The sequence below is a fragment of the Hakea prostrata genome, chromosome 6, assembly GCF_041222555.1.
Source record: "Hakea prostrata isolate BN-2017 chromosome 6, UWA_Hpros_2, whole genome shotgun sequence".
In the NCBI taxonomy this organism is placed as follows: Eukaryota; Viridiplantae; Streptophyta; class Magnoliopsida; order Proteales; family Proteaceae; genus Hakea; species Hakea prostrata.
Window position 1 is genome coordinate 17,551,626 of NC_142605.1, and position 60,948 is coordinate 17,612,573.

The window sequence follows — 60,948 nt, forward strand, 5'->3', positions numbered from 1 at the left end:
ATGGTAAGAAGAACTTTTTTTAGATTAAAAGTGACATGGAACAAACCTCATGGAGTCCAGATTAAAAATACCCTAGAATTAATGTTGAGTTCCCCATTAAACCCATCTTAAGTGAGGATTTGAAGTCTTCAAATCCTTGCCTTATCCTAACGCTTTTACCAAAGTCGATCCAAGCCCTGACCCAGCTTGAACCCTGAAATGTCTAGAAATCTTAACCCTAAACCTAAACCTAAACCGTGACAACCCATGCCTTGATCCTCACCGACACCCTTGTTGGTAAAACCATATTCTTGGAAGCATTATTATCAATTCATAATATGCTTCAAATCTCATAATTAACAAGGAAAATATAATATGAAAATAGATATAATCTCCAGTAAAATACCTTGGCTGAAAGCTTATCCTTAGTCTAATTGGGTTTTGGGACAAGATTAAATTCAAGGTAAGAAATCAGGGGTGAGTAAGCAAGTCGGGCTGGGCCAATTCTAATCCTAGCTAATCCACTTTTAAGCCAAAATTTTGAACCCAAGTCCTGACTCATGATAGATTACGATAGGTTCAGGCAGGCCGTACCAGGGCCAAGCTTGAATCGATCAAGAATAGAAAATGAATACAAGCCTTTTCCATGTGGAGCATATATGCATCTCTTTGATGTAGGGGTGTAAATAGACCGGATTCGGATCGGATAATGGTATATCCATATCCGCATCCTACTATACTCGGACAGATTCGGATAATATCCTACCGGTTCTCGGACGGATTCTGTCGATGAGAATCGGATAATTATTTTCTTAAGTAGATTCTTCTAAATGGGCATGAATATAGATTGAATACAAGTTTTCGACTACCTGATCACATTATTACCTTTTTTATTTGTCAGGGTTACGTTTGAAATTTAAGAGTTTAGCAACTTTGGTAATATTTTAGTAAAAAATCTAGAAAACTATTCATGTATCATAGGTAAAATTTATAAAAATAAAAATAATAAATCTAAATAAGTAACTTAATTGGATTATTTTATCGAACGGATAATAATCGGTAAGAAATGAGTTTACCGTATCCACATCCTATTAGTAATCGGATGGATTCAGATACCCCGAAATGGATGCGGATGTGAATTCGGAAGTGAACTTCGATTATCCATTTACACCCTACATATATGCATCTCTTTGATGGTCATAAAATAGAATGAAATATACCTATGGATTTCATAGACTAGATCTCATACTTGGATTCTAAAGGGAAAAAATAGAAGAATAAGTTAACAAGAAAATTTAATTTTAATTCTCAGAGTAGTTTTTATATATAATTTAAAAAAAAAAGATAGGACTTCATTTTTAACACTCAAAAAAATTAGAACTTTTGATCTCATATTATGAAATGTTGGTTTTTATCGAGTAAATTAACTCCTAAAGGTTTTCTTATTTTAAAAACGCGCATGTACATTTTGGTGGCCATGTATAAAATCTTCTTTACTATTTTAAAATTAAAAATTTGACTAGTTATCATAGAGATAGATGTCGGTTTTTCCATCTGCTGAAAGCCTGAAACCACCCTGGTGATGCTTAAATGGTGGGTGGTGGAGTCTTCGGTTCATGATGATGCTTGGTGAAGTTAACTCATCATAATGCATTTTCCCAAGTCTCATGATTGCTACTTTGCTACAAATGAAATCAATACTTTTAGTTGGGCTTGTAATCATAAATTTGCAGTTTGTTTTGATTTGATATGTAATTAGCCAAATTATTCATGAATTAATAATAAAGAAAAAGAATTGGATCAGCATTTTCAAATTACATACTTATGTCATGGTATTTTAGTGAATTATTTTACAATCTATTGTATTTGAACTAGTTCCGTATGGTCCATAAAAGTAACTACCACAAATGGTCTTTACTAAAGTGATATCGACAAGCCATGCAAGCGATGATTCCTCCCGCCTTTATAATCAGTCATTGGATCCTAACGGATCTACATGTTAACCTTCCAAGAACCATGCAAGTATCTCTTAGATAATAGTATATAAAGACTCTAACTCTCGGTCTCTTTCTTTGACAAACAAGTTTAATCTATCAAAAAGTTTTGTATGGAATTCTTTCTTTGAAAGACAAAAATTAACAATCGAATATAAACACATTCATGCACAACTCTTTATCAATAATCCTCTTATTTTTTTAAAAAAAAATCAAGAAATTCAAAGAGTTTCAATGAACATCCAGCCAACGGATTACCGTCCATTATATATATATGCTTTTGTTTTCAAAGGAAAAAAAAATAAAAAATCTAAAAATCTTTTTCATGATGGAGTAGATCTATCTTTCATTAACGTTCTTTGAGAGTCAAATGATGGTTTTCAATAAAGAAATTTGGTGGCACAGCCCGCATAATAAGACCTGATAAAAAGGTGCTTCTCTTTACGCCACCACTCAAATTTAAATATTTTACACATGAATCATACAATATTAATACATACATATTTGTCTCACTCCTTTCAAAGTCAACCCATGTAATTAATAATTTTATATTATATATTAATAAGATTAATATATAATAATATAGAGAAAGAGTATTATTTATTCTTACACTATACGTGTAAGGGCAGAGTCAGGATTTAACACCGGTGCTATAATGACTTTTCTATGCCTTATCATTATCTGACAAAATTTTTCCCATAAAGAGAAGTCAAATGTTGATATTTTAGATATGAAACCCAAAAAAAGAGGACAAAAAAGACTTTTCAAAAAAATTGTAAAAAAAAAGGGCCCCTAGGAAGTTTCTGCCCTGTCTATGTGGCTCTCATACTTTTTATTTTTTCGGAGCTGAAGTTTGCCTAGGCCAGCTTATGCGCATCTTGACCATTCCTTAAAGGTAATCGTTACATATAGTTTAAATATAAAACAGAGCTTCATCCCTGGCCTTAAGTGAACTCTAACTTCTTACATGGAGGCATTGGTCTTTTATCAACTAAGCAATTCCTCGATATTAGAATGGCTCCCAACTTGGACAAACAAGATATCTTCATCCAATGATGATAAAAGCAAAAATCTCAAATGATGATGGGTATCTTATATTTCTAGGTGTGAAAATAAAACAAGATTTATGGTGGGGTAGCACCCTCTATACCTAATGACATAAAAAAAAAAATGGTAAACCCAGTGATAAAAGGCTTTTGCACAATAAAGTCCTAGAGTCAATTTTTCTATATATATGAAAAAAAAATTGAAGTATGGTTTGTTTCTATCTTAATCAACCTTATTAAATTAATCATTTCAGGTTAGCTAAATTTACACTTTCCCTTGATGAGCCGTGCCGTTGCAGTTACTCATGTCTCTTATAACTTCTACCAAAAAAAATAAAAATAAAAAATTTACCTGAGATTCAGAACCCAGACTTTAATCTTAAAAAACTGTTTTGCTGCTTCTGCTTCTTCTGATTAAGATTAGTACAAGCAAACTAAACACACAGAGACAAGAATACAAGTTTTGATTCAGAGTTGTTTTGGTTATAAATCTGATCTGAATCATAAAAGGGTTTGGAATCTTCCAGCTGGTTACAGAAATGAAGAGGGAAAAAAAAAGAAAGAATGGAATCTTACAAGTATTAAGAGAGATATGATTGTAACTAATAACATAATTAATCTCCACGTACTGATGATGATGAAGAGCCTCAATGGTGCAATGGGTTTGGACCAGTTGGGACTATTCGCTTTTGAACGCCATAACGTGGATCGATCTCTGTATCCGGCGACGCCGGCTCCGGCTGCACCACCACATACGGTTGGCGTCTCTGGAATGGAGAGAAATCGAATTTGGTTGCGAACACTTTCCTGTTGCTTAGTGTGTGATGATGATGATAAAGAAGTGGGTGGTGGAGGTTTGAGTTAGTAGTTGTGGAGTTGAGATTATGCAATCCATGCAATAGCAGGAGGAAGAGGAGAGAGAGCCAGAGAATGATGCCCAGTAGTTGTTGAGACCTCAAGGCCATGATGTAGGTAAAGGAGAAAGGAAAGAGGAAGCATGGAGGAATAGAAATGAGAAAGGGTGGAAGTAAGTGAGAGAAAGAGAAGGAGAGAGAGAGAGAGAGGTAAGAAGAAGAAGAAGAAGAAGAAGAGAAGGAAGATGGGTTGACAGCTTCGAGTCTAGTGGACCAACATAAGATATGCAATAGATTGAGTTGAAATGAGACTTTCTATTTGCTTCTGTGAGAGTCCGTTTTTATGGGTTATTGCTTTGAGGTTAGAGAGAGAAAGAGAGAGAGAGAGAGGTGGGTTGGGTCCTGCAGATGCGGAGAAGGGACTTGTAGAGGTGGTTCCCAATGAAACATCCTTAGCGTTCAAGCAATACAAATGCGTCATTAAATTTGACTGTCAAACCTTCCTTTGAATTAGAATTATTCATATTTGATGAATCTCATCATCAAACCTCTTCCAGACCTTTTCTCTCTCTTCTCTCTCTCTTCTCTCTCTCTTCTCTCTCTCTTCTCTGCTGGCTTACCGTCTTGGTAAGAAACTTGTATTCTGGCGGACGGCGAGGGCTTTGTCTGGAGATCAGGTATAACGGAAGTCTACGCGTGAACCTATTCACACACAACCAGTACACATTGGGCTTCTAGGAAACAATATTGAACCGGTTCCGGTCCATTCGATAAGAACGGTTTCCTGTTTAGGAGCATGGTCACACTTCTATACTCTATCATAGATTCACAAGAAAGTTCCACCTCTAAGGAATGACAATATAAGTCAGAGATGGGCTCTTCGTGAATCTATGATAGAGGAATGTAAAGATAGTACTATTCTCTATCCTTGCAAATAGAAAATCTCAACTTGTATAGCCGTAACATCTGTGCCACCGAAAAGGTCAACGGAAACATACACTTAAACATCAACAATAATAATCTGAAAACAAACAATAGAAACCAGGTTTGCAAGATTATTTTTAACAAAACTTTGACTTTTTTTGCTCAAATATTTAATTTTAGTGACATTTTTGCACTAACTAGAAAATTTGCACCAAATTAGGTTGTCCCCCCCTCTCTCCTGAATGAGTATATTTAAACCCAAAATCTTCCCCTGGCTGAAAATGACATTTGTTTGTCGTAGTATATACAAGTAATAATATTCATCTCTAATAGCTTTGCCCATATTTTATGTTTTGAAATTATATTATGCACATATATTTTAAATACTTTCATGTCTATCTTTATGTATCTTGTATCGCTTTCAATATGTATGATACAGTCAAGAAAATTGACTTTGGATACGATATTTCATATTGATACTTACAGTGCACTAGCATGACTCCTTTCGATGCTCACATTCTCTTGATGTGGAAAATTCAATTTAACACCGGCAGCAATGGCTAATTTTTTTTTTTTTTCCTTTAATTATGAAGTTCCAATAAAAGAATTCATGAGCCAACTAATTAAAGCTCCAACCCATCATCATCAATCAGGCAAAGATCCTAAAACTCTTTTCTATATTCCTTGCAACCTTTTCTTGTGTTGCCGCTGCAAAACTCTCAATGGTTTAACCTCAAATCAATCACAAAAATGATGGTGACCCATCAACGTAAATCTTTAAACAACCTTGGATTATTAAAAAAAAAAAATCATGACAAGCCAACCAATATTCGATGGCTGGCCCCAAAGTTTATGGGCTTAGCCCAAACTTCTTGTGTAGCTTGGCCCATTTATAAAATGAAAAAAAAAAAAAACAATCAAACAAACTTGATGAAGCTGAACTGAGATGCAGCTCGGATGGAAAATAATAATCGAGGAGGAATTAAAACTGTTACCAGGGATGATATGGGCTACCCTACTCAGGTCTCTATCAGTAATATCTCTTGCACTTCAGTTCTTTATGCTAAAGCGATGTCGATATATAATTAAGGATTGGTCTTTTACAAGTTTCTAAAATAGAAAGCCAGAAGTTAATTGTAGAGTCAGATTCTTTTGATATAACTAGATCAATTAGCTCTCTCCTCCAGCTATTTAGGGAGAAAAAAATCATCTGTTGTGTAGCAGTGCATTTTTGTATCAAATGATTGATTGAGATTAAAAACTTATATTTAAATTTTAAAAATTCTCAATAATCTTATATTTATTTTGTTTCTTTAGCCAATCATTTGGAATATACATACACTACTGTGTTACACACATGGTACATTGTGTCGGCGATATATCGCCATGTCGCTGACTCCCTCAGCGACATAATATTTACTATATGTTGGCTATATATCCCCAAAAAGTCGAAAAATCGGCGTTATATCATTACATTCGCCATATATAATAGTATTTCATTTGTTTTTCGCCAATTATTTGTTCGATTTTTGCCAAAGTGACATAGGACCTCTACAGGCTCCGAGGGCGCTGCCCCACACCCCCGCCGGGGCGGCCTCCCCGGACTCCCGCCGCTCACCGGGGAGCGGGACCCCGTGTCCGTCGGCAACAATATGTGAAGCATGAGCCATACTCAACATAATTGTATAATAAATTGTAAACTTTAGTACATCTATTTACTAGTTGTGTATTTATGTTTTCTTTACATATTTACATTAGTTTATATGAATTTTCCTAACTTCCAGTTTTGCCCACATATAGTCGGACATGTGCTAATTAGAAACTTTAGATCAGGTGATGTTTTAGGTCAAAATAACACTCCCAATGTCTTTATTGGCCTCAAATTTAGGTACACGTCAAATTTCAGGTCAAAATGACCCCAAATACCCTTCGAAACAGGGGTCGGTTTTTCATCGAACCCCTGCAATAAATCGGGGGACATGGAGCAATATGTCACAGTGTAGCTACGGTCCAACACCGCGACATGGAGCAACATGTTGGACCGTGGCTGCACAGCGGAGGATGTTTTCCCCTATTTAGGTGGATTTCATTCGTCAATAGAGATTAATTATTTAAACGGTTTACTAAATTCCCGGACGGGTCAGACCTCACTGACCCACTGGGTCGGCCACTGGGACAAAGGCGGTTAGGGGCTTCCGGCGGGTCATCGGTCTAGCCCGCCACATGTATGCTAAACCGAATGGATGAAGCGTATTCTAATTTCTGACTACAAAACCAGTTGGGATTTTCTGGCAATTCTTTCGATCCTCTTTTCTTACAACGCAAAACAACTCTCTTCGCTTCCAGAATTCGGAGATCGGAACCTCCCGAGCAGATCTCCCTTCGAAGATCAGAAAATGGTAAGATCTCTTTCTCGTGTCGTTGCAAATTCTCGAATTAATTTCTTTTTTATAGCCGTTCAACCTGCAGAAAATTGGATTTTTATGTATCACATTCACAAAATCTTGATTTTTTGATACACGTTTTTAGATAATTGCAGAAATATTCTCGTTTTTTTTTTTTAAATTATCTGGATCTAATGATTCATCGTCTTTGTTCGCCGATGAAGATATCCTGGTTCTTGATCCATGTTTTTTTTTCTTTTTTTAACAAATTAGGGCTTCATCAATGTATGATTATCCGTTCAAAAATTATTTTTCTTCCTCTCTCCTTCTCTCCTTCATCTTATGGCGTGAGGAGGGGAAAAGATGGTGATGAAAGGGATTGTTTGTTAGAATAAGAGTACTACTATATTGGATCAAGTGGGATGATTTCTCTGAAGCAAATTTTCCCAGAAATTATTCAGTTTAACCCAAAACTGGTCTAGCTTTATCCTTTCCCCACAAGTAAAGTATGGAGAGCCTGCTAAGGTTAAGAAATAATATGAGTAGATAAAAGGGTGAGGTGGAATGAATACAGTAAAAGCCGTTTCATGTCACTTAAGCTTTCATTCAATGTGAGATTAACTTACCTGGAGCACTAGGGCACTCATGATGGGTAACTCCTAGGTTAGAAAATTTACTGATGTTTCTTGCAATATGTTGTTTCATGTGTTTGCAATTCTATTTGCTTTTATTGTAGTGTTCTTTGTTTACTTGTGAACTAAATTTGCCTTGTTTCTTGCAGTCTTCCCTTGCAGCTGCCAGAGCAGATAATTTTTACTATCCACCAGAATGGACACCAAAGCAGGTATGCATAAGAAAAATGAATATAGCTTCTCCATTTGTCGTGTCAGACTGGTCAATTTTAATCTTAGCTTTCTAATTTTTTGTTGTCTCTGACATGCATTTTCTGTGTAGGGATCTCTGAACAAGTTTCATGGTCAACATGCTTTAAGAGAGAGAGCAAGAAAGATAGACCAAGGCATCTTAATCATAAGGTACGCAACTGGACTTCCATTTTATTTGTTGGGTTTTGTTCCTAGAGAAGTTAGTGAGCCCTAATAATTATCATCAATTACCGTATGGTGAATGAGAGTTTTGATGGGAGAGTTTGAGAACAAACTTGAATTGGTGGGGAAATAAGGTTTCTTGAATATATGATTTTAGGGAAATAGACTTTTGCTATATGCATCTCTTTTTGGGTTTCGGGTTGTCTTTTGATCCCATATTTGGCGGGTCAGTGTGGAATGGGTTAAAGAGATGGAGTCTCAAGTTGGAAACAATTTGGATGGGTAGAAGAAATAAGATTTTTATCACAAACAAAAAAATTTATGGGTTAGTTTGAGGAAGATAATAGGGATAAGGTTTGTTTATCAACTCCCAAGGATCAAATGGATAGATTTAGTTGAAACTTGGGTTGAAATTAGGGACGATATATAGGGATGATGCTCCAAGTTACAGACAGCTCTGATGGTTAGATTGATGAAGATTTAAGTTTGAAACTAAGGTTTCTCAGGGAGTCCAAAACTTGAAGAAGGTTGTTTTCTTTTCTTCTTTTTATTTTTTTATTTTTGGGGGGAGGGGGGTGTCAGTGGGAGATGGGGCTGCATCTACGGATCAATGTTGGGGACAGTGAGGAGTTTGTAGGCTTAATCAGTTAATCCTAAGCATAGGCGGCGCGGCGGGGCCGCCGCCCCCGCCCGCAGGCCCCCACCCCGCCGCCCCCCCCTGGGTTGGGTCCCCGGGGGGGTGCTGTTTCTTTCTTTTGTTGTTTTTTTCTTTGTCCGGCTTCTGGTTGTTTCGTTTTTGTTGTGCTTCCGGTTTGTGGCGCCTGCCTGTCGGCGCCCGGCCCGGGGCGCCTGCCTATGCTAAGGCAAAACATAGGCTGGTTCTATGGAATAATGAATCTGCGAGACTGTTTTTGGATTGGTTTATCTGTTCTGGTGGATTTTTTTTCCTCTTTTTTTTTTTTTGGCGGGGGGAGGGTGTTGGTGGCATTCTTCATCAGCTTAGTATTTACTATGTTAACTTTTGGATTAAAATATAATATTTTAAAAGGGTCAATGTAATTAAGGAATGACAGTACTATTGCGAGTTTCATTGGATCCATCAGTGCTCCTGCATGTGGGCCTTGAAAGTGTCAAAAATAAAATTATTCCGAATTAACATGACGATGTTGAGGCATCGGATTTTTATAAAATTGTGCTATTAAAATTCAAATTATATGTAAATAACAAGTATGACTGTTTGGAAGGCAATATGCATGCATTGACGTAATTGCCTTTTGAACATTTTATTCTGTAAATTGTGTTGTCAGCTATCATTATCTGGTTCATATGTAGGATTTTTGTTTACCTTGTCTTTTGTTCTTTTCCTGTAGCAAATTGTGGTTTTATCACCAGACAGTGCAGTGCATTGCAATGAACATTCATGAAACAAATTATCTTCTATATAGAACTTTTATGTTCTTGTGGACCATTGCCATGATGCAATCATCCTAATGAGATTAACTTTGTTACAGGTTCGAGATGCCTTTCAATATATGGTGTGGTGGTTGCAATTCTATGATTGCAAAAGGAGTGAGATTCAATGCGGAGAAAAAGCAAGTTGGAAATTACTATTCTACAAAGGTATATTATAATTTTATAAATAATTTCTATGAATTTTCAATGATAAGGAGAAGAAAAGAAGATGAAAAGGAATATGATCAAGAACCACCACTTATCTGCAGGGCTGGAATCTCCTACCTGTAATTTAGGCCCATTTAAGGTGGTTTGTAACAATGAAATCCCATTGGTACAAAGGCCCAATATGTTTTAAACCCAACAGAGAGATTATTTCCGCTAGATTATTTATGATTTGTGTCCTCCTTATAGAATTTTACCTGAAATTTCTTATCTGCATGTCATCTTCAGATATGGAGCTTTGCCATGAAATCTGCATGCTGCAAGCATGAGATCGTCATTCAAACAGATCCAAAGAATTGTGAATATGTGATAATTAGTGGTGCACAGCGTAAGACGGAGGATTTTGATGTTGAGGATGCAGAAACATTTGAACTTCCTGCAGATGAAGGTAATACCTGAAATTTTGATAACATACTTTCTTCACTATTATGAATGTTTTCACCTGAATGAAAGGCAATGTTTTAGAAAGGGGCAAGCTTGCGGATCCATTCTACCGTCTTGAGCATCAAGAAGAGGATTTGAAAAAGAAGAAAGAAGCTGAACCAGTACTTGTGCGCCTTCAACGGGTGTCTGATGTCAGGCACTCAGATGACTATGCACTCAACAAGGCCCTTCGTGCTCGACTAAGAGTATGGAACTGGACAAATCTTTGCTTTTATAATTTACGACTTATTTACCATTTTTACTTGATGAACTGACTTGTTTTTTATTTAAAAAATCATCAGCAACAAAAGAAAAGGGTTACTGAAGAAGAGAAGGTCTCTAAGAAGATGGGCCTTGGTATACGATTACTTCCAGCATCCCAAGAAGATGCAGCTGCAGCATCACGTATTAAGTTCTCCTCCAAATTTGAAAAGAACAGGAAAGATAAGCGGGCTGCAATCAAAGCCACCCCAATTTTTTCCAAATCAGCACGTTCAATGCCAATAGAGAGGCGACTAGAACTCGAGTCTAAGAGGAGAAAAATTAAAGCTGGAGTTGCATCCAACCTGCTGGCTGGTGGATACAAGCCATCCGCATGGTCATCAAGTTGATTTCTATGAAGAAGCTGAAGGGAAGATTACAGCAACATTGATGGATTTAGGGATTCTGTAACAGATTGTAGATGACTAGTTGAATAACGCCGAGGGAATTCCTGAAGATGCTGTTTAGTTAGCCCAACCAGACCCTGATCAGGGAAACACTTCTTGTGTGTTAGGTCTGAATGATGTATAAATTCAAATGTGTGCATATCTGCAAACCACAATTTTATGACTTCTTTTCCAGCAAGATTTTAGCTTAGTCTTCACTGGCTTGCGTTTGCCCCAGAGAAAAATATTTGGAAAGTAGATCTTGAACCAGGACATTAGTAATCAATGTAATCTAGAACCAACTTAGTCAAGGTAACTTTTAGGTCTTGTACAGATGGTATACATGAGATGGAGGCTCCACATCCTTCTTACTGGTATTCTAACTTTAAAGAGGTGCATGTGTGGATTCATTGTGGCAACTGTAATCTTGTCTATTAGTTTCTACGTAATTCGGGTATTTAACTGTTTTCCTGGTCTTTAGTTGCTCCCTAGCAGCCTGCTCCATCTCCACCCCCCCTGTGGGATTCACATCCTCAGTAGTTCTTTTTCCTACAATTCCCTGTAATTCCCTCCTAAGATTGTGCCATGTGGCATTAGGTAATCCAACGGTTATCAGTTCAATCTAAATTTGATTTTATTTAAACCCAAAAAAGATATTCCTCTCTCCTCTCTCTCTCCCCTGAAATTTAGAAGAAAAAAAAACCTAAATTTTCTGCATTTTTTCCGTCTCTCACTCTCCCTTCTCTTCACGGCTCTCTCCTTGAAATTCAGAAGAAAAAAACCCTAAATTTTCTGCATTTTTTCCGTCTCTCACTCTCCCTTCTCTTCACAGCTCTTTCCCTAAATTTAGCCAATGTGTATCAATATTAGATACAATTGATACGATATATATTCAATTGTATTAAAATACATTCGTCAGTAAAGATATTTTAATCCTTGTCTACAATATTCACCTGGTGTGTTGTATCATCAAGTCAATCACAAGGATTGGGGGCTCAGAGACGACCCAGGGAGGGGAAGAAGGGAGGAGTGGATGAACAGCGGCTTGGACGTAAGACTTCATTGGTCTTATTATCTTCGCACCGTACCCTTGTGCTTGAAGCACATCCACACTAAAGATAGTATCTATCTTACTTATGTGCAAACTCGGGAATTGTGAAGCTTACCATTAGACTTCGAAGATGTATAGATGCAAAGAGACGAGAAAACCAAAGAATCTACGCACAATGATAACTTATTTAGTGATCGATCCAAAAACACATTAATAGCAACTCACTTCTTATGTAGAGACAGTAAAACGGAAAAAATGATAGATTAATTGCAGTTGTCAACAATGTAAACCAACAATGGTAGAATCTTACATATCATGGGAAACAAGTTAAGAGGAAAAATTACCCATTCAACTTGAGGAGATAAACGCACTTAAATCTTGCAACTTGTGCATGGACGATCCAGTGGTTCCTTGGGGGAAAAATCATCCATGCAACTCGAGAAGAAGATAAGAGTGCCAGAAAACCATACATGCGACTTAGAAAATTGACCATGTTTGAATGACAATGAAGGATATTTAAAACACTCGGATAAAAAGGATGAAATGACTGTCCAACATTCAGGGGAAGAAGATGTGTAATCGACTTTGATCAAGGGAAGTCATTGAACCAATTTCTATGACAAATTCAAATTTTAAATGTGATCCAGACATAAGGAGACCCTCACATTTTTAACTCTCAATCTCAAAATTCGTATTTATAAAATCCTGTCTGAATGAGAATCGACTTGTAGATGGGTCCCATTCTAGATCCACTTCAGGTAAGAGTAGTGAATTTTTTGTTTTATGTTTGTCAGAGGAAAACGTGGAGATTAATTACTCGAGGAAGGAAATTACAAATTCCCATAATTTAGGAATGAACGTACCAACGGAGGGGTAGTAGGATGGTTAGGAACCTGACTTCTCAGTGAAGAGATCATGGGTTCAACCCTTACCGGTGGCATATGTAATATCCCTACCCCCAATTTTCATATATATAAAAAGCGCCCTTGTACTGAAAAATAATTTAGGAACGAACCATCTTTCTCATTTGGGCCCTACAGCCAAACCCAAAGGAAAGGATTTTGTTATGCGCCCAAATTGGAAAGACGGGTTTCTATTCGTGGGCGTGGACATCGTCAGTCTTACTATCCCGTTCCGTCGGATGGTTCTCTTTAACATATCTTTGAGATTTTGAAAAATGTGGATCCTCCAAAGCAAACTGCATTGTAAGCCTACTGAGACTTGATTAGAAGGTACCAATTTATATTAATCTTCTAAAAAAAATTTTGAAATCTAAGGGCAGGGTATGAAGAAGAATGCTGGTGTGCTAGGGCAACTAATGGAACATAACTGAGTGTTTTCAGTTTCTTGTATTCTTTATTTTCTTTTAGTACTTCTGAATAAAATTGACCTTTTATCTCCAAAGGAAAAATAATATTTAAGATACAAATATTTGGGGAAAAAAACACAAATCAGAGATTGATAAACTAAAAATGTGAATATTCAGATATTTGGATGGGTGAAACCAAATTTCAAAAAAACTAACATGCCCCAAAAATTGCATAAATCAAATTTTTGGATTATCCAAATTCATTCTGCTACCAAAATCTAATTTATAAATTAAACTCGAACAAAGATGATTTAAAATATCTCAAAATTGTACAAAAAAGGCAAAAGCCCGCAAAACACACAAGTGAAATTTCTGTAACCATTGCCTCTCCATAAATATTTCCCAAATTGTCATGAGGCTTTTATCACCTCAAATTTCAGCACAGAACAAAGAAAGAATGGCTTGCTGGTTTCAACCATACAAAACCTACAAATTTGTCCGAATAATAAATAATTTCATTTTTTAGGTGTCCCTCAAATTTTCTAAAATATAAAAGTTTCTCCTTTTGAATATGGAAATTTCCTATCCCTTACCTTAAATTCCTGTTTCAACTAGAACCTATACTTGTACACGTTATCTTTCTTTCTAGTAATGGATATGCTTCCATAATATTGCCCAGTCAAAAATAGAAGCAACTATCTTTTGAAAAAAAAACTACTACTGCCAGAACAAAAACAAATGAAAACCCACCCACCATTCAAAGAGGTATTGCCAGTCCAAAAGAAAAAAGAAAAACAAAAAACAAAAAACAAAAGACAAAAAAAAGATGTATTGCCAGTATTCATCCAAACCCTTTATAGTACAACAGCTGAACATGTGAAGATTTGGGGAACCAGACATCCCACATAGAACCAACACATAAATTTTCGGTGTTACAGTTGATGCACCAAAATATAGATACTTAGAACTGCATACAACGAAACACATGTTCTCATCTCTTAAATACCAACCTTATCAAAGCTCAAACAAATTTGTCACCCTTCCTCCCAATCTATCTCATCCTCTTCATCCTCGGATACTTCCGCTTGGACATTTAAGTCATGAAGCTTTTTAGTTTCATTGGTGTCCCCTGCATTGACAAATGAAAGGCAATCAGTGACATCAAGTGGATGAGATTCATAAAGAAAGCATAAATTAGAAATACGGTGAAGGGCAATGAAGACCTTCAATCTACTCAATACAATTGAACACCTACCAACCCAAAAGCTAAAACTGAGAGACAATAAAAATCTAAATTCTGAAGCAGTTCTAATTTGATCGGCACAAAAATCTACTTCTAGTTAGGATATCCTACTGTTATTAATCTTTCGACATGATTAACCAAAGAATACCCCATGCATGGGATGATAACTGAATGAAGGCACGAGAAATGGTTCAGTGGGTAGAATAGGACTACATAATCAGGAACAATCAATTATGACTCAAATTTACCATACCCATCTCCAATAACTCAAGACTAAATAGTAGGAGTCTTTCCACAAGCTGAGCATTTAACAAAATTTAAACCACACAAGGTTATCCATTGCAATGCATGGTTGTCAAAGCATCTGCCTAGGCGCCTAGGCCCATTTTTTGGTCAAGGCAACATGGTGTCGCCTTGCTTGGTGGTGCCTTGGTTTTCGTTGCCATCTATCACCTAGCCTCATTTTGTCACCTTGACAACCATGTTGCAATGTAGATAGGACAAAATCAAGGAAGAACTGAAAAGCAACTGCCATGGAGGGAAGAGAGGGTTGGCAGCTCGCCTGACTGCTGATCAACATGGCACTAATCGAGTACAAATTAGCCAAAATGAATGTTGCCTTAATTGTGATGAGAAGAAAAAAGATGTATTGGATGTCTGCTATCAGCCCTTCCTAGACTGCTACTGGAAATCCGGATCTAATAGCCAGACATTGATTTTGCAGCTCTTTGCACCATTTAAAGATGACTTAATTCTACCCAGTGATTTAGAACATCTGATAGACCACTGCCTGTCGCCCATGCAAATACAAACGGATTCTGACTTCTATTCAGCTCACTCCCTCAAGAGCAAATATGGCATCAAAAGATTGCACAAAGATGGGCCAGAATAATAGCACAGAAAGAAATAATAATTTGACAATGGGTAATAAAAAGATCAGTAAATATCTACCTGAAGCCTCTTCCCATTCAACACCATCTTTGCCCTCAAACACATCACGTTTTGATTTCATGCCAACTTGACGATCATTTGGTATGTCAATGACGTCATTTGATCCATTAGTTTTGTTTTGCAGTACTTCTTGTTGCCTCTTGGCAGCTTCTTCTTGCTCCTGTTGCCGCTTCAGAAGAGCAGCATAATAAGCTTTAACATACTCATCCTACAGAACGATCAGGAAACACCAACCAAGATTATAATCACAAGAAAAATAGCAGACAGATTCAGAAAATCAAAATAATGGGGTTTCAGCGTTCATCTTTTAGCACTTGCCTGTATATTCTTTTCATCCTCTTTTTCATCAACTCTGGACTTTTTGTCATCAGAAATTTGTGCTGGACTATTTTCCATCTTTGAATCCTGCTTGACTTCTCCACGTTGCTCTTTTGTAAGATTCATGCCTTGCTTGATCATCCAAGGAGGCAGAACTTTCATAGAGTTACTCCCGGCATCAGCTTTGGTATCCTCTTCCTTGACTTGAACACCCGAGAGTGCAACTTCAACCTGCCAATAAGCATCTAGAATTATTGAACAATATTGCCCCAAAAATTGTATATCATCACAAAGCTCCTTTCAGTTAGTCAATTCTTGAATACATTAAAAGCATTAATTAAAACTAGCCTGAATAAGTACTAATTGAAGTCCATAAACAATAAAAAAAGAGAAAAACAAAATGTCCACATAACTAAATCAGAGGGAAGAAAGCAAAAAGTTACAAATCTGACTAAAATCCACTAACTTTATAGGGGAGTCTGAAGGCTGGCTTAAGCTCCAAGTACATTTCAAAAAAGACTTCAGATGCACACACAGACATTCATGCACCTAGACTACCCATACAACTATAACTTAGGCAACATATATGATAACTTGTGGGCCATATATCTCCAGGTTTTGCACTGAACATATGTTGGGATTGCAACAGTGCTCTACAACATTGCCCAGTTTTAAGGTCTACAGGAGTAGGCACTATTAACACAAAGACAAGATGACTGTCTCATCCTTTCTCATCTATCAATACACATTCGATATATATCATTAATATTTAAAATAAAATAAAAAAAACAAATAAATAAATAAATAAAAACCCTCAGGTAGCAGTAAGTCGCGCTACATGGTACATTCTTCATATCACTTCTTTCATTATTCCCATAACCAAGTACCTTAAATCATATTCAAGGCTCCATATACAAATTCAAAGATCAATCTATACCAAGAGTGTCCAAAATTTCTGCCGCTAAACCTGGTATCATCCAACATGACCGGCAAAACATGCATTTCAGTAGCATCCAATGTTTTAGAATGGAAAAAGAAGCAAACATCACTTACAAACTATGTGGATTTAGCTCTTTCTCAAGCGTTTCAAGATATAGAACTCAAGCGAGATTAGCTACAACCATTGCCTTATTGGGTGGTCTCAGAAGTGTCACAATTGCCTGATTGGCCTATGGGATTTTTGTCATTCGACATAAATTGTCTTCTCATTTCTTTGGGAATATATTACCAACACAACTTATGGAACAAAAACTCAGTCAAAACCACAAAGATATATCAACTTCACAGAAAAGCAAGATGACATGGAGTTGGAGTTTAAAAATCACTGACCTAGACCTGTTTCAACCAGTTTTGACATGTACACCTCTATAACAGTCACTTGTCCCCCAACAGAACATGAGGAAACCTGGCTGGAAACCAGGACAGGCACTATCCAAGAGTCACCATCCCCATTGGCCCTTGTTTATGCCAAAACTCATACAAGTAAATGTTTTGTATTTGAGTTTCATTTACTTAAGCAAGTACCGTCCTACTTGAATCATCAAGTACAAAATATCAAATTCCAAAAGGATCAAAATCCCCCCCCCCCCCCCCCCAAAAAAAAAAAAAAAAAGAGAAGAGGGAACCCCAAAAAAAAAAGGATTTTTAGTGGTAGGTGAAAACCTTCTAATGCTGATGGTTTTCTCCAGTCTAAAAGCTTCCTAAATCTTAATATGGCTAGTTGCATAAAAAAAGATTTAGCTTGAAGATTTTATGTTCTACTCAAATTTCATTTGGTATGCTATTAGATACACTCCTCAAACGAAAATATTTTTTAGATTTTAAAACAAATGAATATTTTACCACACTTCTGGTTTTAGCAGTGTTTTACCAAATTAAGATCAATGAATTTTTTTTGAGAATGCTAAATGAATGGAGGAGGAGCATCGTGGTCCCAATTTACAAAAATAAAGGAAATATTCAAAGTTATAATAACTATAGAAGCATTAAACTTGTTAGAAAACAAGCTTTAAACAATCAAAATAGTAGTTGAACTTGAACAGAGAAAAGAGAGAAGAAGAAGAAGAGAAGAGAGATGAAGAACCAGTAGAAAAGACCTGTGATTCTTAGCTAAAGAGTCTAGAATCACAGAGCACTTTTATTTATAGCTTCTAATGAATCTAATACAACTTGAGAGACAAGTAATTGTCCTCTAGAAGAAGGAAACAAAATATTACAGCTTTAGTAACTTCCTAACTCCTAAATAGAAAGTTCTGAAAATAGAAACTGCTACCAAAATAGAAACTATGCTTTCTAAAAAAAACTCCCAAAACTTATGTACCAAGATTCCCACATTAGAAATAGAAAATATAATCAAAACAATAGCAAAATACTGTTCACGTGAACAGTAACGTGAACAGTAAAACTCCAAATTTGCGTATACTTCAACACTCCCTCTCAAGCTGGAGCATACAAATCTCTCATGCCCAGCTTGCAATAGATAGACTGAAAACTTGGTCTGAACAGAGCTTTGGTGAACAAATCAGCTAGTTGGTCAGTAGAGCTCACAAAAGGAGTTGTTATAAGCTTCTTCTTCACTGCATCACGCACAAAGTGACAATTTACCTCTATATGCTTCATTCTCTCATGGAACACTGGATTACTAGCAATGTAAGTGGCTGCCTGATTATCACAAAACATTTGCATGGGGCCAGAAACTGGAAATCCTATTTCCTCTAACAATGAACGAAGCCACATCAATTCAGCAGCGGTGTGGGCCATAGCCCTATACTCAGCTTCAGCACTAGATCAAGCAATGGTGGACTGTTTCTTACTCTTCCAAGTCACAAGATTTCCACCAAGAAAAGTACAATAACCTGTGGTTGACTGGCAATCAATGATGGATCCAGCCCAATCTGCATCAGACAAGGCAACCAAGTCCATACTTCGATTTGGTCGATAGATGAGCCATTTTCTAGGCGCACTCTTGAGGTACCAAAGCACTCTCACCGCTGCATCCCAATGAGCCTTCCTAGGAGACTGCATAAACTGACTCAACACACCAACAGAATAAGAAATATCAGGACGAGTAACAGTAAGATAAATAAGTTTCCCAACAAGACTCCTGTAACGATGGACATCATCTAACAAGTCACCATCATCACGTCCTAACTTCAATTGAGGATCCATGGGAATGTCACTAGGTTTAGAAGCAAGCATGCCAGTCTCAGTCAAAAGATCTAACACATACTTTCTTTGTGACAAACTTACTCCTTTTTTACTGTAGATCACTTCAATCCCCAAGAAATATTGTAGATTACCTAAATCTTTGGTTTGGAAAGATTTTTGTAAGTGTGCCTTAACTGTATGGATTGCATCAACATCATTGCCTGAAAGGACAATATCATCAACATAAACTGCCATAATGACAACACAATCACCCTGCCGTCTAACAAACATAGAGTGATCAGAATAACACTTTACAAAACCAAAAGACTCCACAGTCTTGCTAAATTTCTCAAACCAAGCCCGTGGAGACTATTTGAGTCCATAAATCGCTTTATGAAGCCTGCAAACACGAACACTGTCCTCCCCCTGAGCAACATACCCTGGAGGTTGCTCCATGTAAACTTCTTCATGAAGATCACCATATAAGAATGCATTTTTTATGTCAAGCTGAAAAAGAGTCCAATCATAATTCACAGCCAAAGATATCAAGACACGGACAGAATTAAGTCTTGCCACAAGAGAAAAAGTCTCAAAATAATCTACACCATATGTTTGTGTATAGCCCTTAGCCACCAAGCGGGCCTTAAGCCTTTCAACCGTACCATCAGGATGGTACTTAATTGTATATACCCACCGACAGACCACATCTTTCCCAGGAGGTAAGTTGACTAAAGACCATGTATGACGAGAATGTAAAGCATCCATTTCCACATCCATAGCGGCTTTCCAGACAGGAATTTTAAGAGCTTTGGTATGATGGGTTGGAATATGAACGGCAGACAAAGACAAAGCAAGGCAACGAAAGCTAGGAGGGAGATGAGAGGTAGAAACAAAATTGGAAACAGAATAAACAATGTTAGAGTGTAAAGTGCAAGTACGAGTACCTTTCCTTAAAGTAATTGGTAAGTCATCTAAAGGCAGAGTGGGATCTCCACTAGAAGAATCCGCCGGTGGAGAGGATGAAGAAGGAACATCCGTAGGGCTAGCTTCAGGCTCCACTAAAGGAGAGTCGCTAATATTGTTAGGAGGAACTCTACTATCCATAATATGTTCTGGCAACTTATGTCTTCGCGATAAACCCTGTAGAGGAACATTGCTATTGGAAGGAACTAAAGAGGGAATAGGAGTATCATCCAAAACATTTTCAACAGACACAGATTGACTTAGATAATAAGGAGTGCCTTCAAAAAAGGTCACATCCGCACTTGTAAATTGTTTGCGAAGAACCGGATCATAATAGCGAAAACCTTTTTGAGTGCGTGAGTACCCAAGAAAAATACACTTAATAGAACGGGGGGAAAGTTTATCCAAAGGATGTGGTATGTGAACAAAACACACACAACCAAAAATTTTGGGTGGAACTGAAAACGGTTCTCTATTGGGAAAAACAATTGAAAAAGGAGATTTTTCAGAGAGCAAAGGCATAGACATGCGGTTAATTAAATGACCAGCAGTCAAAATTGCATCACACCAGTAACTCTTTGGAACATTCATCTGAATCAAAATAGCGCGTGCAACCTCCAAGAGGTGACGATTTTTGCGTTCAGCCACTCCATTTTGTTGGGGAGTGAATGAACAACTGGTTTGATAAATCATTCCAAGAAAATCACACAAGTTAGATATATCATGTTGCACATATTCTAAAGCATTATCAGATCGAAAAATTTCAATAGGAAGAGAAAATTGAATCCGAATTTCATGAATAAAACTTTTAAATGTAGTTAAGAACTTTGTCCGATCCTTTAAAAGATACAACCACGTAAGACGGGAGAAATCGTCCACAAAAGTAACAAAATATCGAAAACCATGCCTATTACTGATTCTACAAGGGCCCCAAATGTCGGAATGAACAAGAGAAAATAAGGACTCACTACGAGAGATAGAGCGTGGAGGATAGGTGGCACGATGATGCTTCCCTAACTCACACGCTTCACAATTTAATCTAGACACTAATTTAAAAGAAGGAAATAAAAATTTTAATCTAGGTAAAGACAGATGGCCTAAACGACAGTGCCACTGGAGAGCATCTACACAATCATCAGAAAGAGCCGCAATAGGGGTAGCATAGTCCAAATAGTAGAGTCCGTTCCTTTCACACCCTCCACCAATCGTCTTCCTCGTGTGAAGGTCCTGGAAAACACAATAAGTGGGAGTAACAGTCACAGAGCAGTTTAGTGCTTTAGTTAATTGACTAACAAATAATAAGTTAAAAGGAAAGTCAACATGAAGTACGGATGATAAAGTAAGAGAAGGTGTAGGAGAAACACTTCCAGAGCCTAGAATAGGTGTGGAAGTCCCATTAGCTATGACAACAGAATACTTAGTGGTAGATTTAGAAAAAGAGCTAAAAAGTGATGACTCACCAGTCATATGGGAAGAGGCCCCTGAATCGATGATCCAAGGGGTGGGAGTAGAAGTGAGAAGTGTTGTGTTACCTGCATGAGAAAGTGTGGATGTGGAAGCGCCAGTTTCAATATTTTGCAATCGGCGAAGGATTTGGCTTACATCATCTCTTAGAGTCTTAGACAAGACCCCTGAAGAAGATCCATAACCACTATCGTTGTTTGCTACAGTATCAATACCACCATCAGAAACGGCATGATTGGCAAGGTGCTTAGCCCACTCTAGTTTTCCATGTTTGGCCCAACAAGCTTCCACTAAGTGCCCTGTTTTGCCGCAATGAGTACAAAATCGAGATGTCTTATCAGACAGTTGAACACCACGACCTCCAGAAGACCTACTAACTCCCCCTAAACCACGACCACGTCTCCTTCCATAAGAGGTAGTGAAGGCTGAATTTTCTCCTTTAGAACTTTTTTTTGGAGAACTCCCTTCAAGCAAGGCAATACGTTGAATTCTAGAATATGCTTCACTAAGATTAGGGACATGCTCACCAGCAAGAAGATGTCATTTGACAGATTTCAGTTCAGGGTTCAATTCTGCAAGAAACTTAGACACAAAAAATTCATTCCGTTGGGCCTTAAGCTTCTCTATATCAGTGGTGAGAGGTTGAAAGACATTCAACTCCTCCATCATGCCTTTAAAGGAGTTGTAATAATCCTGCAAAGACTTGTCAGCTTGCTGAAATTGAAATAGCTTTTCATAAATACTAAAAATCCGTGTTATATTTTTAGCTTGAGAATAAGTCTCTTGCAAATCATCCCATATTCCCTTTGCAGTTTTATGGAACATAACATTCGCTGCAATATCAAGTTCCATACTATTCCACATCCAAATTTTGATGATTGCATCATCTTGGATCCAACTAAAATAAGATTTGTCAGTCTCAGCAGGAGGTTCATCCTCAATGAACTTAAGCTTACCTTTTGCAAGTATGTACACCCAAACCGCTTGTGACCACAACAAGTAATTAGAACTACCTTTGAGCTTGATAGATGTAATTTGAACGTTTACATGATCTCCTTGAGATCCTTTTGATTCAGTCGTACTCATGATTGAGTCACGTGTAAGTGAAGACATTAAACTGAGGTAGATATCACTCAAATCAGTTTTCCAAAACTTGAAGTAGGAAGAACACAAAAAAAAATTCTGCAACCTTAGGACAGAATAGGAGAAAAAAAAAAAAGATAACAAAGGTATTCAAGTTCTGGAACGTGTAAGAGTAAGGTAATAGGTAGAGAAGATCAGTTCACATGAATATCTGATCTAACAGTCCATAATATACAGCATTAGGTGGCTGCACACCAAGGAAACAGAAGAATAAAAAAAAAATTCAGAAGAGAATATTGAGAACAACACTATTTTGATTCAAAAAAGCTCTAATGCCATGTTAGAAAACAAGCTTTAAACAATCAAAATAGCAGTTGAACTTGAACAGAGAAAAGAGAAAAGAAGAAGAAGAGAAGAGAGATGAAGAACCAGTAGAAAAGACCTGTGATTCTTAGCTAAAGAGTCTAGAATCACAGAGCACTTTTATTTATAGCTTCTAATGAATCTAATACAACTTGAAAGACAAGTAATTGTCCTCTAGAAGAAGGAAACAAAATATTACAGCTTTAGTAACTTCCTAACTCCTAAATAGAAAGTTCTGAAAATAGAAACTACTACCAAAATAGAAACTATGCTTTCTAAAAAAAACTCCCAAAACTTATGTAGCAAGATTCCCACATTAGAAATAGAAAATATAATCAAAACAACAGCAAAATACTGTTCACGTAAACAGTAAAAGCTATTTTTACTGTTCACATGAACAGTAAAACACTGTTCACGTGAACAGTAAAACTCCAAATTTGCGTATACTTCAACAAAACTGATGAGCTATACTATGAAATTGTGAGAGACAGTAATTAAAACCTATTTGAGAAAATTAGCCACAATTACGGACAACCAATTTGGCTTTATGCTAGGAAGATCAACAACATAAGCTATTTATCTTATTAGGAGACTTATGGAAAGGTATAGAGAGTGTAGGAAAGACCTTTATATGATATTTATTGACCTAGAAAAAGTTTACAATAGAGTTCCTAGAGCGTTAATTTGGCAAGTACTAGAGAAAACAAGTGTTACAAGTAAATATGTGGACATAGTTAAGGATATGTATGATGGTCTAGTGATAAGTATAAGAACAGTGGGGGGACAAAGTAATGAATTTCCAGTTACAACTGGAATACATCAAGGATCATCTTTAAGCCTGTATTTATTTGCACTTACAATGGATGAATTAACCAAAAACATTCAAGATGAAGTTCTTTGGCGTATGCTTTATGCTGATAATATTGTGTTGATAGATGAGACTCAAGTATGAACTAATACCAAGTTAGAATCATGGAGCGTAGCTTTGGAATTAAAAAGCTTTAAACTAAGTAAAACGAAGATAGAATGTCTAGTTTGTAACTTTGATCATGATTGGAAAAACGATGAGGTGGTGAAACTTAAAAATAAGGAGATTCCTCGAAGCGATAGTTTTAGGTACCTTGCTTCAATCATCATAAATAAAAAATGTGATATAGAGGATGGTGTTCCCCAAAGAATTAAAATAGGGTGGATGAAGTGAAGAAAGGCGTCTGGGGTCTTGTGTGATTGACTTATTCTTTTAAAGGTGAAAGGAAAATTCTATAGGACCGTCATTTGACCAGCTATGATGTATGGTGCAGCATGTTGGACTATTAAAATGAATCATATAGATAAACTCAATGTAGCAAAAATGAGGATCCTAAAATGGAAGAGTGGCAAAACGAGAAAAGATAAGACAAGTAATGATCATATTAGAGTTGGTCTAGGAAAACATCTTATAAGTGATAAGCTACGAGAAAGTCATTAGTGGTGGCACAATCACATTCAATGAAGGCCTATAAATGCCTTTGTATGGAGAAGTGATATAATCCAAATTGAAGGAATTAAAAGAGCTAGGGGCAAACCTATGATAACCTTAAAAGAAGTAATGAGAAAGGATATGCATAACTTAGGCCTTGTATCTAGCATGGCTCAAACTGAGCTGATTGGAAGGCAAGAATCCATGTAGTCGACCCCAGTTGAGACAAAGTTTGATGATGATGATGATGATGAAGAAATTTTTTGGAGAAATAAAAAGAAACTAAGGGTGTAGCTCCAAAGGATTTCAGTGATTCAGAATTCTATTTTCATTCCCATCTCTCCAACAATAAGATTATGGTCAGAATGTAGCTCCATGTTGAAGAGAAGACGGGGAATAAAAACCTACAAAAAAGAATGGATTTTGCCACAAGGGTGTAATGGTAGTTCACCTTATAGTAAGGGTAGTTTTGCCAATTCCACAAAATTCACCCAATGACATCATCACTTAATTGGAAAGGTGTAAATACCTAATGGAATGGACCAAGATACATTTGAAGCATATAGTCAGTAGGCTTCTGATATATTTACAGCATAGTTGTCACGGCGACGAGGCAATGCAAGGCGGTTTAGGCTAGTTGAAGTGGTGAGGCAACAAAGCAGCCGCCGAGGCACTTCCCAGGCAGTTAAGGTGTTTCAAATGACATTTTTAGTGTACATTCCCTAAACTCTAGTTCATTATAAGTATATCATACATAAAATAACAAAAACACTAAAGTAGTCCACAATAACAAAGTTAAAGTTAATAAAAAAATAAAAAAAAAAAAAAAAAGAAAAAGAAAAAAAAAAAAAAAAAGAAAGAAGAAAGAAAGAAAGAAAGAAAAGAAGAAGAAGAAGCTAGAACCACCTTTGCCAAAGAAGATGACGATGTAGGTTGTCGTCTGAGTAGAAAAGAGAGGCTTGAGAATAAAAGGCACCAATCGCCTCAGTATCTTTTTAAAATAACCACTCGCAAGTGTCAGAACCGACTTAGGTACCGTAAAACCAAAGTTGTGATCTTCTCTGACGAAGGTCAATTGAAACCAAAGGTTTGACTAACCTACAAAAGCTGACTTAGGTGCCATGAAACCAAAGGCGAAGGTCAATGCCTTTTAATTCTTTGAGGTTTCTTGAAACCAAAGTCATCATCTTCTTCCACACCCCCAACCTCAAGGCATCTCCTTCAGAACCAACCTAGGTGCTGTGAAAGAAGTCAATTTTCTAGAAACCTTGGAATCCAAGCCGTCTACATTGCCGCTGCAACTCCGAATGTGAACTCAAAGTCTCAGACTTTAGAACTTAAAAACATATAAATTAAAAAAAATAAAAAGACGAAGCTGCTGCGAGAGGTATAGATTGGAACTGACCTTCGCCTAAGAAAAAGACTGCCAGAAAGAGCCAGAGACTGCCATAAGACTCCAAGTCTCCGTTGCTAGAGGTTTTGAGAGGTTTCGACTTTTGGTTTTGCACTTTGAATATTTTTAGGTTCATTTGTTATGTTTTTCCTTTTTTTTAATATAATATTTTGATCTCATGTAACGCTGATGTAAAGATACGCATATGTTCAGCCAATAGGATTTTTAGATTAGAATCTAACGTTATGAACTCTAAAACTTTGGCAGTATCACCTTATGTATAAGGCGAGTCTCACCTCATGTATAAGGCGAGTCTCACCTCACCGTCTCCCTAAGCGCTTACAATCTGTTCGGGTACCTCTGAATTAGGTTAATGTAACTCCATGTCTAAGCATTTAACCCATTACCAAACTTGGATTAAAGGACACAGATATCATTAAGCATTAGTTCATCCATTGTGTTTTGAATGTCAAATTAAGCTATCTATAAGAAACCCACAATCACAAGTATCATTTATAGTGTCCTTTTTTTCTCCCTAAAATAGTTCATGCACTGTGCTTTGAATGTCAAAGTACACTATATAAAAACACAGATCAAAAGAAACACTTCTGCACCTCTGAACCACCTCCTAAAGTTGGCAAGGAAAAGAGTCTGAGGTCTCAACTAGTCTCAGTTTCTGGGTGGTCGAACCCAAGTTTTGGAATCTCGGTGCAATCCAAAATCAGCAAGTGATGAAATAGCTGAAATGGCAAAGAAAGTAATATGCCTGAATCTTAATTTTGAGATATCATCCTGTTGAAGTGTTCCTTTTGGTGTTTTCTGCTAGGACCCCGGTATATCCCCTGCAGTCTCCAGCAACCCCCTGCAAATGAGGATGATAAAACCCCACAACTGCTGATACCTTCAATCAATTCCTGAGTTAAACACCAGTTCTTGGCAGCTGCCTTAATGCATCCACTCCCACACATATACTGCAAATGAGTAGTATAAACTGGAAACATAAAGGAAAAACACTTCAGTCCATTCAACACTAAAAATGACTCAATCAAGACTGTAACACAGTGCTTCCCAGATCTCTGAATACCCTACTCAAGTTGTTGCCCCTGAGGGTCCTCTCGCCGCAAGCAAGCTTGCCCCATAAGACCTGTTCAATTCTCCCACTTTCCCTTAATATACCCCGAAACAAATACTACCTACCTTCCCCCCCTGATGAGCACATTTATGTGTGAAATCTATAAAGCATGCATTTTACACACTTAAGAGTGGAGCAGCCTTGGGTTTTATGTTGTTTTTGCAGATTTTAGGACTTTTCAAGATTTAAGCAAATATTTGGAGTTTTGGGTTTAACGTTAAGAGGTCCGTTCAAATTCTCAAGTGCGAAAATGGGTCTGATCTGGAGCATGATGGGCTAGAGATGTCATTATGGGCCAACTCCAAAATATTTTAGAAATAAAGAAGCCAATTTTGATCTACGGCTGAGATTAGTTAGGATTTTATTTTATTTTACTTTAAATGTAAAGGGCCCACAAGTAGTCAAAGATTAGGGTTTTTTATTTTTCTATAGATTTTCTAGAAATTTTATTTTATTAGATTTTATTTTCCTTAATCATTTTTTCTCTCTCCTCCCCACTTTCTTCTCCACTTTAGTCTACGCGTTTCTACAACCATATTTTTTTTTTCTTTCCACTTATTCTCTCTCTCATTCACTTATTCTCTCTCTCCTTTTTCTTATTAGAGTTTCCAATGAATAGGTTTCCTTTATTTGTTTTTTTCTATTTCCTTTTTCCTATTTAGAGTTTCCAAAGAATAGGTTTCATTTATTTGTTTTTTTTTTTTTTCCTTTTTCCTATTTCACTTATTTTTTTTTCCTTTTTCCTATTTCACTTATTATTAGAGCAAATTGCATTGGCACTCCAAAATGGAGGTCTCAAAGCACTGACACCCCACTTTATGTTTAAAAAACACAGAGACCCCAAAATTGGATTTTCATTGGATATATTTGTCCAATTTGTCACTGAAAACCTTTAAGACACTATTTATTATAGGGATATTTTTTAAAATAAATAGTGATTTGACTGTTTTCAGTGATAAATTTGACAAATATATCCAATGAAAATCTAATTTTGGGGTCTTTTGTGTTTTTTAAACGTAAAGTGGGGTGTCAGTGCTTGAAGGCCTCCATTTTGGGGTGTTAGTGCAATTTGCTCTTATTATTATTTTATTTACTTATTTGTAAATCATTCATTATCTCCTATTAATATACCCTCCCCTCTTAGACCTAAAGAACACTTTCTTTTCTCTTTAGTTTATTTTAGGCCGTCTACACTTTTTCCTTCTCTTTAGTTTATTTAAGCTTTCTCTAGTTTTCTTTAATTGCTTTGTGGGATTCTACTTTCTAGATTGAATGTTTAGGTTCAATTTTTCTATGTAATGCAACTTCAATTTCAATTCAAGTTCAAGTTCAAGAATTCATTTTTCTCTGGGTCTAACAATTGCAGATCTAGATCATTCTTAGGGTTGGTTGAGATTCAAATCATTCATTCAAGTTTTTTTTTTTATTCGAGATTCAAAGATGCAAGTAAGTAACTTTCGCCAATAATCTTCTCTCCCCCCTCCATTCCCGTTTCTATCTACCCTTCCATATTCTTAACTTAGGATTTATTTTTCAGCATTTATTTATTGTTCTCCTTCCCACCTGGGTCCTTGATTAAAGATGCCTACAGTCGTGCCTCTCTTTGGTTAAGGTTTCCCTTTTCCTTTTATTACTTTGTTATTTACTTTCTGCATTTTTTTCCACTTTAATATATGTTCCCCTAATCTGTGAACTGTAAGCTACAGCAAAGGGTCCACGGTCAAAGTCATCCTAATTATACTCTCATTCCCTTGATTCAGAGCAGACACTCGGATCACTTCCCTTTATTTATTTATTTATTGTTCACATTTTTTTTCCTGCCTTTTATTTATGCTTTTATTTATTTATTTATTTATCAGATGATGAATGATTAGGTTATGGTTGTTTTATTTTTTAGTCCCAATTTGATCGCTTTATATGTATGTGTTAGGACCGCTCATTTAGTTTAATTAATTAGTTAAGAATTTTGAATCATTGCACTCTCGCGCTACCATTAAGAGGTTAAATTATAAAGTGGCATATTTCCCTAAGATCGACCCGTTAGCTACACGATACCATGCGCTCGCGGTTATTTTTATTTTGCAAACACCCCCCCCCCACAACCAAAAATCTCAATGAATGTGGTTGCCCCCTTTGCTCCCCCAAAAAAAAAAATGAAACCTCGTCTTTTGTTCCTGTCTCCTTTAGCTCACTTTCTCCGACTCACTTATTCCCCAAATGTTCAGCTGTATTCGAACCCTTGTGTTCCACCTAAAAGTTACGATGTATGCCCCTTGGACATCAAGGTCTAATCTATACTTCCCCCCTTCAATTTCACCTCACCCTCAAGGTGAACCTCTGACTCTCTTATAGCGTAGTCGCTTATGCACTCCTCCAATCCCGCCATTCCCCATCTCTGCAGTCAGATCCTCATCGTCCTCCTCATGTAGCAGCAAGACTTTGAATTCTACGTAGGGGCACCAATGGTTCTTGGAGTACGGGGCGTAGCAATGGAAATACAACCCTTTTTCCATCTTGGCCTTGATCTCGTCCAGAGTTAGCCATCGAGATACTAGTAGTGTTACCGGTCACTGCGGAGTACCTTGCACGATGAGAGGCGAGGTTGAAGATGACGCCTTGGGTTGTTCCTGGTCACTTGGGCCAGAACCGGGTCAGTTCCTTGACTCGAAATGATTCACGTGATCCAATAATGTTAGATGGGCTCAGGTTAATTTAACATCCGGCTGTGCCTGATACAGCTGGGCCCCTGCAACCTTCTTTGAGTTCTTTATGCCTTTATCACCCAGTTCTTGGTCTCCACTTGGGCCAGTTCCATCATATGGGCTAAAGTAGTCAGCCCAAATAACTGGACCTTAACTCTCACGTCATCCCTCAGCCCAGCCGTAAAAGCTCCTCTCAGCCACCCTTCATCTTTGGCTCCAGAGGCTGCCTTGAGGCTTTTGAACCTCTCCCTGAACTTTTGTGATCGTCCCCTATTACTGGAGACTTATCAAGGCTTCTTGACAGGATTTCATCCGTAGTGAAGAGAACCTTCATACCAAGGCCTCCTTCAACCTTGCCCAGGTTTTGATCAGTCATTAAAGTTCTCGGAACTGAATCCACTACATTGTTGCTCCTTGAAAACACATGGTTGTAGCCTTAAACCTTCCTAGACCATCATTATGCAAGTCAAAGAACCTCCCAGCTCTAGCGCTCCAGCCGATTGGATCATCGCCGACAAAAGTGGGCATCTCCAATTGTCAAGGGATGAACTCACGACGTCCTTCAGTCTCCTCCAATCAATCTGGTGGGCACTGCAACTATGGCTGCAAGTGTTCTCCCATTGTACGTTGGGTGACCCCCGGTGCTCTCCTCTATGATCTCAAGAGGGTGAACATCTTCAGCAATAATCTTTCCTTGAAGCATGTACCATCGCTACCCCTCCCTAAATTCTTGATTGGCTCTTCCTTCGTTCTCCATTTGCTGAACCAGAGACCCAAGTTTTGAGTCCATCTCAGCCATCTGGGTCTGTAGATCGCTCTCAATGGCATCCAGTTCCTCTACCTCATTCTCCATTCTTCCCCTCACCATTCCCTAAGACCGGCAAGGCTCTGACACCACGTTGTTAGGACCTGGTGTCTTTAACATCCGACAAGCCCCTGCAAATGAGGATGAGAAACCCTGCAACTGTCAATGCTTTCGATCAATCCCTGAGTTAAACACCAGCTCTTTGCAGCAGCCTTAATGCATTCACTCCCACGCACACACACTCTGCAAATGAATAATATAAACTGGAATAAAAAAGGAAAACACTTCAGTTCATTCAACAATAAAAATGACTCAATCAAGACTGTACTACAGTGCTCCTCATATCCCTGAATACCCAGAGTCAAGTTGCCCCCTACCCTGGGAGTCATCGTCTCGCTGCAGGCAAGCTTTCCCCGCAATAACCTACTCGACCCCCCCCCCTCTCTCTATTCTCTTCCCTCAATATACCCCAATATAAATCCTAACTACCTTTTTCCCCTGCCAAAAATCCCGACGTGAATGTGGTTGCCCTCAATGAAACCTCGCCATTTTTCTGAGTCCTTAAGATCACTTTTTCCCCACAGGTCCAGCTGTATTTAATTCCATGTCCCTCCTTATGCTGAGGTTTACACCCCCATGGATATCAAGGTCTTACCATGTTTATTTTGTTTTCAGACATTTTCTGGCCCTTAAACTTCCTACCATTCTACATATTCTTTATTCTTAACAATAAAAATGTTAATTATAAAAGAGGTTGGGGGTGGGAGGTGTTAACCTCCTTATAATGGCTCAAGAACTCGCAAGAGAAATCCCAGTCAAACCAGATTTATAAACAGCCCAGAATCTCAGCAAAAGCTCGGTCCTCTCATCCTCTTCACTGCTGTGTTGCTGGAAAACCTGTTGTCGCCGGAGTTTTAGCTGGAACACCTACCAGACATCATCAACAGCACTCCTATACCATCCAGAGCAAAGATTGAAGAGGTTTTCAACCAAATCTCCAAGAAAGGTGAGAATTCATCCCAAATTTGATTTTTCTCAAAATCTTAGTTCTACACTTGTTCCATGCACGTTGATTAAACATATGCTAAATAACTTGGTCTGATCTACATTTTGATGGTAATAAATTAATAAATTTTTTTAATTTTCTGAATAAAAAAATATACTTTTTAGAAATTAATATTAAAACATTATCAAAAAATATTAATGTTTTGGAAATGGTTCATATATATGTTAGGCTCCACTTGAAGGCCTACAACCTCATGGATCAAACTTTTTCCCATCAATTATGCTAATTAAATATATGTTAAATAACTTGGTCATCATAAGTACTCTATGTTTTATATGCCTGTATCTTCACTTCTTGAACACAACGATTTCAAACTTAGGGTCAGGGTCAAATGGAACTCACATTTACAATTGTTTTTCATCAATTTGAGGCTATCAATGTGTTTAGAAGGGCTAAAATATGCTAGACAGCTATTTTATCCCCAGAAGACTTTAAAAGCCACCAAGATGGTCGAGTGGGAAGAACTTCCTCCTCCAACAGCAAGATCATGCCAAGACAACCCCCCCCCCCCCCCAATGGCTCAAGATCAAGTTCTCAAACCATGCTCCCTATCTAGTATCTATACAATTGTGTCAGTGACAAGGGATCCCGAAAAATAGGGGAAGCACCAAGACAAGACACTTGGTAAATAGCATCTACAATGACCATCTAACAAACTTCCGCTTATAAGCAGCAGAGTTGCTATGTTACATGCAATGATGTTATAACCAGTAACTTTCTAATATGAGAACACCAAAGCTAAGCATAGGCTATAGGACAACCATAGCATCAAAATCAAACAACAAACATATCCCATTAAGGTGTCAACAAGGCATGTGTACGCAAGATACAGCCTGGATGCCTAGGTGACCATGCATTGGCAACTACTATTATATTATAGTAAATAAAGATTGAAACAAAAATCAAAAAGTACCATCCTAAGAAACCATACATGCAGTGAAAGTGAAAAGTTAAAATACCCTTGTCTCTCCAAGATACGGCATTGGCGTCCCACCATATCCCTGCCCCTGTGAACCTTTAGATGAATCATTGGCAGCAGATTCGCCATTTGCACGGGCTGCAGCACTAGCTCTAGCTTCCCATGCTTGGAGACTGCCAAATTCAGGAACAGCTAAATCCTTTACCCTAGCAAGTTGTTCCATCAGTGGCTTTAACTGTACCTGCATGCACATCCAGCTTGTAAACACAGAAGAGAACCGAAGGGGGCATTAACAATGCACATAACTGATATCACTGAAGAAAAAAAAATGTCCAGACATAAAATTGCAATTAAAGATTCAACAATTATGTATGCTTGCAAAACAAGTGCTTCCACAGCATATCAAAGCAGTCCTTGAAGCTATTCAAAAGGATTGGATGCACGAACAGAGATAGAACCACCCAAGAAATAATAAAAAAATGAGTTTGATTAAGTAAAGGCAGGCAAACCCCATGCCAAAGGCTTCCGCATAAGCAGGGTACCGGGGGGGGGGGAGAATTTTGATAAGTGAATGAAAGACTATTTGTTATGAGAAGCCAAGTATCAAGAAACATTGCATCGTTGGTATCCAAGGAAATTTCTTATGAAGGGGAAAACAGACCTCAATCAAAAGGATACAAATGACCAATCTATGCCTATGATATTGTCAGAAAGCACATAAGAAATAGTCATAAGGTCTGTAGTTGGCTTGAAAGGAAAAAATTCAACACACACCAACCATAAATAAATAAATAAAAAGTAGGAAGGGATACATATGGGGAACAGTCAGACAAGCACCCAAAAACAAATAAAGTCTTGCCCTTGAAAACCACCCCATAAGTAGGGGTAAATGACCTTGGAAGCCTTCAATGTCCTCCTAACGGAGATCCCAAAAAACAGTAGCAGGTACCATTGATGTCAAGGTGGTAAGGATTCATCAGAGGAACCCTCCAACTAAAGAGTATCTATTTGACCACAGCTGAGTTGCCAAATGATGCAACAATAAGACTACGAATTTCCTACCCAACTTCCCAATTCTGAATCTAATCATCAACATCAATCATATTTCCTCAGTTCTTGAACTAGAATTGAAATAGAAACATCCTGGAAATTATCTGTTATATCTGATAGACTTTCAAGATTATTTTAGTACAATACTCCAATTGATAATCTTGATTAAAGCACTTAGTCAACAAGAACTTCAAAGTATACAGACCACAAGATTCTTGAGATATGTAAATTCTTCTATCATTCTTCTAATCTGTCAACATATTGCCCATTGATTCTATAAAGATCCCGGTTATACCTGTAATTCATACTAGTTGCTATAAGATTTCTCTAGAACCCTGAACTGCATTAGAAACCCCGCCAAGCTTGCTATAGCTCTTACAAGGGTGCAAGGAGGAAAACAGCACAGAAGGGATACATGTGCAAAAAGGGCATAAGAGAACTTCAGGAGTCACACTTAGTAATACCCCTGAAAAGTTTCACCAATGGAAATCATGTTGCAATTACAAACCTAACTAGACAAATGAAATATCTTTTCGCTACACATTCAAACCAAAAGAATGCCATGTTTTAGTGTACTGCTCTGAGCTCACTTCAAGACTACAGTTGCAAAACAACTCAACAAAAATGAGAATCATAGGTGTTTAGTACAATAAATAGCTTAGCAACAAACCTCCATTTTTTGCAGCATATCCTTTAACTTTTCACGCCTCCTCCTCCTTGCATTGTCATCTCCATCTCCCATTTCTTCAGCAGCTAACTTGTCACTTTCAGCTACAAGTTCACTGTTGCATTTTTCACAGTGAAAGAACTCATCATTTGGGGAAATCAGACGTAATGCATCCAAAGCATTATATCTGCACACAAAAAAAAAAAGGAGCATAAGGCAAAAATATCAATAACTCAAACCAAGTAATTAAAAAGAAAACCAGAAGTTTCCCCAAACCTTCTCCCACAATCAGGGCATATGTACTCCTGAATGGTGTTCCTGCTATCTAGTTCATCTTTCAGTTTCTTCTTCATCCGGTGTAGTCTGTATCTCACAACATCGTATATCTGCAACATGTTCACCATGGCTTTTCTCAAAACAAAACCAAACCACCGAAAAAAGAAAAACAAAAAAAAAAGAGTAAAATTACTTCCAGTATTTTATTTCTTTAATACATTTGTATCAAACAGACAGATAAAGAAAAAAATAATCAAATACAATGAATTTCTCATTCAGATCTTTTTTTCAATATGCGTCATGGTGATGGCAGCATTTCTCCTTGTAAGATGACCTGGAATCATAGAGATCCACCAAGTATGGTTTTCCTTTTTTTCTGATGGGAGGCTACTTTGAGAATATTGTGACTGCTGCGAAGCTAACTGGAAATAGTAAAAGTATAAAAAATAATTGTGTTCTACGCAATGACTATAAAGAATCAGTTTCACTGCTCTTGAGATGGAAGGTTGCTAGAGAGGTAAGGATGAATTTTCCAGTGGTTGGCACAGTAGATTTTGAAGAGAAGGTTAATTGGGAAAACAATATATGGATAAAAGGGCCATTGCTAACATCAGGTCAAAGTACTGTAATTCTGTTCTGAGGGATTTTAGACATGTGAAACCTATAAATACAAGATAATTGAGATAAAATTTTACAGCTGTACAGCTATCTTTACGTTAAACTACTAACAGAATGAAAAATATGAAGAACAGAAGAACAAAGAAAGTAAAAGAAGTGTAACAAATGGTACTGAAAGAGAGGAAACAAACTGGAAATGCTCACCACCTATGCAGAAGTTCAAACATCGCATTGGAAGAGGATTGCTGGAAGTGTCAATAAGATCAGGTTCCTAACTCGCAGTGGACATCATTAAAGCAGCAATCAGACCATGGAAGTGCAAGGTATTTGTTGGAAGAATTGGAGAAATCATGACTTGTGTGTGAAGTACACAGAAGGAGCTCTATTTATATTCAAAACTTACCAAATATAAAAACAAACTAAATCTTCCCAGAGTGGGAATCTTACAAGAAAAATAAAAGAGAAAATATATCCTTAATAAGGAAAACCCAAAAATAGAAAGTAAATCTAGAAAACACATCTATTACCACTGATTCTGTCTTACAACAGTATAACAGTATTAAAGGTAAAATCCTTCATCCGATCCCCCTGCTTAGATGGATGGGGATCATGCATGCGTGGAGACAGCAAAACCAGCCAGCAGATTTTGGCTGGACCAGAAGTGATGGATAGACAGCTGATGCACAACCCAGCGGACCAGCCTATCAAGTTCTTAGATTGCATCAGGTAGAATACAAAGTTACGATCTACTATAGAGTGTAAGAGGGGTGTGGTTTTCTTTCAGAAGAATAGTTAGAAGTGTATGCCCTTTGTGATAGGAGTTTCTTACGCCCCTCTCCCCACCCCAACCCTCGTGGTGGGCGGCCCCTTTTCTAGGCGTTCATAGGAACAACCTTGTGTAATTCATCATAACATAAACTGGCTTTATCATCTAGAAGAAAGAGAGGAAGAGAGAGAGGATTCACCATTGGAACTAAATGGTTACTCTAATCTGAACTTTGTGGGTCCAAACAAAAAATTACCATGTCAGTCTTTTCTCCTATTAGGACATCAACATTGAGGGTGGGGGTAGGGTAGCCGACTAGCCGTAGATTATCAAAATAACCAAGTGGAGGGACAAAAAAAAAGGACAAGTGGCAGTGTCTTATTGCAGAGCAGCCACTCTTGGTTGGCCTATCTGGAAAGAAGAAACTAAATCTTCTCCTCGTGGGAATCTTACAAGAAAAATAAGAGACCCTAGGAAATCTATCCTCAATAAGGAAAACAAAAAAATAGAAAGTAAATCTAGAGAATACATCTACCACCGGTCCACCACTGATTTTGTCTTACAACACTCCCCCTTAAGTTGGAGCATAGATATTTAACATGCTAAACTTGCCAATAATACCACTGAAGACCTTGGTGCTTAAGCTCTTTGTAAGCACATCCGCATGTTGATTGTCTAAGGTAACAAAAGTGATATGAACCAATTCAATCTTCTCTTTGATGAAATGTCTGTCCATCTCCACATGCTTGGTCCTATCATGTTGTACTGGGTTGTGGGCTCTACTAATTGTTGACTTACCATTTGAATACAACTATATAGGAACCTCTGAATCTAACCCAATCTCCTGAAATAGCCCTTTTAGTCATGGTGGGAAATCTCGGCGAGCTCTCGCGAGATATCTCGCTTTTTCAAATAGGCAAGACGAGATGGAGGTTGAGAGCAAAGAGTTGGGATATCTCGCGAGATATAACTCGAGATCTCACCATATATCGCTATATCTCACCATATCTCGCCCTGGATCTTGTTGGAACTCTCAATTTTTGCCCTTTTTGTGGATTTTGGCTGGATTTTCACTTGCAACTACTCTTAGCACATCTACAACATTGAAGAAAGATCAATCATTCTCTATTTTTCTTATGAACTTATGATTTAATGACTTATATAGAACTTCTAATGGTTGTATAATTTTACTATTCTATTCTTAAAAATTGAGATTGTGATACTCATATGAATGGAATTTTGATAACATTTAGGTTACTTGATACATTTGATACACTTGCTTTTCATTTATATGCCTTAAAGGTTCTATGCTTTCTTACATATTGTATAACCTTGCATTCCCAAATCCTACAACATTTCGGTTTCACACTATGGGTAGACTTAGAAATCATACTTAAGAGTTGTTTTCTGACAAATCCAAGGCCGCAATGTGTTCAAAAGGTCTTAAATAGTCTAAATACCAAGTTTCAACCCAATTGGGACCCTAAAACCCACCGAGATGGGCCACCGAGTTGACACCAAAAAATTGTATATCTTGATCAAGATCTCGACTGAGATCTCGCAGAGATGGTCAAGATCTTGATTTTTCAATATGGCGAGATCTTGCTCGAAAACGAGATCTTCTACCATGCTTTCAGTCATAGTACCTCACAATGCCCTGGGAAATTGCCCAAACTCAGCATAGGCACTGGACCTCGCAACCACAGCCTGTTTTTTAGCTTCTCCAAGTCACCAAGTTACCTCCTACATACACATAATATCCAAAGGTAGACCTCTTATCATCCGGATATCCTACCCAATCTACATCTGTATATGCCTCAATCTTCATGTGTCCATGAGCTGAAATCAAAATCCCTTCTCCTAGAGTAGCCTTCAAATACCTTAAGATACAATACACCGCATCCAATTGAGAGGAGTAGAGATCATGCATATACTGGCTAACAAGACTGACTGCAAATATGATGTTTGGGTTGGTATGACAAATAGATCAACTTTCCCACCAACTTGTAATACCTTGTCTCGTCAACCAATTCTCCTCTTTTGCCTCTAAATGTAGGTTAGGCTCAATAGGAGTCTCAGCACGCTTACACCCTAGCACCCCAATTTCCTCAAGAAGATCCAGTGTATAATTCCTCCTGAGAGAGAGAGACCACTGGCAGAACATGCCAACTCCAGCCTTAGGAAATATCTGAGCTTCCCCATGTCTTTGATCTCTAATTCAGTTCCCAAAAAAGTCTTCAATGCTGAAATCTCATCCTCGTTGTTGTCTGTGATCACAATATCATCTACATATACTAGAAGTACAGTAGTGTGGGAACCATCTCTTTTGATGAATAGAGTGTGGTCTACATCACTCTACTTATAGTCATTGGAGATCATAGCCTTATGGAACCTTCCAAACACACTTTTAAAGATTGCTTTAGCCCATATAATGCCCTCTTCAACTTGCACAGTTTCCCATAAGTCTTGGCAATAGAATACCCAAGTGGGCACATCCATGTATACATCCTCTTGGAGTTCTCCATGTAGAAAAGCATTCTTCACATCTAACTGTTGTAGACTCCACCCTTTATTCATCGCACATGAAAGAACAGTCCAAACTATGTTCATCTTGGCAGCAAGGGAAAATGTCTCTTGGTAGTCAATGCCATAAGTCTGAGTGAAGCTTTTGGCCACCAATTTTACCTTGAACCTCTCAACAGTCCCATCTGCCTTGCACTTAATCATCCTATTTGCACCCATGACCCAACAGTCCATTGTCCTGCAAGCAAAGTAACCAATTCCCAAGTTTTCTTTTTCTCCAAAACTCACATTTCCTCATCCATAGCTTTCTTCTAGTTTGAGTGAGATAATGCTTCCTACCAAGAGTTAGGAACAGAAGTAGAGGACAAAAAAGAAATGAAACTTTAAAATTCTAGGGATAGGGACTAATATGAAACATAATTGGAAATAGGATGCTTAGTGCGAGTCCACGGCTGCTTCCTTTATGCAATTGGTAACTCCAAAGTAGGATAAAAAAAGGGTTAGAGTCAAACTCACCTGGAAGAACGGATTCTTCAAGACCAAGAACTAAAGCCTCCAACTAGCTCAGTTCAAAAGGGGTGACTCGCACCTAGAGTCAAACTCTTTCTTTTTCTTTCTTCTTCTTTTTTTTTTCCTTTTTTTTTTCCCTGGGGGGGGGGGAAGCTATCCTTCCATTTCAGTCAATACTAACCAAAACATATCATATCTTTGAGGTACTCATGCAGTATAGTGCCAATACAACAACTGTTTTGGGGTCAGTTACATGAATCCCTAGATAAAAGGGGGTAGCAGAAGAAGAAGACAAAGAGCAATGGTTAGAAACGGCATCCTAGGAATATCCCCTTCTAGGATTCAGCAACAAGAATCCTTGGCCTCCCAACCTCTTTACCTGCAGTTATGCTAAGATCAATACCTACCACATGCGTATCCTTCCTTACTACTACTTCAATAGTCAACTTCCTGCCTCTACCTCTCTTAACTCCAATCAAACTGAATCTGGTCACTCTTAATTAGTGGTGCATCCGTAAGTTCCCGTTGGATATGCCCATACCACCTTGCGCAGTGCGGAAAAAAATGTCTTGGATTGGGCAACTTCCATATCAGTTTAGAAAAATCATCCCTTACTGTATCTCTCCTGGTCTTTTTGCTACACTCATCTATATTACTGTTCTTGAAGTATTCCACCCCGGGCATCATAGCCTGGCTTACTTCAGTCCCATAGAATTTTCCCTTAGGCTTAACAAGTGCGCTTTTGTCACATACCACTCCTGAAGCACCGCTCCATTTCATCCATTATCCTTAATGCAGTGGGAACATCATCTTCTATATCAACCTATTTGGTAAAAGTACCCAGGTATCTAAAGCTTGCATTTTTTGTAGTTCAGACTTCAAGCTCCCCAAGTTTTACCACTTCATTGCCTCTCATGGTTTGACTAAATTTTCACATCAAGTATTAAATATTTGTTCTACTTAACTTAAACCTCTTGGTTCCAAGTGCAGTCTCCAAAATGCTAGCCTTGGATTGAACCCTTCCACTGTCTCATCTATCAAAAAAATATCATCTACAAATAGCATACACCAAGGGACCTCACCTTGGACATGCCTGCTCAAATCATTCAAGATGAGTGCAAATAAATAAGGGCTTAGGGCTGGTCCTTGGTGTAACCTAATTGTGATTGGGAAATCACTACATTGACCCTCTATGGTTTTGACACTTTATCTATGTCCATATATTTATATGAGCTACTTTTCTCTAAGACACGCCAAATGAGCTCTCTCAATACTTGTCACAGGGCGTTTCTAGGTTGATAGAGATCAAATGAATGTTCTTTTAGTTGGCTGAAGCCACTCAACAAATTTCCATAAGCCTCTTTAAAAGGTAAATCGCTTCTATTGAGGATCTCCCTAGCATTAAATCAAATCAATTCTCTGATATATCAGTTTCCCTTCTTAGGTGAGCTTCGATGTTGATATTGCCCTATGCAATTGCAAATATTACCTTTATTCTTAAACATGGGAACTATAAATGATGACATGATGTAACCATGGTCCCCCCCCCCCCATAATTGGGCCCAAAAACCAGACTCCAAAGGCCCAACCCAAAGCTGACCAAATGTTGCAGGGGTATTTTGGTCATTTTTAGGGCACAAGAGAGATCTGGTTGTAATCTCTCTGATCAAGGGTCTCTTTTCTCAAGTTATTAAAGAGTCCATGTTTGAGTAGGAATCCTAATTAGAGTCCAATTCTCAAGTAGGACTCCTACCAGTAATTAGGTATTTTATTTCCCAAGTAGTATTTTTTGGGAACTCCTACTTAAGAGTCCTTTTCTAGCTTTTATTTAGAAATTAAGTTGTAAAGGAATCCTATCCTATAGGATCACCTAGTTGAGTCTTATTAGGAATTAGTAAGCCTGTTTCCAAATAGGTTTTATTTCAAGTTGTAAAGTGATAAATAGCCCCTCTAATTAAGAATGAGAACGGTTCACAGATTAACAAAATCAGAAGCTTGGGGCATGGGGAAGAAACCCTGCAGCCTGGGCTGAAGAGTGTTTTCAGTTCTGGAATTTATGCCATTGGTTTTCAAGCTTCTCTCTCCCTCTCTTACACTTGCGGCAGCCTCAGGTGACGGTTTTTGTGCAATTCTTCCTTAAATTCCAGCATACAACTTCAAGGTTCGGCAGTACCACATTAGCTCCAAGTACGTACCAGCCCCTCCCCTCCTCCTAGAACCTTGCGCAGCCCTCCCATTTTCACCCTTTCTTCCCCAGGGCAGTAGCTTGACCCCTTCCCCTCCTCTTTCCCTCCTCTTTTCCCTCTTGATCTTGTGACAGCCCAAGAAACCAAAATTCCCCTTTCAACACCTTGTTGTGATTGCAGAATTTCTGCAATTTAATTCCCTCTTGAATCTGACCTGAAAATTCAAGAAAAGAAAGATCAAAACTTCCAAGAAAGGAAAGAGAGAAAAAAGATCAAGAAAGATCAAAGATCATACCTAAGACATTCCTATCCTAACCGCAAGAACCTACAACCCTCCCACCCCCTTGGGTTTAATTTGTTAAAACCCTAACCCTTCCTTTCCCATCGCACAACATTCTAGTTCTAATTTCCCTTCCCCTAGGTAAATTTAGGTATCAATAAACCATACCCATATTAATCCATTCCTTTTCCTACCGACCCTAGTTCATCCCGCAGGATCTTTGGGTATTCCTAACCCTAATAAACTCAAAACCACCAGCACATCTTAATCTTGTTAAGATCCTAAGCTTCACATCCCTCCCATAACCTATTTATCTCAATTCTATTTCCCCGTAGGTTACCAAAATTGAGATAAAACCTCCCAAGGGTTATTTGTTTGTTAGCTAGTTCACTTCAAGAGGATCCTGGAGGTTAACCCAGACGCTGGGTTACATCAATAAAACTTCTCCTCCAATAAAAAGGCATACTTTTTGTACACAAAATCTGGTTAAATAGCTCAGTGCCAATATGATACCTAAAATAGTTGGTCAGAGTACATTTAAGAAACCCTATCCTTTATAGAATTGAAAGGATGCACTTATCATACTTTGTTTTCTATACATATGATAGTTAACATTTACTTATAGAAAGTCTTTTATGCTATCACCTAAACACTTCCATATGTTTCTTGACCATATCTTAATCTCTAAGTACAATATAATAAGTCTATTAAGAATCACCGTTCCAATACGATAACAAAAAGCTGATATGGTAAACCTTGATTCAAATTGCATCAGCCTCTTGAAAGCCAAGGTGGGTATCATTAAATAATATAAAAGAAAGTAGAAATCGATTCATCCAACAACCAAATTTAAGGAACCATAATCTTTGACCAGAAATGCATCAGATGAGAAGTCAGTGCAATGTGGAAACATATATCAGGCTATAAGAAAGCAAAAACAGGGGGAACACCATACATCTAACTAAAGCAACCTGTGCATAATCCAAGCAACAGTATGAATGGGTGTGCAGCTTAATCTTTTCTTCTCCCTCTCTCCCAATTTGACCATCACTAGTGGCAGCTACAGCAGCATTGTATATCTTTGCACCTTTAGCTGTCTGCAACAAAAACAAAGAGGAAATGGACCATGAAGGATTAAAAAGTAACCTGAGGACGGAAATCATAAGGTAACTTTTTACTTAGATGTCTAAATCTTACAAGCTAAACTTAATTATCCAAGCTTTGATTAATAATAAAGGGAAAAGGGATCAGAGTTCTAAAACCAATAACTAGTCCATGTGAAGCAGACCGCATCATAGTGGAGCTACTAACAAGGTTTCAAGTAACCTTTGTATCCTCCAATACCATCTGATATGATACTGTTGAAGGATGCCATAACCAATTCAAATTTGGTATTTGTACATGTAAGAAACCTCATCTTTCATTGTATTTTATTCTAACTTTTTACTGATGTCGTAGTCAACCTATTAGTGTTTTGTGCTTCAGAATTATGTTCTGCATATCCTAAGCATTTCCACCAACTGTTCTCACAAAAAAATTTTCTGTTTCCATCGATGTCCTTGGCATATCTTGTACCTGTCTGTACATTGTCTCTGAAAATCACCCTTCCAACATGATAGCCAAAAATGATATTTTAAATCTTGCCTTCTATCCTTATTTACGTTCTTTGTTTTTATTTGGGATAATTTCTAATAACCCTTTTAACTTTGACAAAATTACTGATTTCTTCCCTGAACTTCTCTGAAATACTAACTGACCCCTCTAGTTCGCTAAATCTTTATATTACAATCCTACTGTTATCTTTTAATGCACACCTGAGAATGGGTTGCTATGGTGGGCTTTCACACTAGAAGAACTAAGAAGAAAAAGGAATGGAAAATAGCATAACAATGGGAAAGTACTAACTCTCGATGGATCAATCCCTTCCTAAATTGCCCTTTTCTAACACTCCCCATCAAGCTGGAGCATATATATTACTCATGCCCAGCTTGTTACAAATATAGGTAACCCTTGTATTCCCTAGAGCTTTGGTGAACAAATCTGCAAGTTGTTCTCCAGTCCTCACATGCTTGGGGGATATTATGCCTTGCAGTAACTTCTCACAAACAAAGTGGCAATCTACTTCAATATGCTTGGTACGTTCATGAAAGACTGGATTTGATGCTATATGAACCGCAGCTTGATTATCACACCATAACTTCATTGGTGTGTCATCAATAATTCCTAATTCCTGGAGTAATTGTTTTATCCATACCATCTCGCATGTTACCTGTGCCATAACACGATACTCAGATTCTGCGCTTGATCTTGCTACCACAGTTTGTTTCTTACTCTTCCATGATACAAGATTTCCTCCAATGAATGTGTAGTAGCCTGTAGTCGATCTTCTATCAATAGGTGATCCAGCCCAATCAGCATCAGAGAATCCTTCTACATTTCTATGTCCATGATTAGTGTAAAGAAGCCCGTGTCTTGGTGCTTTCTTAAGATACCTCAGAATTCGTATAATTGCATCCCAGTGTGATGTTCGTGGGGCAGACAAAAATTGACTCACAACACTGACAGGAAAGGCAATGTCAGGTCTAGTCACAGTCAGATAATTCAGCTTCCCAACAAGCCTTTTGTACTTCTCTGGATCATCAAGAATGGTTCCATCTTCTGGCATTAACTTTAAGTTACGTTCCATGGGAGTGTCTATGGGTTTTGATCCCAACATTCCTGTTTCAGAAAGCAAATCCAGTACATACTTTCGTTGAGATAAGAAGATGCCCTTTGTTGATTGGGCAACTTCAACTCCTAGAAAATACTTTAACTTGCCCAAGTCTTTGGTCTGAAATTTCTCTTGTAAGTAGGTCTTTAACCTATCAATTCCTGAAGTGTCATCTCCTGTAATGATAATATCATCAACATAAACTACAAGAAAGATCTTGCATGCATCAGAGTTTTTAAAGAATACAAAGTGATCACTTTCACAACAAGTCATCCCAAATTCTATTACAACAGTAGTGAATCGTCCAAACCATGCTCGAGGTGACTGCTTGAGACCATATAATGATTTGCGGAGGCGACAAACCTTATTCTTCTCCCCCTGAGCAACAAACCCAAGTGGTTGCTCCAGATACACTTCTTCATGTAGATCTCCATGAAGGAAGGCATTCTTCACATCCAACTAAAACAAGGGCCACTTGTATGTAGCGGCAAAAGAGATTAAAATACGGATGGAAGTAAGCTTGGCAACAGGTGAAAAAGTATCAACATAATCTATGCCATAAACTTGAGCATAGCCCTTGGCAACGAGACGAGCTTTCAGGCGAGCTAACGAACCATCAGGATTAACCTTCACAGTGAATATCCACCTACAACCAATAGCTATCTTTCCTGAGGGTAAAGGCACAAGATCCCAAGTTTGATTGTCTTCTAAGGCTTGTAATTCTTCGTTCATTGCACTGACCCACTCAGGATTAGACAAGGTTTCAAGAACATTCTTAGGAATAGGATAATTCTCGATAGTAGAAAAGCAGTAGAGAACCCAGGTGATAAATTAAAATATGAAATAAAGTTAGAGATGGGATACTGAACACAAGAACGAGTACCCCTCCAAAGAGCAATGGGAATATCAAGGCCAAATTCGGCAGGAACGTCCGCAGGATCAACAGACGAAGTCGGCACAGAGGTAGAGACCGTAGGTGCAGAGGGGGGAGCTAATGGTTTTTGCCAGTGCATGTACACTTTGGTGATGTCTGGCACAGGTAGAGGGGAAGGAACTGTACCCTGTGGAGACACTTTGAAAAATACATAGATCATCATTTAGGTCAGTTAAACTATGAGATTCAGTGGAAAAATGAGTTGACTCAAAAAATGACACATCTGCAGTAACAAAATATCTTCGTAAGTCAGAAGATTAACAACGATATCCCTTTTGAGTGCGAGAGTACCCATAAAAATACACTTAAGTGCACGAGGATCAAGTTTAGAAATCCCTGGGCGATGATTACGAATGTAACACACACAACCAAATACGCGAGGAGGCAAAGTAAATAAGGGAGATGAAGGAAATAAGAGAGAATGAGGAATGCCACCTTTTAAGACAGATGAAGGCATCCTGTTAATAAGATAACAAGCAATTGAAACTGCATCAGCCCAAAAGGATTTAGGAACCTTCATCTCAAATAAGAGAGAACGGGTGACCTCCAATAAGTGTCTATTTTTTCTTTCTGCAACCCCATTTTGTTGAGGAGTATCAACACAGGAGGATTGGTGAAGAATCCCATTAGAAGCCATAAATTTACAAAACGGATCAAAGAAATATTCTTTGGCATTATCACTATGAAAAGTACGAATAGGAACACCAAATTGAGTACGAATTTCAATAACAAAATTGCAAAATATGTCAAATAATTCTGAACGATTTTTCATTAAATAAAGCCAAGTGACTCTTGAAAAATCATCCACAAATGTAACAAAGTATCTGTAACCTGAAGTAGAACTAATAGGACAGGGTCCCCACACATCAAGATGAACTAGAGAGAAAGGGTGGTCTGATTTGGTGTTTATACGAGGAGGAAAACTCACACAATGAAGTTTTCCAAATTGACAAGACTCACAATCCAACTTTGAAAGAGAATGAAAACTTTTATCTACCAATTTTAGGGTTTCCAGAGAGGGATGCCCCCAACCGACAATGTATTTGATGGGGGATGGAAATACTAGAACAAGCAGTAGAGGATATCTCCTCGAATAGATACAACCCCCGAGACATACGGCCTCTACCAAGCATCTTCTTCGTCGTAAGATCCTGAAATAAACAATATCCAGGAAAGAATTTCACCAAACAGTTATTAGTGGAAGTAAATTTATGAACAGATAATAGGTTAAATGGCAAATTAGGTACGTAAAGAACTAAGGGTAGGGTAATGGATGGAGTGAGTTGAATTGTACCCACTCCTTTAACATTGATATGAGAGCCATCAGCAAGTGTAACCAAAGAGGATGATGGAACAAAAGAGGAAAATATACCTGTAGCCCCGGTCATATGATCAGAAGCTCCTGAATCAATAATCCATTGGCGAGATGTGGTTGAAAGGCAAGCAGTAGCATTACCTGTCTGAACAAGGGTGGCAGTGGCTGATTGTGGCTGAGTGGCCTGAAACTGAGTGAAACGAATATAATCTTCCTCAGTCATCTTTACAGTCTTACCCTCAGGATGAACTTTAGTAGTTGTAGACGCTAATTCAGAAGTGATAATTGCATTCGCCATGTGTGGGGGCTTTCCATAAAGCTTCCAAGTTGAATATGTCCTGGACGACCACAATGATGACAAGTCTTAACTTGTCCTGGACTGTCAGTAGAGTTGTGTGACCCTGGATATTTTCCAGTATTATTTCCTCGAGTTCGTCCTATATTCTGTCCACCATAAGTGCCTCGAGAAATTGTTGCCAAAGCTGAATTTTCTGTAGAGTTATTGGTACTCTCCCTTGCAACATGAAGAACTCTTGAAAATGTGTCAACTAACGTGGGTACATGATCACTACCAAGAATCTGCACTCTAACTGCCTCAAACTCCTTTCCAAGACCTCCCAAGAAACCCATAACAGCTAATTGCTCTCTTTGATTTTGCATAGTTTTGACATCAGAGGAGATAGGCAGAATAGAGTTAAGTTCTTCATACATTCTTTTAAAATCTGCAAAATATTGGGTAATATCTCTACCTTTTCTATCTACTCGATAAAACTCCTGGGACAATTCGTAGATTCTAGCCAGATTATTCTGACCAGAATACAACACATTCAAATACTCCCATAATTCCTTCACAGTTTGTAAGTGAGTCACCAAATCTATAATATTATCGGCCAAGGAATTAAACATCTGCCCAAGTATTCGTGCATCAACAATTGCCCAAGTATCATCATCTATGGGTACAGTCTTAGTCAAATGATCTATCTGTCCCCGTCCAGTAAGAACAATTTTAACTATAGCCCTCCATTGGTGGAAATTTGATCCACCCTCCAATTTCTTCTCAGTTAACCGATGAGAGGATGAAGAAATAATTTCAGTCATAGTATTTTTACTTGAAGTTTCTCCCATATCAAACAATTTTAAAATCAAATCCCAGAAATCAGAAATCAAAATCAAAATCAGAATTAATCCCAGATTCAGATTAATTTTATAAACATAAATAAACCAACTTGGACCACTTGAACCAACTTAAAACCAAACCAAAGTAGAAAACTTATCTCAGGTCTTTCAATGATCGATCTCTCCTTAAAACCACCGAAACTCAAGACCAAACCTGAAAGCTGATCGCAGATCTTCTCCTAAGAAGCAGAACTGAAAGGAACCACGATCGATCTCTCTCACTCTTTCTCGAAGTCTCGAAGTCTCAACACCATCGATTGCTTCTTCTCCTATGCAGCAGAACCGATAGCAGCCACACCAGACTGATTCAAAACTGAATCAAAAAAAAAAAAAAAAAAACCAAAACGAAACGATTGCTTCTTCACAATCGATTGCTTCTTCTTCTATGAAGCAGAACCGATAGCAGCCACACCAGACAGATTCAAAACTGAATCAAAAAAAAAAACAAAAACGATTGTTGCTTCTCGATTGCTTCTTCTCCAGGTACAGTTTCTTTCCTTTCTATAGAATCGAAAGGAATAAGAGGACCTACAGCTCTGATACCGTCCCGGAGTCCGTGCCTTCCGTACCACCATAAGACTGGTCGTTCTTGGGCAAGGGAGAGTCGAGCTTCACTCCTTGTGAAGCTTATGCTATTGTCGAGTTGAGTTGAGAGGAGGGCAAGAGATCGGGGGCAAAGAGGTAACAGCTGTCTAAGAGGCCTAGACGGAACTGCCCCCCGTCTAACGCTTCTCCTTAGAGGGGTGGTTGACTTCCAACCCCTACGAGGAGTGACCAAGGTCCACCCTTCTTGAGCAAGAATAGATCCAGTTATTTTGAGAAAGAATAAGGTGAGGAATGAGGGAGAGGAGAGGATGGAAGCCACGATTTAGATGTGGAGGCTCATCTTTCTTGTTAGCACTCCTCAGAGTAACTTTTCTATTTATAGGCTAATTTACAAGTCTATTCTATATAGGAAAGCATAAACCTATTTCAATTGGTATAAAACTCTAAATTCCTACCACTCTTTCCTATCGAGAGTTAGCTCAAAGTACTAACTCTCGATAGATCAATCCCTTCCTAAATTGCCCTTTTCTAACACATTGCATCCTAAGTAACTATACAGCAGAGCATGAGAAGGCCCTGTGAGGTGGGTTGCACTGAGAGAGAGTCAACAGAATAAGGAGGAGGAGGAGAAGGGGAACACAGTCATACACTGGATTTCTTTACTAAACTTCAATATTGAAATTTCATAATAGAACTCCGAGAATTCATGAAGTTACATAAAAAATGGAGGATAAGCCTTGTCTCAAAAATAGAAACCTAACTAGAATAGCAACAACTGAAATAAGAAACTAAATAATAGGACTTATGTTCAAAATAAGAAAAAATGTAAGAAAATCATACATAATCTACCCCATATAAATAATAAAGTAAATAAATGTTACTAATATTGCCAAACACAGCATTTTTCAGGCCAGAAATCTGGTATGGGCTTCAAAAGTGGATCATGTCGGTCAAGCCAAGCCAAGGCTACTGCATCAATTTCAGTTGTTGAACATGGATTATCCCATAAGCAATGGCTACAGGCAGCAAATTCAGATACCAAACATTCTGTTTCGATTATAATGAATGGGCCTAATCTTTATACGGAATAGAAACTACTAATTTTTTTGAAACTAAAAACTACTTTGTTGAGGAATAAATCACCTCAAAAATTAAATAGAAACTACTTATAGAAGCTAAACTGAATTTAGAGACTAGGCTTTATTAATCAGCCAATGATGTAAGTTAGAAATTAATAATTATGGAAACAACTAAGGGGTTATGAAATTAGTAACCGAAACATGGTTTTCAAAGCGCGATAACCGCCTTATTTGCCATTGCTTTGTCACCTTGTGAGCCTCATTGCCGCCTAGACACCAAAGTGGTTGTTTTTTTGACATTTTGTACATAACAATAATTTCTTGATTTCTTTTTCAATCAAATTTTATTCTACAAAGCCATATACGAATTTAATGGTTAGTCATTTTGGAATCGGGAATCAATGAATCATTAGATGTACAAGCACTTATTTGGCATCATGCTATCATAGAAGTAAGTAAAAATGTAAAATTACTACTTTCATTTTCATACTATAATTTGATATAGTTCATAGTCATATGTTATGATGCTTGATGAGATGAAATTATGTTTGTATCCTTTTTTTAATAATCTTTCATAATTATGATTCTTGAATGCTTTTTTTTTTTACTCAATGTGATTCTCAATTTGTTTAGCTTATAATAGATAATTATCAATTTAAAAGTAAATGTGTTCAAAAATTTGACCCAACAGCTTTGGTCGCCTTATTGCCACCTAGGCACCATATTGTCGGTTAATCACCTAGGCAGAGCCCCAGTCGCTTTGGTCTCCTTGCCACCTTGACAACCATGAATTGAACTGCAATCAAACTTTGCATGTGGGTCACACCAAAATCTTCTAGGAATATTTTTGCCAAGGGAAAACCTGGGCTATGAGACTGTTTGCTAAAACTTAATAAAACTTATGTAAACAGTGTCTTGTCACTTCTCTTCATGTTCTCTCCTATAGAAGCAGTCCAAGTTGACTGATCAAATTGTGGGGCAAGGGACCTTCTAGTTGGGTCAGCTAGCTGGTTCAAGCTGGCCTCCATTTCGGTTTGAACTGCTCCAGGCTTGTTCATTCCTAGGATGGTTCAAAAACTACCACGTTTCTATATCATTATGCATATGATGGACTTCAAGGGCAGTATGACCAGGCAGAGAAGGTGCAGGAGCAGGGTTGATTTGATTCACTAAATAGACATGGTTTTGATCATGCCACCAGGAATATGAACCACGATGCATGTCCACCCTACTCAAATGCACTCTACACAAAAGGGCCTTTTGCCGCTTCAGACCAGAGGAGCATGTTGATTTTAAGGACATAAATAGCCTTTCTTGTGTTCTTACAGGCATTGGCATAGCTGATAGCGAAGAAAGTAGGACCTGGTAAGGCCCAACCTTCACCAAAGAGAGAAGTTAGAGGGAATTTAGTGCCTTGGTAATTTCACTAACATGGGAGAGGATGCATCTTCTTGATCCATTCCCACTTTTGACCATTACAACCACTCAAAACCCAATGCCACATACTAGTGATGTGAGCAAGGGTTCACCCCCGGCCGAAACTTGGAGTGGGCCCCAAGGCCACTCCAACATGGTGTACCTAGGGCTGGCCGAACCCTCTTAGAGAGTAGTTTGGTCCATCGCAGCCCTATTTACTTGCTAAATCTATTTTCAGAATTTTAGTTTTGTTTTCAAAAGAGACTCGATTAGTTAGGGACTCTCATGTGAGTTAAAGATGAGTTCTTGAGTCCTAAGGAGTCTTCTTTAAAGATAGACTCTTGCAAGTCTTTATTTATAAAAAGAGTTCCTTTTATTATTGTTGAAGTCTTAGAATCTTACAGGGAATCTATTTTCAAGGAGATTTCAATAGATCTTTAAGTTTCTGTTTGGATGGTTTATTTGTAAGGGGATCCTAAAATATAAAGGAAACCACTTAAGTTGGAGTCTTTATTGGGCTAAATAAACTTATTCTTTCTTTTTATTTTTTTTAAATTAGATTATTTGAAAGATAATTGAATTGAGGATCCTGGTTCATTGTTGAGGGGGCCCGGTTGAATCAAGAAAAGAGATTCTTCTCCAAGATCAGCACCTAACAGCTGTCTAGCACTCTTCTTCCAGCTTTCATCATCTTCAAAGAACTACAGCAGCCTCCAAGTACAGCAGACCCCGGCCCCCTTCCTTCATCTCCCAACCACATCACACCCCTTCCCCAGCTCCTCCCCAGCCTGCGCAAGGCCCTAAACCCCTCCCCCTTGCTGCCACACCCCTGGCAGCATTTCACCCAGCCCCCGACAGCCCCCAGGACCCTCCCCCATGCGATCCTTCTCAGCCCCTCCCCCACCTCTCCCCTACCCTGCTGCCCCTTCTTTCCCTCGCTTTTCTTCATTGCAACCCTCCCCTCCCTCTTTTTTCACTTGCGGCATATCTAAAAACAGAAAAGAAAAAAGAAAGAAAGAAAAAGCAGAAGAAGAGAAGAGAAAAGAAAAGAAAGGGAAAGATTCAACGCAGATTGCCAAGATCTATTCAAAACCCTAAATCCTCTTCATCACTTGTTTCACCCAAAAGATTTATCCTAAACACTCCTCAACCCAAAAGCAAGCTTTCCTTCCCTTCCCATCCCGCCTAGTGTTGGATACCCTATTACCAAGTAAACCATCCCATCTTTGGTCTTTTTAAAACCCTAACCCATCCCACATTTCTCTGTTAACCAAATTCTTCAATCCACTTAGTTTTTACAAACCACATCTTACCCAAAACCTTCCCAAATAATTTTAAAGACATCTTTGGTACCCCCCCCCCCCGGCGGAAGGGCAGGCCTGGCGCAATGGTGGAGTCTCTCCATTGTGCGCTGGAGGTCGCGGGTTCGAATCAGCCTCTCTGCAAAAAGCAGGGGTAAGGCTGCCTAGAAAGTCCCTTCCCCAGACCCCACAGTGTGGGAGCTTCGGCACTGGGTACGCCCTTTGGTACCCCCCCGCGGGGTAAACATCCTTGGTAACATCATACCATTGGCTTTAGGAGATTAATTGCTGGAAGATTCTGGGCAACACTAAATTTTAGGGAAACTTCCCAAGAAACCCTGACCCTAAAATCGGGATTCCATCAACTGGACTGCCCTCAGTAGATAGCTTCATCTCCTACCTACCCAACAGCATCAAGCCACAGTGGATTAGTGACTGGTTCCTTCTATTACAATGACCTAACCCTAGGATAGGTTACCTCCAGTATGTTGATGAGGTCATATAGAAGGCAGCAGTGGAGGATTATGTACATTTATTCTCACACCAGAAGATGGCATTTATTTGTTGGCAATTAAAGGAAGATGAATAGGATACTTGAAATTGAGTGCAAAGCGCCTATGCGAACTGTACTTTGATATTGTACTTGTACTACTACATATATAACAAAAGAATATGATGCTTCTTCAATTGTTGCATACTTCACTTGTTTTACTTGCCTTTTCTACTTTGTGATACTGAAATAATGTATAAAAATAGGCAATATGACATTGGCATATAATAGGGTTTGATGTTTACTGCCAACAAAAAGTGCAAAACCAAAACACTGCTGTGTGACCTTTCTTTATGATTTCCCACTGGAATGGGAAATCAAAACATCTTACAAAAAAATCATCTTAGTTCGACCGAAATGGCCTGCCAAAAGAAACTTTTAAGCTTTGCTCACAGCACATAACAGCAGAGAGAAACATCTTAAAGATGAGTTCCCATGCATGAGGATACTGTTACTGAAGAATTCAGGTGGGGAAATGTAACCCCTGCGCCCTGAAGATATTATTTTCATGTTACGAATCTGCAACCTAATGGTTGCACAGGGCAACTTAGCCATTGTGCCCAGTGTCACGCACTAGTAAAGAGCTACATCATCTTTTGTCAAGTTGTTGGAGAGTCTAGGTCCTTTCTCCTTTCTCCATATCTCCATGGAAATCACTAAAGGAGCAAGTAGGAAACACTATGGTAGGAAAGACCCTACAGCTCCCCTCCAAATAGACATTCTTGAACATTTCAGGGAAGAAAATAACTAATTTATCCTGCAACAGATTTAAATCCCTAATAATTGGGCTTATATAATTAGCCTTCTACAATAGCTATCCGAGATTTTAGGCCCATACCTACAAATCTCATTGACTGCTCGAACTAAATGTAACTTGAACCACAGGTTCAGTTGGACCCAACAAACTAAAGCAAACCCAAAATGCAGGACTATCTTCTCCAAGTTGCTAGATTCTACACCTATCAATGAAGGCTTGCAAATGAAAGAAATGAGCTAGTTGAATGGTATAACCCCGCATTATTTCTGTTAATATAACTATTGAAAACACTGACCTCTTTTCGATGATCTCTGGTTATCAGCTTTTCCTCTTCAAAAAATCGTAAGGTGCGGCGAAGTTGTTTAGAGTGCAGCTTTAAATCCTTTGCTAAGTCTTCTTCTCTGACCCACTGACGTCTGAGATGCAGGAAATTAAAAAAATGGTAACTCAAAACAGAAAAAAGAAAGATTCTTTTAACAGTTAATCCACAGGTCAGACAGCATAAGACAAGTGCTAAGCACATATTGGAAAATTTCTCGAAATGCTAGAGTGTGGTTTCCCTGGCACATTAATAGTTTGAGTTTTTTTTTTACCCGCATCCCCTCAGAAAACAAGTTGTAGTGTGCCCCCTTCGAAAATGGAGAATTACATTCAGCCCCTCCATAACTGTTCTGTTAATTTTCTATTAGGGGCCAATGTGAAATGACCATTTGAGCCTTATTTATAAAGGGCATTATTGAAATTACAATAATGCCCTTGGCCTTTTCTAATTAGTGATTCCTCCTCCATTCCAGTCGGCCATAATCACTATCATCACCAACAAAGATAATTAGCACCTCCACCATACCCATCAACCACCAGAAAGCACTATGATTTACCCATCAACCACCTTGGCTTAGGAGATCAGTAGAGGACTCTGGTCAGCATTGATGTCTACATGGCATCTCCCCTATCATCCCCCAACTTGTTCACCCTCAAAAATGATTCCTCATCATAGTCGAACCAGAAGTGGAAAAATGCAGGATTCTGTAAAGGAAAATAAATCCTCCATTTCAATCAGATGATCCTGAAATTTCAAACATAGCATTGCTTCTCCCTGCTTTGTTGAATTCAGCAAGCTTCCTCAGATTCATGAAAATGAAGCTTGATAGATCATAAGGTCCTTGACTGCCTAAGTCCAAGCTTCAGCCTAAGTTGATTAAGCTCCTCAAGTCTCTACCCCATTTCCGTTTTCTCCCTATTTCCAACTACGAGCAATCTCCCCAATCTTTTCTTTCCACCTGTTTCTATGAATGGCTTCCGTCTCATTCCTCTTCTAAGAAGATAAAGCAAAAACAGAAGGGAAGAATTAAGAATAAAAACAAGGAAGAGAATTTTATATCCATTTCCAGATCTTTTTGTGCCTTACCAGCATCCATTTCCAGTTTCGACTTCATTTTTATGAATCTCCATTACCCAGATAAAATCTGGCACCAAAGAAGGCCGTTTTTATTAGTTTCTCTCCCCCGTACTAAATATGTGAGTCGAATGTAGATGATACTTTTTCCCCAGGATAACCATTGGTCCTGCATGAAGGTTCCTTACGAACTGGCGGAGTAAGAGAAAGAGAGAGAGAGAGCTCATTTTTGTGTTTAGTGTGTGTTGTTCCATTGGCCTAAAATGAAGGTGTTGTCATTGTTGGCAACTTAAGTGGGCTTTGATATGGTACAGCAACACACAAAAAGGTTCCGAGAGAAAGAATCAAATTCAAATAAAGAAAACTCAAGAATCCCGTTTTTGAGGGTCTCTATCCAGTTTTGATCAACCTCTTCATCGGATGGTCATCCAGTGTTCGATTGAGCCGATTTTTGGAGGAGAGATTCATGACTTCTTGATCTTCAAATCCAACGGTGGGATTGTTCATTGGAGATCTCTAAGTTAGTCCGATTTGTACGTCAAAACACTCCTTGTTTAAGTCAGATAGGAACTCTGAGTTTGATTCAAACTCTGAGTCCAGTTTTGATCAACCTCTTCATCGGATGGTCATCCAGTGTCCGATTGAGCAATTTTTGGAGGACAGCTTCACGACTTCTTGATCTTCAAATCCAACGGTGGGATTGTTCATTTGAGATCTCGAAGTTAGTCCGATTTGTACGTTAAAACACTCCTTTTTTAAGTCAGATAGGAACTCTGAGTTTGATTCAAACTCTGAGTTAAATTAATCTATAAAAGGAGAGCAAACTCCAACAGAAAAAAAAAAAAGGACGTTTTGAGGAGCTTGGGAAGAGCATGGAGGTCGAACCAGAAGACGTTGGTTGGCTTTGGAGATCTGAAGCTTGGGAATAAGAAGTCTTTTGTTTTGCTGAACAAGAAAGAAAGTGAAAGAGAAGGAAGAAGAAGCAGCAGAAGAAAAGAAGGGAACATGGTTGTATGGTTTTTTTAAAGAGAAAACTGAAAAAGATTGAAAAGAGAAAAAAAGAGTTGGAGAAAAAGAGAAACAAGTATTGTTACCATGCATCTTACACAAGTTGAGGTAACCCGTATTCACAAGTGATTGTCTATTATTTTCTAGGTTATGTTTAATGATGAAGAATCTAGCTCATGAATGTAATTTGGGGAACTTGAACTATTGGTTTACATTGTGACCTAGCAAGTTGGAGCTTGTCTAGGGGGTTGGGGTTGGTGCCCTTGTCTGAATTGCATTTTAGACTATAGCAGGGATTGGTGTTCCTGGACTGTTGTAGCAGTCAAAATATCTAGGAGTGTATTGAGTAATATACGAAACCCTAGGTAGGGTATTACTCCGTGGATGTAGGCAATTTGGCCGAACCACGTAAACTCTGGTGCATTGCGTTTTTGGTTTATTTTTTCTTTGTTGCACATATTGGAGTGCCTTGATTGCAGAGTGGTGGTACACTGTCTGATAGACCCAGCCACATTGTGGTGTGTGGTGGACGTGTCCTTGTGCAGTTGATAGCTACGAGAATGTTCTAATTAATCTTGTTTCGAGGTTAAAGAAGCTTCACATTGAAGTGAATTTTTGAAGACACTGATTCACCCCCCCCCTCAGTGTCAATCTGGGAATAACAGTGTGTATATAAATATTGTATTTATTTTTTATTTTTAAAGTCAGTTACAAACATAGCTGTCGAGGAAACCCATGAGGATGGAGCGGTGCCTAAAAACTTAGATGACAAGGGAGAGCTCCTAGCTGACCAAGTTGCCCAAAAGGAATTTTTTATTTCTACTCTCCTCTAACATTATTTAGTATGCTAAATAATGCATAAAGAACAGCACAGAGCCATATTAGGTCATCAAAATCAACATTAAGCCACATTAAGTCATCAAATCAATATTAAGTCACATCATGTCACCAAAAACCAATAAAGAACTAGAAGGCAACAAAACTAAAAAATCAAGCTATCAAAAGTACAAAAGAATCAAGCATACACTTGGTATAGACTTTCCTGGTAGAGGTCATTGTCCTAGTATGCCTATCCTCACATTTGGTTCATAATCATACCATCATTGAAAACTATGATCTTACTTGTAAGTAATAAAACTACTTACGGTTTAGAGTAACGTTCTAGTTCTCTGAGAAGCTAGACTGGTCAAAGGATTCTAATTTACGTAAGCCTTTTTATAGGTAGACCACAAAATCAGTTTCCAACATATCCAAAATTACTGAAATCAGATAGATTGAAGGGGTTATGTTCCAGTCTAACCTCATTCGGGGGGGGTGTCTGTGAATGCTGTCAAAATCCCTCAAATATGAAGATGAATCTTTTTAGAATATCCAAAGAAATGAACATTTTACTCCTATTTTGTCTTTATCAATGTTTGTCATATCAAGACTATAGAAAATCAAGATGTTTGTCTTTAAAAGGGAGAAAAAGAAACACAACATTCAAAGGTTAAAATTTTCAGTGACCGCTGAAAATCGAGTTTATACTTCTGGAATTCAATAATTATACAAATTTTATCAGAATCAAAAAGGGGGGTTTTTGCTTATTTATGAAAAATATGTTAGGTAAATGAATAATCATTAACTTAAATGATATTTCACACAATGGCCAATGCATTAGCTATGACTAAGGCAACAGACCAACAGTAGGCTAGACCACAAGAACCTAATGTAATCAAGGGCCGTTGACAACTATGGCTACAAATCCTTGGATTACTCAGGAACAAAGTAGCTATAAAACATCCACTACAAGTGCCTCTTGCCAAAAGATCGCTTGATCAACAGCTGGAGGGGGTGAAAGATAACACATTCTGTGGTTTCATGAAGGGGCACAACAGTGAAAATATGAGCCGATTCATACATCAACCTTTTCTCCTTCTAAATCAACATAAGAAATTCTAAAAGTAAAAAATAAATAAAACAAAGTGCACCAAGAACCCCTGACACTATCAGATATAAGCTACTTGTGCATGCGAAGGATAACAGTTATCCTGAACAGGAAGGATAACAGTTATCCTGAACAGGAAGAACAACAAATGATTGGTATCGTGAGTCTGTATGCGTATACTGCTTGTAAAACATAACCCTTGTTGAAGAACTAAAAAGGAATGACAATGAACAAAGGCTCGAGAAATAAGTTGGCTAGACCGACCCGGTAAAGCAATCCATCTAATACAAATATCCAGCAGCGTTTCTTTGGACTTAAGCCATTCTAGAATACCAATTACTGTGATCATGCCACAGAGACCCAAAGCCTTTTCAGTGTTAACATTAGTATCTTGAAAAAGCATATGAAGTAGTACCTTCATCAACCCATGAAATCATGTGCAAGAAACAAAGCATTATATTTCTTTAACCATTCATCTCCGAATAAGCAGTTCCAGATTATTATTCCCACAAACATACTACCAAATTCAGTCACAAGACTTTTACAAAGCTTCAAAACACAATTTGTACTGATCATAGTAGACCACTCCCCAGACAGTGCTAAATGTGGGAGCCTTGTAACCCAGGTATGGCCAATTTTCATAGTGGACCATGATACTGAACGGATAGACTCCCAAATCCTAAATACACTTTATCTAGGTTTGCAAAGACACAAGTACCCCAAAACAGTTACTTTCAAGCTAATTTGAACTGTCAAAAACAGAGAAAATGGAACTTTGGTCAAAGAGTTTTAGATCCAGCTCAAGGGTTAATGTCCTAATCAATCTTTCAGTTCTTCCTATTTTCTCTCTCCACCCCAGTGTCCCCAGTAGTTTCCGTTACCTCATTATCTCTCCATCACTTCCCATTTTATTTTTTTTACTTCTTCTGCTTCTTCTTACATCTCATTCAAAATTTTAGTTTCATCAACATGGTTGGCTGCACACAAAAACCAGATTAAAAGGTTACAAGAATCCCAGTGAAAGTTGGAAGTTCAATTTCTAAGATAACTATGGTCTATGGGTACACGTTTATACATAAAAGGAAATCCACAAATGTCCATGTCAGTTTGAAGCAGTCCAGGTTTTCGGGGAACTGTACTTGTCACAAAGCAATCTTTCAAAACGTCCAATATGGAAGCATTTATACTTTCCAGCATGTGAGTATTAAGCTCATAAACGCTTCATCCTTGACTTCCTTCTTTCCTTCACCATTTTTCCCCATAAGTGACGAAACAGTCAGAGAAAATAAAAGGACTCAGCCAGGGTACTCAGCTCTCACCACTAAGAGTCTACAGACGGTTATTATCTACATACCCTCAAGAATAGACTCTTTACGGGAAAAAACAGCAAGAGAAATGCCCTCTGAAAATAGTTTTTAATTTTATCTGACTCATTTAACATTTGGAACCCAAACAACATACGCATACTAAGTGAAATACCAAAGACATAACTGCGAATCACAGACGAACAAGGAGAGAATATGACTAAATAATTCAGCCATATGTTTACTTCAGCTCGACCATAACAACTACGTAAATTTGCAAACCAAACAGCAGAACTAGCCGTTATTTTCCGCTATTCAAATTTTTTTATCCCTAAGATCCATAACTGAACACCCTCTTCGAAAATAACTGTAGAACATACAAATGCATCCTAAAAATGGACGAAATCAAAAGTGCGGGAACAGCACCTAGTGAGAGCGTCTAGAACCACCACAGCCATTCCCCGGTTATCACTCCGACCAGTCTTCGGCTGGTTATCACCTTTCATGGCAATGTCATCGTAAAATGCCCGCGCAGCAAGCTTGACCAACCTAATCAGCCATTCAGAATATGAGAAATTTCAGTAGAAAATGGAAAACCTGGTCTGGTTAGTGTATTACATAACAATATAATATGTGAAAGAAGGGAAAAATTTTCGAAGCAATACCGATTAAACGGTTCGACACTCATGTCTGAATAATTAATCTCAACCACTTCTAATCATGGAATTCGAGAATCTCTTGGTTCAATCTAGCTGTACTGACCCTGAAGTAACAACTCGTAGAGAACGCAGTCCCTGTGGCAAAGGTGATTATCGGGCACCGATCGATTCAAATAGCAATTTGAAGAAGATGAAGGACGGGGTAAAGTGCGTCGAGGGATTCTGCTCAGCAGTCTCAAGCTTTGGCTTTGCGTATGAACTGACACTTCTTACATACTGACAAAACGCTGACCAGAAAAAAGAAAAAGGAAAAAATCTTTCATTACACATCACTATTAACTGGCACGTGGATTATACTAACGGCTATGATTAAAAGTCATATTTTAGATAGAAAAACTTATTCAATTTTAAGATCCATTTATCTGATACCCGCCAATTTCTGAAAACAAATAATACTCTTACAAGTTACAACTCCAACGGCTTTCCTCTCACTCCCTTTTCTGTTGTTCTCTTCTTCGATCTCGTGCTTTCTTTTTTATTGTTATTCTGGCTCGAGAACTCTTTTCCTCATTTCTTTCTCCTTCATCCTCAAGAGTTAAGTTTTTAATTTTTTTTTTTTTTTTTTTTTTTTTTTTTTTTTTTTTTGGGTTGCCAACACCGGTTTCAAAGGCATTGCCCTGACTAATCCAGTGGTCGACTCGAGTCGCACATCTGGCTGTGGTGGAAGAGTCTCGTCTCCCAGCGGGATTTTTTGCATCCACAAGGTTTCGATACCGAGTCTTGTTTTAAGTGGACCAAGCTGCTTACCACTTGGACCAACCCCCGTTGGTAGAGTTAAGCTATTGTTACATGAGATGCATTGCTAATGGGATATATTAGGTTTCATAAGAAAGTGTAGGAGGTTACCAAAAAAAACTCAAAATAATAAAATCATAATAGTTGCATTGACTAATAGCTTTTCAAATCAAAATGATAAGCATCTTATTGATAAACCGATCACTTCTTAGGGCATTTTGAATCAAGTAGTATAATTAAAATAGTTTTGTAGAACTCAAAGTAGCATATTTAAGTGTGATTATACTCATCAAAAGGGCAGAGTGCATAAAGATGAACTTGAGTTTGCAAATGATGAGCCATTTGTCATTGCTTCAAAAGTAGAGCAAGTGTTTTATGTGTTGGACCCTCAAAAATCTAGTTTGCATGTTGTTGTAACTATCAATGATAGAAATATATCATTTGATAGGAGAGAAAAATGATGCTCCAAAATAAACATGTAAAAATGCTGCAATATAACAAAGGCATAGTAAGCAATTGTTAGAGCAATGAGGTGAAGCTAATTTTGGGTGGACTTGGTTCGATATAGAATGGATGATTGTTGAAACTATAATCAAACCAATAATGAAAAAACAAGTTTTGATGATGATAATATAAGATTATTTTACAACTGAGGATCCAATCAAGAAACACTACTGGATGTCCACGTCAAGCTTCATTAGTGAGAGATGGGTCATTACAACATATTAAAGAAGAGTGGTGTAAATGATTATGATCTAGAATTGCAGTTTCCTCTTTTGGCTTTTGATTTCATTTTTTAATAGTTGTATAGTTGGCCGAGTTCCCTCAACGTGAAATGTATAAACTTTACAGTTTCC

General features: G+C 38.0%; 2 protein-coding genes across 3 annotated transcripts; one reads left to right on the top strand and one right to left on the bottom strand.

Moving 5' to 3' along the window:
* The first annotated feature begins 7,040 nt into the window (after positions 1-7,040).
* LOC149012402 (coiled-coil protein (DUF572)) lies at positions 7,041-10,951 on the top strand. The gene is made up of 7 exons (XM_089157596.1): positions 7,041-7,196; positions 7,963-8,025; positions 8,136-8,215; positions 9,739-9,847; positions 10,133-10,292; positions 10,370-10,533; positions 10,630-10,951. Exons 1-7 carry the CDS (start codon positions 7,041-7,043, stop codon positions 10,936-10,938), a joined length of 1,041 nt encoding a protein of 346 aa, XP_089013722.1. The 3' UTR covers positions 10,939-10,951.
* Positions 10,952-14,138: 3,187 nt separating this feature from the next.
* On the bottom strand, positions 14,139-59,550 carry LOC149012403 (uncharacterized). 2 transcript variants are annotated; one of them, XM_089160073.1, is made up of 10 exons: positions 59,303-59,550; positions 59,064-59,186; positions 53,298-53,418; positions 42,190-42,315; positions 34,336-34,445; positions 34,063-34,246; positions 32,383-32,583; positions 15,847-16,077; positions 15,529-15,736; positions 14,141-14,463 (listed from the first exon to the last, which is right to left on the bottom strand). In XM_089160073.1, the coding sequence occupies exons 1-10, from the start codon at positions 59,323-59,325 to the stop codon at positions 14,369-14,371; spliced, it is 1,422 nt and encodes a 473-aa protein (XP_089016199.1). In that variant the 5' UTR covers positions 59,326-59,550; the 3' UTR covers positions 14,141-14,368. The 2 variants fall into 2 exon arrangements, with proteins under 2 accessions (XP_089016200.1, XP_089016199.1); XM_089160074.1 differs by lacking the exon at positions 42,190-42,315 and having other exon boundaries at positions 14,139-14,463.
* Between the last annotated feature and the right edge of the window lie 1,398 nt (positions 59,551-60,948).

What these genes read in the sequence shown, in the direction of transcription:
- LOC149012403 (XM_089160073.1), bottom strand. Translation starts at nt 59,325, where the DNA reads ATGAGTGTCGAACCGTTTAATCG. An exon ending in GTTCTAGACGCTCTCACTAG is followed by an intron (nt 53,419 to 59,063) that starts GTGCTGTTCCCG and finishes CCTGCATCTCAG; the next exon opens with ACGTCAGTGGGTCAGAGAAG. An exon ending in GTTGCTTGGATTATGCACAG is followed by an intron (nt 34,446 to 42,189) that starts GTTGCTTTAGTT and finishes AACATGTTGCAG; the next exon opens with ATATACGATGTTGTGAGATA.
- LOC149012402 (XM_089157596.1), top strand. Translation starts at nt 7,041, where the DNA reads ATGAAGCGTATTCTAATTTCTGACTACAAAACCAGTTGGGATTTTCTG. An exon ending in CAAGGCATCTTAATCATAAG is followed by an intron (nt 8,216 to 9,738) that starts GTACGCAACTGG and finishes ACTTTGTTACAG; the next exon opens with GTTCGAGATGCCTTTCAATA. An exon ending in CCCTTCGTGCTCGACTAAGA is followed by an intron (nt 10,534 to 10,629) that starts GTATGGAACTGG and finishes AAAAATCATCAG; the next exon opens with CAACAAAAGAAAAGGGTTAC.